This window comes from Papilio xuthus, unplaced genomic scaffold (assembly GCF_000836235.2).
Source record: "Papilio xuthus unplaced genomic scaffold, Pxut_1.1 DF827570.1, whole genome shotgun sequence".
NCBI classification, from domain to species: domain Eukaryota; kingdom Metazoa; phylum Arthropoda; class Insecta; order Lepidoptera; family Papilionidae; genus Papilio; species Papilio xuthus.
In genome coordinates, this window is record NW_013531079.1 from 3162024 (window position 1) to 3234112 (window position 72089).

The 72089-nt window shown below is 34.3% G+C and overlaps 1 protein-coding gene and 1 long non-coding RNA gene across 2 annotated transcripts; both read left to right on the forward strand.

Moving 5' to 3' along the window:
* The first annotated feature begins 11393 nt into the window (after window positions 1-11393).
* On the forward strand, window positions 11394-27445 carry LOC106118562 (Down syndrome cell adhesion molecule-like protein Dscam2). Its single transcript, XM_013313226.1, has 33 exons — window positions 11394-11474; window positions 12221-12266; window positions 12917-12993; window positions 13440-13534; window positions 14768-14859; window positions 15177-15331; window positions 15711-15801; window positions 15942-16184; window positions 16611-16779; window positions 17305-17440; window positions 17516-17635; window positions 17908-18084; window positions 18648-18792; window positions 19043-19191; window positions 19483-19648; window positions 19985-20124; window positions 20413-20565; window positions 20804-20894; window positions 21035-21117; window positions 21441-21569; window positions 21958-22110; window positions 22280-22409; window positions 22653-22831; window positions 23147-23326; window positions 23537-23728; window positions 23875-24072; window positions 24300-24460; window positions 24722-24899; window positions 25198-25315; window positions 25437-25585; window positions 26006-26131; window positions 26389-26469; window positions 27304-27445. Exons 6-33 carry the CDS (start codon window positions 15193-15195, stop codon window positions 27330-27332), a joined length of 4005 nt encoding a protein of 1334 aa, XP_013168680.1. The 5' UTR covers window positions 11394-11474; window positions 12221-12266; window positions 12917-12993; window positions 13440-13534; window positions 14768-14859; window positions 15177-15192; the 3' UTR covers window positions 27333-27445.
* A 4240-nt stretch (window positions 27446-31685) lies between these two features.
* On the forward strand, window positions 31686-32918 carry LOC106118605 (uncharacterized). The gene is made up of 3 exons (XR_001227923.1): window positions 31686-31779; window positions 32267-32409; window positions 32679-32918. It is a non-coding gene; the product is annotated as an uncharacterized LOC106118605 (long non-coding RNA).
* Window positions 32919-72089: the final 39171 nt, after the last annotated feature.

Here is a 72089-nt window from a genome sequence, read left to right on the forward strand (position 1 = left end):
CTTTTATGTGTGATACCGCGTAACTCTGCGTCTGGTGCTCCGATTTTAAATTTTTTTTTGATCGATAGGTTTTGCTTGCCAGGTGGGTGCCACTGACTAGGAGTTTGGTAGATTTTTTAGTTTCAGTTGAAAATGTGTTACGAAAATTTAGGACTCTTTTTGTATATAACATAATCGATTACATAATATTTTGAGGCCTCATTATAATATTATTCAACAAAACTAAACATTATTTTCTAATGGGCTATAACAAACGCCCGTGGATGTTACTAATGTGCGAGAGGGTAGCCGTTAGTTGCAAATGTTACTTGTCCCAAATTATATTAAGCTAAACGATACTATAGTCCATTACAATAAATATTAATACATATTTATTAAATATGTAGCCATGAAATTAAAAAATAAACAGTTTATAAAATATAAAAAAAAAATTCTTCTCCATATTGTGATTGTCTTCTAGGCGTATTAGTTTTTTTTTATCAATTTTATGTTTATTAGGAAATATCATATAAAAATTCTTAACTGTTACCATTGATAAATATATCGTATTATATCATCATCAGCTCACTATACGTCCCCACCGAAGGGCTCGGAGCCTACCCTAAGTTAAGGGTGATTAGGCCATAGTCAACCACGCTGGCCAAGTGCGGGTTGGTTGACTTCACACATATCTTTCAATTTCTTCTCAGATATGTGCAGGTGGCATCACGATGTTTTCCTTCGTATTATATGTAAAACAATAAAAGGAATATATAACTAGAAATAAGTACATCATTGGCAATACTTCAATTGAGAATCGATGATCGTGCCAAAAAAATGCTATGTCGAATCGTTACTTTATGCAAATTTGTAAATAGTATTTTTTTACTTCTTATTGCTTTGCCTTGTATGAAAACGTCTCATATTCGCTTTATGCCCGTTATTAAAGCGTTTATAATATCGTATCAAATAAAAACGCTGTTATCGCACAGCTACGTTTCTACGCCATAACACCGTAGGTACGTAGTGACGACGTAGCACCGTGCCTACACCGCGTAGGTGGTACAATGGAGTGGAGAGTACAGTAGAGTTTTGTACAAACGCGTACATTCGCGTTGTATGAACACTGCTTACTTTATTTGCGAAGCTCGGATGCAATCATTCAACTTCTACTCGATAGTTTTTTGTTTGCTACTGACGAAATGTATTTTATTTTAACGCTACGTATAGACAGATGTTTTTTTCTATTTGTGAAAAAATTCAATGATATCGATTATACTTTTCGATAAATGTTTTCTAAATGTTTTTTTTTAATTCTTTATTAATAGAAATTGTCTTATTGAGCCGGATCTGCATCTTTTATTATAACTTACTAGCTTTCTTACTTGATTCCGTACGTGCGGAAATACAAAACTTAGTAGCCTATGTATTCTGCCAGGCTCTTTTCTACATCTATGCAAAATTTAAGCGAAATCTATGCAGCCATTCTAGATCACTCCTAACAAACATCTATCCATCTATATATTCGCATTTACAACAGTAGTATAAAACTTAGAACAAGCTTTATTTAGCTGTAACGTTATGTTTTTAAACAAAATTATTTGTCCAACTTTTTCTAGGAACACAATGAAAAACTTTCCTCGTCAGTGCAAACGTTGGATTGACATTTGTTAAACTTATGCAAGCCAGGATTAAATCATTGGAGTTGTATTCAATAGTTTATTGGAGGAAAACTTTTAACGAAACGTTAAAACTCAGTGAACGGTCGCAGGATATTTTGATTCAATGTTAGATCCTTTAACTTTTAAAATAAACTTTAGATTTATTTATCAAATAAATTTTAACCAAATGTTTGTGATTTCTGACTAGTACTGTAGAGTTAACAAATTTTATTTTCAATTGACAGTAGATTAAACCTTTTCTAAATATAAATATTTATCCGTTGTGTTATACTGTATGTAACCTTGGAGTACAACATTTAATTATAGCTATAGCTAGTAGCATCGACAAAATATGTCAAAAAGTATAGAAAAAATACATGACATGAACGTGAACGTGTATGTTCGATGAACAATATCGCTTATCAATTGTTACTTTGTCCAAAGGAGCTTGACATCTAAAATGATTTTGACGAGTGAGTATTCAATTCATATTGATTTTTTGTTTATAATCTTATATATGAAATTCTCGTGTCACAATTTTCGTTCCCATACTCCTCCGAAACGACTTGACAGATTCTCATGAAATTTTGTGAGCATATTGAGTAGGTCAGAGAATCGGCCAACATCTAATTAATCCCGCGCGGACGGAGTCGCGGGCGACAGCTGGTATATATGTATATAATATATTCTTTTATCCTAAAGTCATTAATTATTTATATCTTTGGCGGAAAATTAAAAAAATGTACAATTTTTTTCATATGTTTTTTGAAGTAAAACTTAAATCGTATAACGGAACGAATGAAGCATGACTCGACTGTTACAAAATGTAGAAAACGTTATGAGACTGCGTAATGAGGAATACATTAAGGCTATTAGCGATATTGTTGCCTTTTATTACACAACCGGAAGTTATCTTTATTTACTTATGTTATTTACGACTATTCAAGGCAAAGACGGACTATTTGATGAATCTCACGGTTACAAATCACTATGACAATATTTTATTACGTTTAATAAAACCAACGATAAATATTTTAAATCATGTTCAAAGTTACTAAGGATAAAGGAATCTTACTAACATTATGAATGCGAATGTTTTGATGTTTGTTTGAATGTATCTCAGAACGGCTGCATGGATCTCGCTGAAATTTGGCATAGATGTAGAACATAGTTTGAAAGAACACAAAGGTTACTTATAATTTTTAATTCCGCGCGGAAGGAGTCGCGGGCAACGACTATATTCTATTAGATGCAGAATTTTTGAAATCGAAACTGTAATTTTAATATCAAAATAATCTTTAAAATTTTGAAGTATATTTTTTTTACTCCAACTTGTGAGCTATTGTTTATTAAGGTATAAATTGTGTCTCGTTACCGAAAATTTTAATTACGAAACGCGGTTTGTGGAAATGAAACATTAATTATGCAGCCACGTCTGTTTTGGACAATACGCGTTAATGCAGCCGTTCCAATTAAAATGGTCGAATATCTATTGTGCTTGAGATGTATGTGGCTATGCCATTATACCATTATGAAGTTGACATTGTTTTTTTGTCTCTGAGTGTACGCGAAACAAAGGCATGTAATGCTATTCATAGAGTTTTAAGGTTTTTTAATTGAATGAAAATTTTTCTTTTCATGACCACTATTAATATTATCTATATATAAATAAAATTGGAGTGTCTAATATATAAAAAAAAAACATATTTCGTATACATGATGTTTTTGCGTTGCTGATAACGCAAATCCAAATTTTAACATTTCTGTATTTGTCCGTAAAGACATGTTTGTTCCGTGTATTCTCCGTAACAGTAAGACCGTTTTTGACATGATTTTGACGGGAACGTAGCTTATACAATTGTAATATTATAAGCTACTTTTATACTTAGGCGCTGATGAAGTCGCGAGCGACCGCTAGTTAAGGAATATAATTGTGCGTATTTAATTTACTCTTTGTATGACTGTTCAGTTATTGAATATGAATATAAGAGTAGTTTGTCATTAATATTACAATGAAATGCGTCTGAAATAGATTTAGAAAAATTGTAAAATACACTTTTCGTTAAATAAAAATAAAACAAGCAGACTGACTGTACTCATATGTGGACGAATATGAATCATATGTAACCTTATTCGTCAAATTCGATTAGTCCACAACTAAACACATTGAGTTGGGTAAAAAGATGCAACAATTTGGCAAAATAACAATACCTCTTGTAATTAAAATATTAATAGCAAAATGTCTCTGGCATCCGATCGACGTCAAATGACAAGCCAATATGTGTTACTGAAATTCAATTATCGGAAACTAATTATACCTTATGTGAGTGCCCTGTTCGCTGTATACAAAAGGAGGTGCACAAAACAAGTGACGAGCGGTTTTATATATTTTGTATATGAAATTGTCGCTTTCGATGTATTATTTTGATTTTTATTTTTAACGTTTTAATACCACCTCCTTGTTTAATTATTAATTCTTGTTCCATTGTTTAATTTAGTTTTATTTATAATAAACGAGACAGTAGCTATCGCCCGCTACTCCGTCCGCACGGAATTAAAAAAAACTCATTTTGTAGCCTATGTGTTCTTTTAGGCTACATTCTGCATCTATGCCTAATTTTAATGAGATGTTTGCAACCGTTCTGGAGATACCTTCAAACAAACATCCATCCATTCATTCATCTAAACATTCGCATTTATAATATTAATAAGATAGTAAGATTTTAAGACGATGTCATTTTGGAAGCAATTACTCATAGAAATGAACGTTGACACGGGTATCCTTTTGAAATGTCACAACTATTTAATACAACATTAAATAGCTTTTAAAGTGTAACTTACCGTTGGTTTCTGAGGCTAAGATATCTGTATAAAACTTGTTATTATTTTTGACAGAACCCTGAAAGCAAAGCATATTGTTTTAAACAGGGTTTTGCTTTCAGTAAACCATGGGTTTTTGATAAATTCATCCATAAACAGTCGACTTATTAAAAGTTTCAACACTTAAATTTTTAAGGTTCCCCGGATCTCGTATAGGATCACGTTGTTGTCCGTCCGTCTGTCCACCATTTTTCTGCAAAACGCATAAAGATATCATGGTGGAATTTATTTTTAAACCTATAAGTTGTTGATTTTGTTTATTTCGCTAACGATACTAGCATCAGTTGTTTTAAAACAATAAAAAAATATTCAGGGCCGATTTATTTCTAAAAGAAATAAAGAATTTAGACACGACTTTACCTGATTCATGTTTCAATACTGATAATTTTCAACGTTGACTTTTCATTTTCCACGATATTCGAAAAGTAAATAACAAATATTTTCACGCCGACTCACATTGACAGCGTTGGCACAATAAATTGCAATTTACGGCATCGCTTAATGAGGCCTCATTCAGACGACGTGGTTGCAAAAATTTTTACACTGAAAAATTTTCTACTTTATCCAACCATTCGGTGACAACTTGTATTCAGTGGTTTCCCAACGGTGCGTTCGAACTGATTTATAAAGTGCTGTGAACGTACGTGAGATATGTTTGTAGTGAAAAAAAACACGCATCTGATATTACGAAAGGCTACATTAGCATTTTTTTAATCGTAATTATTTGATTCATAGATTCCATTAAAAAATAAATAGCAATGTATTTTACAGATTTATTCTTTATTCATTGCCAGTATTTGATTTTATTTTTGTTTTTATTTGATGTGTTCTTCTTTACCTAACAACTTTATATGTTTAGTTCATTCAACTATGACTTTCAGGTATAAATAAAATATGTTCCAATGATAATATTATACAAATTTTTATATGCTTAAATTATCACAAATCTAAAAATAAAAACGTCGATAGCTCGTAGTTAAACACGTGAGGTTCGAATCCCGCCACATAACAATGGATGTTTCGATTTACATATGTAAATTTATCAATGTTCTTAAGATGAAGGAAAATATCCCGATATCTTCGAAGAAATTAAAAAGATATGTGTGAAGTGGCCAGCGTGGTTGACTATGGACTTGTCATCTCTAACTTAGGGTAGGTTAGGTGAATGATTAACTTGTCTACAGAGTCTCATAAAATAAGTGCTGACTCTACCATATAAATAGTAATTCAATTTCCTACGACTATATTGAAACGTAGTCATTGTTCGTTATGTCGGTCATTTGGCGGACGAATTTGGATAAATTCGAAGTTTACAGCGACATCAATTTCATTTGATCACTTGGCACGTTTGGTCGCGAACGTAGATCGCAACTGTTACAGCCCCCTCACGTAATGCAAGCCGGGAAATGGGAAGTAATATAACGTACTTATTTACTTTTAAAATTGTAATATATTTTGGTACATAAATATTTTTTCCAATGTAGAGAACAGTGCCAATGTTTATTAAATTGTTACTAAGTTTAGTTACTATTACAAACTATAAATAACTGTATAGTAGCCATAAAGTTTACAATAGTAATTCATAGTAACTGTTATAAAAAATGACCGAGCAGCACTATAATACTCTGGAAATCAAAACTTAAAACATCTCTCTGTTCTATAATCGGTCAGTAGTTAGAAAAACAAGCTTTAGATCCAAATTGCTTTTCTATCGTATCTTTCTTGGAAGCAATTAATATTTTCCTGTCTATCAAAGAAGATAATCTCCTCGGAAAATTAATTTTGTTGTCAATATCAGTGTCTTGAAGGTTAATCAATAAGTAATCAAAATAGGGACAAATTGAAAACCGTCCTGGATTTACTTTAGAATTAAGAGAAAAATTAAATTATTAAACAATCACATACGTTAATCATTGAGAAAGGCCTTTATGTCGAGTTTTTGTACGATCAGTTTTGTAGTTTTTTTTTTTGTATTCGGAAGAAACAAATATTGAAATCCCTTTCTATTATTACTAGAAATACAGTTAGCAATTATAATAAATAATATAAACAAATTTAGTAAATTTAACAAATGTTAGTAACTTTAATAAAATTAGGTAACTTTCGCGAATTTTAGTAACTTTTATAAAATCGCCAATGAAGCGGTACTAGTTGCTAGTGAAATAATTAAGAAAACAAAGGGGAATCATAAAATGAATATATAATAGTTCGAAATGAAGTTTGATATAATATTGAAAGTAGGTCGGTTATTATTATTGTTCAAACTTTATACTTGAAAGGTAACGGGTAGAATACGAGGGCGTTTTAATTATCACACAGCGGAAAAACTGGGCCATCTAAAGTTTTACTTCTCTCTGTGGTTTACTTGAGAAGTATTAAGCACTGCTGCATGAACCAAGTTGCAACTTAGACGAACTAAAGTTTGTGAGGTTTTATTGTTTCATATACTATCAATATTATCCGCTCCAGTTGATAAAACATAGCCCTTGAACTTTAAGAAAACTATTGGATACAAACAAAGTCTGTTTTTCATTTCTTTTGTTTCTTTTTAGTTTCTCACTTATGTATACTTTATATTGGAATTAGTGTGTGTTTCAATACTGAAATGTTTGTCTTAAAAACCGTTTGTTTAAGCTTCAATTATAACAAATTCATAGTTTCTGTGCATCCCTTCCATCGTCGATTAATGGTAGGCAACGTAACTTTGCATTGAAGATGTCTATCAGCAGCATTGAGGAGCATTCGCTTCACTATTTCGGCGAATTCACGTGGCCACTTGCTCGTTTACCAACTTCTTATATAAAAAGATCTGGGGACCGTCCCGCATTAAACCTATGTTTGCTATATGCAACAGAGGCTACCTTTTATAGCTAGATTATGTCTAATACATAGAAGTACTATTCATGGAAAAATAAAAATGTGCAGTAATTCATAGTTCATTGAACTCATTATTCATCTACGCTTAGTAATCAAAGCAAATAATATTTTTTTTAATAAATCTGGTTTCATATAAATAGGTTCATTGCATATTAAATTTAAAAAATCCGAGTGAGAAATAAATGTTCCTAACACATAAAGTAAATGAGAACGCATCATTAGCTAATGGCTAACTAACCATAGCCTTTCAAAGGCATTCATCTCTTTTATACAGCCTTGCATTCAACCTTTCTCTATTCAGTTCTCATATGGCAACATAATTTTTATTTCGTTGATTTATATCTCTTAAAAACACTATTCAACTACTAAATTTTATTTACTGATTAATTTAATTAAGGTATTTTGATGTTTGGAAAATTTTACTTTTAATTCTAATTTTAATTTGTTAATTCTATGGCCATGTATATCCGTAACACCAGAGGAACCGCAGATGATTTGCCAGCTTCATCATCATCATCATCATCAACCTGCCCTTATCCCTATCGAGGGTCGGCACAGTATGTACTACTCCTCCATACATCTCTATCAACCGTCATATCCGAGTCTACCCCCTTCTCACGCATATCCTCTTTCACACAGTCATTCCATACTTTTTTGGTCTTCCCCTACCCTTGTAGCCATCCACATTCAATCTCATTACTTTTTTGCTTATATCATCATCATCATCCCTCCTCATAACATATCCAAACCACGCTAAACTTTTACTCCTCAATTTCTCGATCACTGGGGCTACTTTCAAACTTCCTCTAATATACACATTTTTAATGGCTTGGCTTTTCGAATTTTTCTTCCTTGTATTTTTTAAATTCATCAAAGAACCTTACACCTTTAATAGCAATTATGCTATTAAATTTATGTGCAGTGCTAAAAAAGTTACGAGTGAAATTCGAATCCGTTTTTCACTAATCAATAATTTTATTACATACGTCCACTGTATATGTTTTATGCAGATGTCATATAACCTATGACACTACGGGGAAGAAGACGAATCGAATGATAACTTACATGTCAAAATCGGTTCAGTAGTTTAGGCTATAGACTGTCACACATAACCTCGTAACCACGTACATAAAAACAAAGATACGCGCGAAAAATATTTCCCTCTCATCAGACGGGTTATAAAAGGAAAGAGAGGTAACATTATACTACAAGTATTTTAGCAGTGGGAAGTCACGATTAAATTCAAAGTAATAACATCAATTTTAATGCTTTCAAAGTTACGTATACATAGATAAACTTTATATTGACGTGGAAGTTTAAATTTTACAATTCCATTCGACGTGAACCCCCTAAAATGTGGAGTGACATTTAACCTCGGGTCGCATCATCCGAATAGCGAGGCGTATGTTTTAATGGCCCTCACACGGCGGCAATCAAAGTTTATATCGCGAACATCAAATTAAATTTAAACACCGGTGTAAAATTTAGAAACGTGTGTCCTTTGATTCGTTTTATATTGAATTTTTGAAAATTATAAGAGTAAAACTCGACTAACTAGGTACTGGTCTACCAAAATTACTCGACCGATGAGTCAAACTCTACATTGAATACTCTACTAGTTGACCAACATTCCAACACCCTAATCTTTCAACATAACTTTGGAACCATCTAAGGTCTATTCACATGAAGTTGAATTGTCGACACCATTTATCCATTCGGTTAGCACAAAGAGCGACTCCATGGCAACTGTTTGATTGCTCTATCATCTTAAAAATCGCACCAACTTTTCTCACGAGGACCTTGAGTCCTAAGTAGGACCTTCGAGCGCGCCCTGCGTGATACTCGCGATGCCACCATACAATATTACTTTAGACGATTAACATTGCTTTGTGTACTAAGAACGGTAAAAACTATGAAGTTGCTTAGTTTAGTATTTGTTGTGGTACAATATTTTTCAAAATAATATAATAATCAAAGAACTTGAAATATAATCCCGAAGTATAGTATATGGGTTTTCAAAGAGAATGTAAGAGGTTATAACATATATTAAAATACTTTAATGTTAGTACTGTGAAGTTTGTGTGTCTATGCATAGACTTCATTAAAGTGCCCTATCCACTTGTAACTATCGAGTATAAGTACACTGATTGTATAGAACTAGGGGAACTTTTTACCCTGTGGCTATGTCTGGCAAAGGGGTCTGTTGTTGACATTTCCTTTCTGTCAGTTGTCAGTTTGTCAAGGCTTTGTAGCCTTTTAGTGTTAACAATGTATTATTTTAACAATATTTTTCTTGATCTTAATCATGTTTGAAGTCTGTGTGGTCTACCCTTTGTTCAGAATGTTCAATAAATAATTCGTATATTATTTTTTTTAATAGAAATAAAGAGGTTAACATTGGATTTTTTTTACTTGTTTCAGTTGTCGCTGTAAATATTGTGATATCACAATATAATCGCACTTATTTAGAACGGCATGAAATCAACAAAAGGTAAAGTATTATGGTTCAATCTTACTTATATTATAAATGCAAATGTTTGCATGGACGGATGTTTGTTTGAAGGTATCTCCAGAACGGTTCAACAGATGTCACTGAAATTTGGCAGGGATATAGAACGTAGTCTGAAAAAACAAATAGGCCATTAATTAAGTTTTTTTTAAAATGCGAATGATTAGATGTATGGATGGATCACGATGAAATTTAGCGTACATATAGAACATAGTCTGGAGGAATACATAGGCTACTAATTATGTTTTTTAATTACGCGTGGAAGGTGTCTCGGCCGACAGCGAGTATTAATATAAAGGTTCTATAACTCTGTCAAGTTTTATATGTCTTATTTATTACGTTAACACTTCATCATTATTTTCATTACTGCAATTGTAAAACTACTGAAACAGACAGTCTATAGAAGCAATAAAACGAGGTAGAATGGAAACAAATGGCAAAGCGACGGACATTAAAAGAAAGCGACTTGGTAACGATGGAAAGTTAAATAAAAAGACGCTTATCAGCTGTTTTGAGGATGGCCCTCCTTTTATTGCCTTTAAAATTTTATGATTGCGAATCTTGGTAATTAAGCTTGGGGCACAACGAGATATAATATTTATTTGGCATTAAATACGTAATTTTTATTTCTATCTATAATTAACTACGCATATTATTAAGAAATACAACATTTACTTGTCATTGTTACGTTTACTACAGTTTTAGTTTTTTTTTGGATTTAGCTTAAATTTTTGTTGTAGAATCAAGATAAAAATCAATGATTTGTGGGTACTGTGACATAAGGAGTAATATTTTATTTCCGTAATTTAAATAGGGATATTTACAATTAGTACAATAAATAAATTATGTTAATAATTTCATAAAGTAAATTAATCATATAATTATTAATGAATTACTTGATATTAATCATTATTATTTATGACGTCTAATTAATTCATATTCTCTCATTGTGTGTTCACCTTTATACTTTTACAACCAAGAGCAAAGCGGTGCTACTCGACGCTTTCAAGAGAAAAAAGGCTTAGAAAACTTAATATATTTTTTCTTAAATTTTTTTTAATTTATTTTTTATAAAATTAATTAAAAGTTTATCATAGGAATTACATCTTTATTATAATACATTAACTAACTGTCGCCTGCGACTATGTGCCTATGTGTTCTTTCAGACTATGTTCTGCATCTATGCCAAGTTTCAGCGAGATCCATTAAGCCGTTTCGTTTGAAATTTATTCGAATTTTTCTTACCTTTTAAACCTTGCGTAGACCTCCAAGAAGATTTCAAGGCCAAGATATGATAAATCCGTTCAGCAGTTCTCCAGTTTTAGTGAGACTAACGAACAGCGTGATTTTTTTATATGTAGATATTTTATACCGTAGTTAGTTGTTATTACCAAGAAAATAAAAATTAGGTGCATACTTTTGGTAAATTGTTCCATCTTTATGAGCTCCAAGGGATGATATGACTTTTTTTTCCAGGATTAATAAAAAGAAAGAAGAAGAAAGAAGAAAATCTTTAATCGATATCAAAAGCATTGATTCGATATCAATAAGTAATAAATTAATTAATAGTAAGTACAATTATTCTTTTTTTAAACAATAAGGGCTTACTACCAACGATATATCTCTGTTTTTTTCCAAGAGAAGGAAAGAGATGACAATAGTTTTCCGTATAAGTGTTAATGCAATGAAAACCCATGTTTAGTTTTAGTTACTTTTTTAACTTAGCGTTATGGAGCGGAATAAGCAAAGTACAATTTTTTAATTCATAACACTGCAACTTCTCAAACTTTCACAACGAATGCCAAGACCTTTTGTAAATGAAAATAAAAAATATATATAAGTATTCATTGTACTTGAAACTTTGTACCTAATTCCCCTTTATGTCTATAGAGGTAAAGTTCAAATTGGCCCGTATTATTAACTCCGATATAGATTACGGGTCGGGAACAAGTTCGGACCGCGGAGTTCGGAAAGTTTTGAGTGCATTGCCGAGTTAGTCTACCGTTCGGTTCTCTTTAACTAAACCGGCTGGAAATTGTTCAATACAGCCGTTTTAAATTATTTTTTTTTAAAAGTTTAACAAAACGTTTTGTTCCGTATTAAATTAGCATCAGCTGTTTTAAGATTGAACGTTAATTTTATAAAATTAATTTCGTTTGACTGAAAAATTTGTATAGTTTTTGTTTAAATCAATTTAATTAATTACAATTACTTTGGTTTATAAACTTTTGGTTTTAACAAGATCGTCTGTAGTAATATAGATACATATTATAAATTAAATTGTATTTTGTTTTAATAAAATCGTATTTTTCAGGTTTTCATATTGAACATGAAACGACACGGAGTTCAAGAAAAGAAAGGTAAAGAAAGGTTTTTTGTATTCAAATGTATAACAAACTAGCTGTCGCCCGCGACTCCTTTTGCATGGAATTAAAAAAAATATTAGTAGACTATGTGTTCATCCAGACTATGTTCTACATTTATGGGAAATTTCAGACTGATCCATGGAGCCTTTCTGGAGATACCTTCACACAAACATCCATCAATCTAAACAATCGCATTTATAATATTAGTAAGATGTGTTAAATGAATTACTCTATTTTCATTTAATATACGTTCTGATATTGGGTTTGCCTGTACAAACATCCTTGAACGATGTTCAAAGTAAAGATATTAAACTTAGGCTCTGTTCAAACAATATAGACCATCAGCAATCTAATTATTCCCCATCTCGCGAGTAAACACCGCGGGCGTAGTTTAACAACGGTTAACTATGCATAAATTAAACTCGGATTAATGATATTACCGCGAAACAAGGCGCGGTCATGACGCCGCATAATGACGGCCCGATCTGTATTTACGACCTTACGTGTTCTATAGGACTTTATAACACATTATGAGTATATAGTCCCATGTACATATATACCCTTTTTCGACAAATTTATTGCCGTCTCTTAATTCTTTATAACTTTTTTATTGTTCATTTATTCTCGCATTGTATGTTTCGCAGGTCAGTTACGCATAGAAAATCGAAGTCACAACGAAGTGTTGACAAATATGATTTTAATATAAATATAAGTGAAAATGGTAAGTAGATAAATTGATTAAAATGAGACATATCTATGTATGTACTCTTTAGAATTGTCTTTTAAAGAATTCAAAAAGCTGTACGTAACGTTTTGGGACACCCTGTATATATATTTATATATATAATTCTTCTGAGAGTGTGTATGTCACTGAACTTCTCTCAAACGACTGGACCGATTTTGATGAAATTTTTTGTGTGTGTTCAAGGGGATCTGGGAATGGTTTAGATTCACAATTTTGTCCGCTGGACAATGTTTTTTTAATTAATTTTTAATTTATTAGTAGTTGTTGATTTTATAATGTTTTACATTGGATCCGACAGACGGCGCTAACATCGCAGTGTCAAATTTTAAATAATATTCGAATTAAAGATGTGTAGACAGGACAACGTCTGTCGGGTCCGCTAGTATATATATAAAATAATTAATAAGTATCATTTGTTTCAGATGAAAAACATTTAAGGTACAGACGTGAATTAGGATCTTCAAATATAATCATCACGCATCATTTCACAGAGAAAATAGTCACATCAGGCGAAGATGTAAGTTTATACAATGTTAATAAACTACTAATATTCATTTGACCAAACTGACCTCGTCGTTAGTTCCTCTACGTAACCACCGAGAGAACTACTCTGGATTAGAGAGGACTAATCCTTAGTGTAAAACATCGTGATGCAACCTGCACATATATGGAATTTTCAAAAATATGTGTAAAGTCAACCCTTACTGAGCTAGCGTTGACTATGTCCTAGTCACTTCTATCTTAGGATAGGGTCTGAATCCTTCAGTGGGGACGTGTCGATAACTGATGATAATGATGGGTCTATATTCAAACATGCTGATACAGTAAGGGTTGTCTTCACACTAATAATTTCTATGCTTTTTCAACGTAGGAACTTTGGTTACTATTACACGATTGTAATAAGGACTTTAACAAGACTGGACTCACCATAAATTGTGCTTAAATGTATTCGTTATACATAATCATTGTGGCCCCAACTTTCGAGAAAAGGACAATATGCTTAATGTACTGCGAAAATTTATTACCGCAAATAACAATAAATAATGCCCATGTTTAGGCAAACAACTGCTGGATAAAGTTGTTGGAAATTATCTCTTTAATGTACGTTTTTGTCATCTCCATAAATAAGCGAAATTGTTATAATTATGTGGATATATTTTCTGTTTGTACTTAAAGCTTGTCTTAATTCGCAAATTCTTTTTTTATATCATAAGGTGGCAAACGAGCGAGCGGCCACCTGAAATCGCTGAAATAGCGAAGTGACCGTTGCCCATAGACATACGCAATTGCATATGCGTTGCCTACCTATAATCGAAGGAGGCGAGGATGCACAGAAAGACAATATTTTCCCTTCCCATGCATCCTCTCATCCGTAAAGTTCACTTCCACTTCTCATACTTTCCTTATAAGAAAAAGGGTGGGAAGGGAAAGAGGACTAAATTAGGCCTCCGGGACGCACACTCATCAGACGAAACTTTCACCGGACGAGCCGGGTCAATTTGTGCGGAGATGTAAAAGCGGGCTCTACCACTGTTAACTTAACTAAAATGAATATATTATTCTTTGCTCTTATGTAAATCTCCGTTTCTTTGTACCTCCTTTAGTAGCCTTAATAACTTGACCAATTTAACGAGTAAAGTGTCATTAGTTGAATGCAGACGATTCCATTATCAAACGGTATCACGAACGATAAAAACAATATAGTCCTTAAGTTATGTCGTATAAAATTGTTATGTCTCTGTAATTGCAGATAAGTCTCGAATGTACTGCAACAGCTGAAAGACCGCCGCGATTTATCTGGGAGAGAGATGGTGTTGTCATATCATCTAATACTGATTCCAGGTAATTTTGTAAAACAAGTGAAAGTGCAAAAAAGAGATTCTCATTTGTCCATGAACGTTAATACAATTTTGCACATGTTAGTCGGTTAAAAGTACTTATACTATGTCTTCTATAAATACTATGTCTTCGTTTTATATTTCGCGTTATTCATTTTTCTTTGCTACCACAATTTGTCTTCTCATTAATTCTTTAACAGTCTATTCATCAATAAAATAATGTTTTACCCTCGTCCAAATTTTTCAAAATCGAAAATGTGTGTAGTAATTTTGAAATAACTAACTAAATTAGATCTTCAAGTTGAGTAATCTTAATTCCAGATATATCCTCGGTCAAATGATGTCATCTTCGGGCGTCGGTGTCATCTCCCACTTTAATATATCGCGGGCTCGTGTTGAGGATGGCGGGCTGTTCTCCTGCGTGGCGTACGAAGGGGACTCTAGTACCAGACATGTGGCTAGAGTTGATGTTTTTGGTAAAACTTTGCTTACAGTTATGTACAATATTTCCTATAGATATTGACGAAAGATGAGTCCCAGAAATTTAGATGATGGATTTTGTGATTCAGATCTCCAGAAAGACTAGCTAAAATTTGCCATAGATGTATAACGTGGTCTGAAAGAACACGTAGGCTACTATTTTTTTTTAATTCTACAAATACGGAGCCGCAGGCTAAAGGTAGTTTGTTTTTTATTGAAGTAGAAATTGTAACGAAAGAAACGACCAAAAAAATTGTTGTTTTCGCACAATAACTAGAGTTGGTAGAGTGGAAAAACAGTTTTTCACAGGAAGGACTTAGGTCGGGTCAAATAAAGCCTCTTATGTGGACGCAGAATAACATTTTGTTTTTATAGGTCCGCCATATATTAGAACGTTGCCGCCCATCAAAGTGCAAAGTGGGCAGCCGCTCAAATTACGCTGCCCTTACTACGGCTATCCCATAAGGTAAACGAGCTTTTTTGTTTTCTCAGCTCATATAGAAGACAAAGGAATGTCTTAGAGATTTAACATATTTGCAAATAATCCGGAAAAAGATTGAAATTAACCAGAAATGAAACATTTAAAGTTACTTTTGTTAATTTCAGTAAACTGGAATGGGAACATAAAGGAAAGAAAATTGTCAATTCAATGTTACCACAACATTCAAGATATCGACGGTCTTCAGTTGTTACCAAAGGCCGAAAGAACGCGAAGAAGAAAAGAAAAAAACGACAGCTCTTCGAACCAGTAGAGGATGGTGTTTTAAGCATACCACGTGTGACTAAAGAACAGAATGGAGATATCTACACGTGCATTGTGTACAGTCCATCAGGGGAAATGGCTAGAAGGTAATGTTATAGGACAATGAAATTATTTATTTTAATTTAAATAAACGTTAACTTACTAAATACAAGCCTAGAAGAATCTTAACGTGAATACTAACTCAATAATTAAAAAGAACAAGCAGAAAATTTAAAAAATAATCTATCGAACATTTACTAAATCAAAAGATAAACTTTCCTAATTTCCAACAATATCCCAAAAATTTTACTTATTCAATTGTAACGAAATGTAATAAATGTTACTGAACATCATCATCATCATCTCCCTTATCACACTAACTTGGGGTTAAGAGCCCAAGGTTTTGTAAATCTAAATGAAGTGACAGTACTCATCATACCTTCGGTACTGAATCGCACCATCATTCAGTTAAAAAACAAAGTAACGAAATTGTAACAATTTTGAAAAGGAACCCCGTGTTTATATAATTTCAGATCTTTCGAAGTGCAAGTGGTGGAAGCACCAGCGTTAGATGAGCTACGCGTTGGTACAGGACTGAAGGAAGGTCAGATTGTGCAAATAACCTGCAATATTATCAGTGGAGATCCACCAATATTCTTCTCATGGTTAAAAGACGGGATGAAGATTCCAGCGAGTTTGAAAGTAATTGTTTAAAAATAATTTATGATGTAGGTAGATTAATAATTTATAGAGAATTTTGATTTTATCTTATGGCAATGATGATGAAAGATTTTCTTGTTGAAGCTTTTTGTTTTGTGGTTTTATCATTGAATTTGATTATTTTTAGTATGCCAAATAATTTATTTTAATGTAATGTGTATTTTAGAAATATCAATCGATTTTTTAACAGTGGTAGAGCCCGCTTTAACATCTTCGCACGAATTGTCCCGGCTCGCCCGGTGAAATACCACGACCACACAGAAGACAGGCGTCAAGTGAAAGCCATTCCGCGTTTTGTCTGATGAGTGTGCGTCCCGGAGGCCTCATTTAGTCCTCTTTTCCTTCCCACCCTTTTTCTTATAAGAAAAGGATGGGAAGTGGAAGTGGACTTTCCGGACGAGAGGATGCATGGAAAGGGAAAATATTTTCTTTCTGTGCATCGCTCGTTTGCCACTTTATGATATAAAAAAATCGATGAAATTGATTTTAATTAAGCCTTCATTTCAGATTAATGAACGAAGTTCAGAATTATTTAGTGTTCTGATCATAAAAAGAGTTTCGCTGGAGCATTGTGGGAAATATACTTGTATTGCGACTAATCATGTTGGGAAAGTCAATCAAACAGCTGATCTCTACATAAATGGTAAGTAATGCAAAGTAATACGTAAAAACTATTTTATGAATTAAAAGTGAGTTTTTAATTATTTTTTTTTTAAAGTTGCACCAAAATGGGTGGAAGAACCAACAAATACTTCACTATTGTTGGGTCAACGAGGTGTTATATATTGTAATGCGAATGGATATCCAACACCACAAATACATTGGATGAAAAGAGACGGTAAATATTCTGAAATCATTGATGAGTTGGCGATTATAGTTGAAATTTATTACAAAGGATTTTCAATTTAATAGTTTCATTTTAATATTCATCTTTCAACTACTGAATTTTAGATTTTAAGTTCAAATTAAATAACACTGTAATCTGCAACCCAAATTGCAAAAATAAAACCTCATTTTCCTGAAACACTTCCAGAATTGAGTTTACTTACAATATAATCCTAATCAACATTTGTGATATCGACATATTAAACAGTATTATGTCAATTACAGCAACTCTGGGTATATGGAGACCAGTACTAGACCTAGCTGGTGGTGGTGTCATCAGTTACCCTAATGGCACACTCATTATAGAAGTGGTATCACTCTCCGACGAGGGAGTGTACGCTTGCAACGTGGAGAATGGTGTTGGAGATGCATTGAACAAGAATTTATGGATTAGTGTTAATAGTAAGTACCTTGAAGAATCTAAGTGTTTCTTAGGGTTCATACGAATCCATTCATATACAATGCTTTTTTTATATATATCATAAGGTGGCAAACGAGCGAGCGGCCACCTGAAATCGCTGAAATAGCGCAGTGACCGTTGCCCATAGACTTACGCAATTGCGTAAGCGTTGCCTACCTTTAATCGTCGGAGCATCCTCTGCACAGAAAGAAAAATTCCCTTCCAATGCATCCTCTCATCCGGAAAGTCTACTTCCACTTCCCATCCCTTCCTTATAAGAAAAAGGGTGGGAAGGGAAAGAGGACTAAATAAGGCCTCCGGGACGCACACTCATCAGACGAAACGCGGAATTGCTTCCACTTGATGCCTGTCATCTGTGTGGTCGTGGTATTTCACCGGACGAGCCGGGCCGATTCGTGCGAAGATGTTAAAGCGGGCTCTACCACTGTTAAAAAGCTAAATAAACTTCTGTATATTTGAAAGCCAACTTAATTTTTCAGTTTATTTACTTACAGCTATAATGTAAACCATTGATAATAATGAATAAACATAAAGTTTTTTCTAGAGCCGGTGCATTTTGAATCTGTGGGTACGAATCTGACAACTAAGTTAGGGTTGCCAGTAGCGTTGCCATGTCGACCGCTCGGTGACAGCCCTATTAGAGTCAAATGGGCTGTAAATGGTAAAGGTGTGGATTTTACAACATCGAGGTAAGCTTTGATATGCTAAAATTATTTCGATGAAATTAAATGCTTATACAATGCCATCTATTCATTCTTAACTTAAATTGCCAAATTCGTGCCTACTAAACGTACTTAAAAGAGAAGTTCTACTCCAGTTCCAGCAACTGATAATAGATGGCGCTTTTTTAACTAAAAATTTATTACTTTCAGAAATTATAATTTCGCGTTTAGTTTCTATAGCAATCGATAGAGATTATTTTGAGCTTTTAACTTTCAGAATAACTGTTGCTGAAAGTGTAAATACTAATGGCATTAAAAGCACTATAAATATAAACTACGTGGAGAGTAGAGACGGCGGCACTTATGAATGTAGAGCTAGCAACCCCTATGGAGTGGCGACTTATTTAATTCATTTGGATATTTTAGGTAATTTTACATTACAATATTATTAAGTATCATCTTCTTTTGGATGCTGCATGTTTAATTTAAAAGATGCACATAATTTTAATTTTGTATATTAAGCAATGAGGATAGACAGAGAAAGCTACAGATTATAATTGGATTTTTATCCAACTTTATGTCGTGACCTCTTATATACCTCTCACACTCTCACCCTCTCTTTCTCTGTCTTTTTCTCTTTCTATACCTCTTTTTAAGGTTTACTTCAAATTTTACAATTAAATATTTATCTAAAACTTTTGATTGTGGATATTCCAGAGCCCCCAACACCACCGTTAGACTTGCAAGTGGACTCTGTATCCAGTAACTCGGTGAAGTTGTCGTGGAGGGACGCGTTGAGTACGCATGTGCAGTACTACACGCTACAGTACGCCACAAATGACTACATGCTGTGGGACTCTGGGAAGAGTATTAATATCACCAGGTATAGTGCAAACTCTACAATTATAGTATTATCTGTGGTATGGCATATTGATTACCATTTGTGACTATCCATAGTAGTATTTACGACGAATTATGAATAATGTATTTCAAAACTAAGCACGTTCATTATTACTTTATTATAATTACTATTTGTACTTATTTCATTATTAAAAAAAATTGAAACAAAGAGGTTGTTGAAGTAGAACCATTCAAACTATACATCAGCGCCATCTCTTAACACCTTGTTGTTTCTACCTTGGAATCATAATGTTTTTAATTTTTATATCAAGCTCACTCAAAACACTTTATTTGAAAAGTAAAATTTTCAATTTTCCAGGCAAGAGAATGATATAAGGCAAAACATTGAGCTCAGAGACTTACAGCCCGCAGTTGACTACAGAGTTAGAGTCGCATCTGGCAACCAAGTTGATCTCAGCCAGTTCACGCAGGCAGTGCATTTCACTACAATGCAAGAAGGTTGGTTACTTATCATTTTAGTATTATAATATTTCAAACTCGTATTCAGTCAACTGTCAAAAGCCTCACCAGATATTATGTGATTACCATTGTTTATAACGAGCGTAAGAGTTAAACGAATAACTCCTCCTAGTTGGTTTCAGAAACTATACTAACTATGAATATACAGGACCTTTTGATGTAATTTAAAAAAATGTATCTCAGGTTGTAAGTTAAGGTACTTTAACAACTTCCGAACAGTATGACTTCTTGTTTTCTATGCGCAATGTATTATGAATATTCTTCCAGCACCATCGTCCAGTCCATTAAGCGTTCAAGTCCAGTCAACCGAGAACCCGGGCGAGCTAATAGTGTGGTGGCTAGCGCCGCCACGAGAGACGCATCGCGGCCCTCTGCAAGGATACCACGTTAAGGCTGTCCCGAGGATCAGCGGTGAATCAGGTATTATTGTTATACGAAAGAGGGCGCTAATCAATTGATATTATAAAAGTGTTAGTGACACGAAAGATGGCGCTGTTCTATATATATTTAGACTGTGATCATAATTACAAATTCATTAATAACTATGTGGTTGTCGAAATATGCTATGAATAAATATATTAAAAGGCATAAAGTTAAACTATAGACTGATTTAAAATGTTACTGCTGTTCTATATTTTATAATTTCTCGTCTTTCAAGGTCCAAATGATACACACACAAAAATGGTAAAAGTAACTCCGAGGAATGGGAAACAAGAGACCGTTTTAAGTGGTCTGTTGAAAAATACGAGGTATTATTAATACTTAATATGTATTTCTTATTCTATATTAATTATTTGTGATATTTCTTTTGTTTATTTTTTAAGATCGAAAAAGCCTGAGATATGGAGTTATCTTCTATTGTTGAACATTTATTTTTTATTTATTTCAGGTACGCTGTATCTGTGAGTGCATTTAATTCTGCAGGCACTGGTCCTTATTCACTGCCTGTCTATCAAACGACCAGAGAAGGAGGTAGGGGTCATGAATGTTTTAAGCATATGTGTGTTACAACATTTCTTTGAGTTTATTTATCATAATTTACATCAGTGGATACTAACTGTTATATATTCTATTTGTCACACCCGCTTTTTTCTCTAATTCGGCTCCAGAATAGCTTCAAAAGACCTATAATTGTATCAACAGTATTAAGCCTATCATCTTCATCTTGCTATACCATTATCCATTCAATTTGGCCTATCTCTACTGATTCCATTTCTTTTCATTTCTTGGGGAATCAAGAGTATTTAGGCTTTAAAGACCATAAACAATTACACTTTTTATTATGATAATTTCAGCGCCAGAACACTCGCCCGCAGCGGTGGAGTGCCGCGGCGTGTCCTCGTCGTCGCTGCGTGTCGCCTGGCAGCCGATCTCGTCACAAGGCACTTCTCTGCTCGGATATACCGTGCACTACAGCACTGAAGGTAAACGTCTCGTAATATTGGCAGTTTGTGCATTATAGTGGAAAACGCTTGTGAATAATTGAACTATCATCATCATCAGCTCACTATATGCCCCCACTGAGGGGCTCGGAGCCTACCCTATGCTATGGGTAACTAGGCCATAGTCAACCATGCTGAGACAGTGTGGGTTAACTTCACACATATCTTCGAATATCTTAACACATATGTATAGCATCACGATGTTTTCCTCCACCGTGATAACCGTTAGATTCGAACCCCGGACCTGCAGTTTACAAATCAAGCGCTTAACCCCTGAGCCACCAACGATAATTACAGGAATAACATGATAAAATTAAAGCAATAAAATAGATGGAAAAAATGTGTAAAACTTTTTCTCACATATTTCCAGATGGTCCATGGTCAAATCTGACATCACCACATACAGAGCTTTACCTTCAAGGACTAATGAAGTACACTAACTATACGATCAAAGTGGCAGGATTCTCTAGTTATGGAGTTGGACCATTCTCGTATCCTGTTATCTGTACAACCTTACAAGATGGTAAGCATTGATAACTTTTGAAGAGATGTCAAGAAAGATGAAGGAAAATTCCTCAATAGTGTTCCTGAACCAAATTTAGTAATGACAGCTTTCCTGACATCGAATAAGCAAGAATTTAATTGTTTTTGTTTACAATATAATAATTCCATACTTTATAATTACATTTCAGTGCCCGGTCCGCCATCAGCAATAAAGCTGCTAGTATCATCACCAACTTCGCTCCTCGTTAGTTGGAAGAAACCTGATCAACCTAATGGTGAAATTACGCACTACACTGTCTACGTGAAGCCTGTTTCAAGGTAATGCTAGATTACATGCTAGACCATTAAATTAAACAGTTAAGAATTTGATGAGAATAAATTAAATGTCGATTAAATTAAGAGCACAATTTTCTCTTCATAGAAATTGTCGATCTCAGACAGATTTGTGAAATGGCCCTTGGCAAAAAGTTTATTATGTAACCGTCTTCGTCTTATCTGAACGCTCTTTTATTGTATAATCATAGTGACTGGATTGTTATTAATAATTACAATATGTACCAGCACGGGTGCTCCGCAGCACCACCGTATAGAAGCGAGCCAGGAGTCCAACTTGTCGCGTCAGTTCACGTTCCCTCTTGCCGCGCTGCCTGCTGCTCGCTACGAGGTGTTCGTGCGCGCTCACACGCCGGCCGGCGAGGGCGCGCCCAGCAACAGAGTGCACGCAGAACTCACTTCTAAAGGTTACTACAATTACCATCATTTAAATGTCTCTATTCAATACTTGAAAATCTACTTTCTCTGTCTCTCTCTTTTTGCTTCCTATATTTTCCTTCTAAAAATAAGATGGATATGGGTAGAATTGGTTTTCGACACATATACTCTTCGGATGTAAATCGGAATTAGTTCCACTTGACACGCACCTTTAGCAACGATCGAGCAGCCATGCTTATAGTAGTTGATGCTGCTACAGACTTTGCCACTGTTTGTTCTTTGCAGAGATCGTCGAGTCATTTGTTTCTGGAAATTTTATAATTTTTGCTATAATTGTATTCCAGTGGTGGCTGGTGTGTCGTCTCTGGGTGGTGCGGTGTGGGCAGGCGTGGGACGGTCGCTGTTGTTGGCCTGCGCCTGCGTGGGGTCTCCGCCGCCGCGCACTGTGTGGTATCACAACCACAACATCATCACACATCACCCGCGCTTCACACGGAACCATGATGACAGTCTGCTTATCAACAGTGAGTACAGTTTAATTTAGTGAATGTTGTAAAATTATAGTGCAAGTAAATGAGTTGTCATTTGATAAACAACGATTGCACCCAAATTGTTATTTTTAAATTACACAAAAAGGGACTCAAGTTAAGTTCGTTGCTAGTACATGGCAATTTTATTGTAACCAAGGTATCGCGAACGAAGGCCACGTCTTTCAAACATTTTTTTGATTTCAGATATTGATCAATCTCTAAGCGGTAACTATACATGCTTAGCAAAGAATCTGTATGGATCCGACTCGGTTTCATATGAAGTATCAGTCCTGCCCACTCCAGAACCGCCAAGTTTGAGAGTAACGTCGCACAAGAACGCCTTGCACGTCCAATGGGATCCACCAAGGAAGTTAAATGGAAAGACACAGAAAATTGGTAAGTTACACCTCATCTTTCATTAAAGCAAGGCATCTGCTAACTAGGTTGCAGAAGTATATGGGTTAATTGCTATTTTAGAGAAATTGGACCCCAAATATTATTGGACCGTGCATAATCATTAAATGGAACTTAATATTTCGCAGGATACAATTTAACATGGAAAGAAGCAAACGTGTCATGGCAGGATTCGTGGTCTAACAAGGGCACTTCAATAAGAGATATATACGAGTTCACAATACAAGGCCTGAAATGTGGCACAAAATATTCTCTGCGTATGACGGCGGCTAACAGTGTTGGGTCTTCGCAGCCATCTTACCTTGATGCTACCACTTTAGGAGGAGGTAATTGTTATTCTAATTTTTATGATGAAGGTGTCAATCCTTAAAACTATCCACGTGATGTTAGGTTACCACTGCAACATATTTCTGGCACAATCACAACACTTGCGTCTTCTCACAGTCAATTAGAAGACCCAAGAGTTAATATGGAAGAAATCCAATAGATTAATGTGTCAAGTAAATTTGACACGAAAAAAATATGTTTCTTATATTTGATAATGTTTCCACAGTGCCAATAGCACCGACCACAACCGAATGGTTCTGGAGCAACGCAAGCCACATCTACATCCAGCTGAGCGGCTGGGACGACAACGGATGCGAGATCACTAAGTGGGACGTCGATTATAAAGAATACGGAAGTAAAATGTGGAGGAAAGCAGAGAATAGACTGGTGAGGGAAAATTTTAAGTATACAGCTAGATAAATTAAAAAGATTAATTTATTTCATGACTCCTCCAATATTCAATTCCTATGATGTTTGAATAGAAAAGACGCGAGAAAGATTTGAGCCGTTCCAAAAATAATTTACATAGGAAATGGAATACTCTGAGGGATATGAAGCTTCATATTATAAGTTAGAATTTGACAAGCAGATTCAGATATGATTTTTCTATAGTGATCTGAAGATTAATATTCTGGTCTTATATTTCAGCCACAATTGGACCAAACTTGGAATCACTACATGGCAGCGTCAATACTGAATCAACCGAATACATTTGTGATCGCCGACTTGTTACCTGCCCAGTGGTATCAGATTAAGATCGTGGCGGAGAATTCTGCAGGATTATCCACTTCATTATATAGTTATGCTACGACAAATGCTTTAGGAGGTACTATTGAACGAACTTTGTTTTTTAAAGTGTACAGTTAACCATTTCCATGTCCTCAACGTACTCAAAGTTGGGGTGTACAATGTTTGTATCTTCCAGATTGATCTTTTGTCGTCGTTCAGTATATGTAGCAAAATACAAATATTGACTTTTGCAAGGATAGCCCATTATAAAACCATTGTCTTCTAATATAATGAGCTAGTCTAGCCTTTAATGTATCTCCGCAGACCTTCGTTTGAGAAGATGGTAAAGTTCTATCTGTCAGTTCTAATTTTGCTTTAACCGTCTTTGTTTTCAGAGTCAATCGGTCCTCCCACAGACTTCATGGATTTGAATATGTTGGTGATCATCTGCAGTTCTATTCTGCTAATGCTTTGCTCTTTGGCCTGCGTCTATATTTTAGTTAAAAGGCATAAGTAAGTTATTTTATAAATACTTTTTGTATTCCTAATACGAGTTCTTATATATTAGATTTTTATTGAGATGTTCTATAACAGCAAATTCCTGGTTCCTTTCATAAGTTTGGTATATTCTCAGCCATCACAGACTGACGGAGTACAGGAACTCGCTGACGGCGGAGTGCAAGTCTGAGCGCAGCAACGTGACAGCAAACACGCCGCAGAGCGCGCCCGGAGACAACCGCGTCTACAGCACGCCCGTACATCTCACTGCTGATACTAAACACGGTGGGAATAACTGAAAAAAAAAATTAACAAAGTTTGGTCCCACAAGGATCTTATGGCAGTCAAAAAATATTTGAACTATGTCATCTCGACAGTGTTATATTTTGACCAATGAGGGAGCAGCAGCTCAGTTTAATTTTGTCATTTTCAAAAATCAAAATTCCATTAAAATATCCCTCATGATACTAGTGTTTTTGGCTGTATCAATTTAAAGAGAAGGTTATTACTATGAGAACTGAATTCATAAGTTGCAAATAAATTGTTTGGGAATTGCAACAAGGACGACTTTCAGAAGAAGTTAGGAAATTTTAGCTCTCTGGTGACCCTTAAAACTTGTGGGCGCCCTGTCAATGTTAAAACAGGCTTAAGATCCTTGAGGGACACATTGTTGCACGTGTATTACAATTTTTTTTTATTTTACAGAGCTATACGAAATAAGTCCATACGCACAATTCGCGATTGGCTTCCGTACATTCGGGCATGTTGACAACCAAGAGATCCCAAGCAGAATACACACACCCGGGAACAGCAAGTCTAGATATGATAGTGGTAAAAATATTATAATTGCTTTAAATACTTGCGCTATTTCATACAATGCTAGATATCATTGAGACGGTAAGACTAATAGATGAAATGCTAAGTGGAACTTTAGAATATGATAAAATCAAACTTAGGTCTTCTACAAGATAATAGGGAAAGGAAAAAATCTGTGCTGATATTTTTTCACTTATACGTACCAAGTATTTCCCACTGGTCTGATGGAATTCATACAATTAACCGTACGATTTTGTTTTTGTTTCTTACAGAAACAAGCTTCCAAATGAGATCAGAGTCAGAAGAAAGTGATTGTGTATCTCGGACGACGACATTGAAGAGTAATCAAAGAAGTACGTCTTATTTATGTTTTTATTATTTTTTTTTTTTTTAGATAATTGCTATAAAATAATAAGCTATTTCATTTAACATGACCCTGATCGTCCAAAATCTCTAAAACATATTGTGATCTCTGTTTTCTCAAAGATAATGACAGGGATGACGATATGTTTCATACGGAGATTTTGGTCTCGGAATCCCGGGGTATGTTCCACAGAATATAATGTTGCTTATGTTTTCTTAATCTTTCTGCAGACAAGATCTTTTAGTATATTCTTTAGAAATAAATAAGATCAACTCCTTTTATATTTTTAACAAATGGTATATAAACACGGCTAAACACTCACGTTTATTCGTCCGGTGGCGGCACCGACTAGTTTAGTTAGCACAGTGAGCTGAGGGCCGCGTCCGCGAAATAATACCAGTACCACTCATCCTGATGAAGGGCCCCCGATGGGCTCGAAACTAGTCGGTGCCGCCACCGGACGAATATACCTCAGTGTTTAGCCGTGTTTATATATCAGTTTAGTATAATGTCTCACGAAAGTTTGAATAATTTAAACGAATTGGTTTTGGTTCGTTAAATAAAATAGCACTGTGGTATTTTATAAAGTTTACTCATAGCACATAATAAATAATTAGCACATCAGTTACATCCATTAACATCAAAATATCTTCGAAACAAGTGATCACACGATCGGCGTTTTAACGGTCACTCCTCGAAACGAACCAACTTCCTCTCCCCCTCGCGCCCGATGACCCCCTCGCAGCTCATCGTCGTCAAGCGCGAGTCGGTCGCAACTAGTGCCAACGTAACCGCCATAAATTTATTCGATTTTTTTTTACAGAAACATGCAGAGTTCCACATCACAGGTAGCTGTAAGATGAATTTCCATTTAGATAAAATTATTTCAACTAATATTTCTACAAGGATAATGTAAATTATTATCTTATAGTATACAATTATTGCTCACGTTTTTTGCTTTTGTAATTTTTTTGAACGTATTTTTTTATTTAAAATCTATGAGTTTTTGAGATTTTGCACTTTTGTGTAATTTTACAATTTAGTGAAATTTACTATATCGTTTAGGAAATGTTATTTGTAATTTATTTATTTTTTATATTTTCACTTGTATTTTTTTATATTCTATACTTAAGCTTAAGTTATTCTAGTTGAAGCAATAAAACATTTTTAAGAATTTATATTGTAAATTTTCTTTACATTTACAATTAATAAAATTGGAGTATATGTATGTAATATTGAAAAAAAAATATTTTACAAAAATAGTATATTTGCGTTGTAACGAAATATCATTTTTTTTAATTTTTGTATGTATGTCCGCAAGTCCGCGTTTGTTCAGTGTAATCAGAAAAGGCTGGACTGACTTTGATGGGACTTTGTTGTGAAGGTAACTGATTCACGTGGGTATGTTACGGCATACTTTTTTTTAATGCAGATGTCGCAACCGACTTCTTGTTTACAATAAATATAGTTAGATTCATCATATCATTCTTAAATGTAATAGGAAATAAATATACTCTTTACTGCCAAATATTAATTAAGTTTCATGTCATGTGTTCAATTCAAAACTGTTTTTAATATTTTTTAAAATAATTATCTGGATATTTGTAATTAAATATTATTTTCTTAAATATTGTAAATGCTATTTTTGAAACAATTGTAATTATTGCTTCTGCAATTTGAGTGGTGAAATTTTATTGTAATTTTTATCTTCAAAAAGACTGATTATTTTTAAACATTTATTTCATATCATTCAATTGTGTAAATCCACGATTTACTAGATGTAAAATTCTTATGTAAAATATAAATGTTAGATTACTGTTATGTTGTTTTATTTATGAAAAAAACATCAATACATTAATCACGTTTACATTTGAAAAGAATGAGTTACTTACTCCGCTGGCGCATCGACCCAAAGTGGGTCTTGGCCTCCGACACAAGAGATCGCCAAAGTCGCCTGTCTTGCGCCTTCTCCTGCCAGTCCATCGTCGTGGCTGGGCCACCTCATGAGCCAAAGCAGCATACCTCGGGACCCCGATTGGCCGCCGGCCCATCGGTCGGCCCAGGTACCGCTGGCGAGACGCCGTAGAGATGGATCTGCGGGAGCTACAAGAATGAGTTTACAATTAATATTATAAATGCGAATGTTTAAATGCATAGATGGACGTTTGTTTGAACATATCTCCAGAACGGCTGAATGGATTTCGATGAAATTTGGCATACGTATAGAACATAGTCTAGGAGAACACATAGGTTACTAATTTAGTTTTTAGACCCGCGCGGACGCAGTCGCGGGCCACAGCTAGTTGAGATACGAATGAGCCATGAAAGTTATAATTCATTGTTAGATTGATTTGTGGCCACGACTTTTATATTGAATACATTTCTTTGGTAATTCTTTACTGCATTAACAAAATTCCTTAGGCTAACTATCGAATGTGTTGCAAAAACTTAGGACCTAGATAAAGTACATTCGTTCTGAAACGATTCTATCATGATTTTCAAAAATCTAATGATGCGAGTCAATCACGTCACTCATTGAAAGTTTTTGTTAGTTCTAGTTTCTCTTCTAGTCTGAAGTTCGTTATCGAATCGCTTCGAAGTACTTTGTCTAGCGCCTCTTGATTGACAACTCTACCGTACCACCAAACTAAGAACTAACATTAAAAAATACAAATTAAAACAAATGATATTACATAATGTCTTTGGTTATTTTTTTGAAAAATGATAAAAAAAATATGTGTAAAGACTCTACAAAGCAAAAGCACTGAAGTGAAAAATTGGATCCTGCCCATCTCTTTAAATCGATGACCCAATTTAGGTAAAATATATCTCGGTCGTTTTTGTATCAAGAAATTGCACGGAACGTGATCTGTGGACTTATATGAAAGGTTTTTCAGTTAAGGTAAATCATCTTCTTGAGGTGCCTTTCTGACTAACGAAGGTTGGCGATCAGTTCTCCATATTTTCTTTTGTCTCTTGTGAGGCCACATACTTGGGCGACACTCGCAACCCCTGTCCACTCTCGGATGTTACACAACCAGGGTTTCTAGATAAATCATACTATTATATTTGTTAGAAGGTATCTACAGAAAGGCTGAACAGATCATAATGAAATTTGGCATACATTTGATCACATGCTTTTTATTTTAATTCCGCGCAGACGGAGTCGCGGACGACAGCTTATTTTAATAAAATATTTATTCAACTAGGAAAGAAGATTAATAAAAGGACAAAGAAAAGATTACAATGATATGAAACGAAGTAATACAAATCATATAATTATAGGGCATTGGCTGCAAGCCTAATTAATTAAGTTAATCAGGTTAGGGCAATACCAGTAAGAGCTATAAATTAGGTTAGTTAAGACTCAGTAGAAGGTAAAGTTGACGTGGTTGACCAAGGCCTATTCCCCCTTAATTTTGGGTAGCCCCTTAGTGGGGGCATATAGGGTGCTGATAATGATTAAACTTATTTTATTAAGAAACAATGATGACATCTATTAGAAAGTAATCAGTTTGAATGTGGCTACAAAGGTAGAGGGCCGAAGATAGTATGGGTTGTGTGAAAGAAGATATGCTTTAGAAGAGCGTGTGTTCAGCTATGACGATGATATTGATATGTGGAATAATATAGAGGTGTCCCATAAGTCGAGGTCCTTGCAGTTACCAGAAAAATGATAAAAAAAAACTTAATATTTTTATGGTAGCAATTATGGTTTGCTCTATCACCCGACTTATGGGACACCCTAAATATATTGTGCTGAACCTCCGTAGGTAAAAGAATGGGATGATGATTATATAAAACATTTTATTACAAACGCGGTGAATGAAAGTTCCGCTGTAAATATGACTGGTTATAAATATGTTGGTATTGAACAATTGTTAGAAAGAAGTTGGACGTATGCACCAAAGAGCCAACCGATTGTTCGATACCAAGAGGAACTCGGAGTTGTAACCGCGACGAGTTCCAAACTCCAATAATATAAAGTTGAATCCTGGAATTGTGTACGTTGACTGGAGTTACTACTTTGGAACTGATTCGAATATGAACTGGATTGTTCGTTAGTAAATTCGAAAATAAAAGAATAAATAGTATCCTATATCCGTTTCCTGGCTCTAAGCTACGTCCTCAACAATTTTCAGCCAAATCGGTAAAGCCGTTCTTGAGTTACATATAGATTAGTAAGTATAACTCTATTCAACTATGTCGTGATGGGTGAACTTTTACTCATAGACATATAACTACAGGATTTCGATTTGCATTTGGCCAGTATTTTTTAATGCAAACATTTTAATTAACTTTGGTTCTGTTTTTCAACACACTGTGCAAAACAGGAATAAACTTTTCATTGTTTCATTTTAAGTAAATTATCGAGTTCCACTCGAGTATCATATTCGTGGTAGGGGTAAAATAATTCCGCAGAGTTTGTTGGACAAACAAATAATTAATCTGCCGAGGGTATAGTTTAATTGCTTGTTTTGAGTTTGTCTTGCAATTCCGACTGTGTTTCGCGGGAATTCGACTCCAACAGACGATAGAAGCCAAGTGTATTGAGTTTTAATAATAAATTACGAAATCTGTGTTGGAGTTTAAGCATTTTAATTGGTACAAATATAGCTTTAAAATTAAATGTAAACCTAATATTGCATGAAAGACATTCATTTATACGAGTATAAATATTACAAAGATGTGGGTAGTTTTATATTACTTTGGATGAAATAAATTCAGTTCACTAATAGTGTTGACACAAATACGACACGTAAACAATGGCCCGTGACTTCGTGCGCGTAATTAATAAAAAAAAACTATTAAATATAGTCTCTGTCACGGAGGAAAGAGTAGCTTCCGTACAGTGAAAGAATATTCCAAATCGGTCAAGTAGTTTCGGAGCCTATTCAATGTAAACAAATCTTTCCTCTGCATAATATTAGTTTAGCTAATAAGTTCAATATAAAAGAGTCTCACCAAGTGTGCGCAGTCACCAGCCAGATACCGAATTAAGGAGCTCTCACAGCGAAGGTATGTACGTAATATGTTCACTTTATAAGTACCTGTGATGATGTGCGAATGACTCGATTCATATTACACTCATACGTGTAAGTACCGACGAATTGTCATTTTGCTTCGTTATGTTAATGAATGTTGCCATTAAATATTTTATTTGTTGTCTATGACTAAATCAAGTTGGCTATGCTAATTGTTTGGTTGAATATTGTTTGTGTTTTTCAGGAATATAAAAACATTTTAAGATTAATTAATAATTTATGGATTTCTGTAATAACGAACTCTTTTAAAATGGGTGAGAAGACACAAATAATTTCATTAATTAATAATTGTGTTTAGTTGTTTATTATTATAATTAATATTGAAAGTAATTTAGTTAAGAGAAAATCTTTACGGTAGCCATAATTTACTGTATGTCATAATTTAATGTATATTGTCCATAGAGATATTTTTATATTTCCGATTAAGTAAATCTATACATATATATATAAAAGAAAGTCGTGTTAGTGTAACACTATTTATAACTCAAGAACGGCTTTACCGATGTGGCTGAAAATTGGTAAGGAGGTAGCTTAGAGCCAGGAGACGGACATAGGATATTTTTTTTCGTTTTTTTTATTTACCTTACTAATATTATAAATGCGAATGTTTGTGGATGGATGTGATCTGCATGGATGGATGGGTGGGCTACACTAATTATTTTTTATATATCCATGCCGACGGAGTCGCGGGCGACAGCTAGTTTTGAATAAATCAGATTATAAAATATCAGTACATTTTAGGTCAGGGTTGTTCGTGTAATGAAACTTGGTGTAGTTTGATGTCAAAATTACAATCATCCGCCGAAGAGAGGAAAAATAATAGACGAGTTTGTAACAGTCACAGACCGAGATGTTTAAGATTTAGACGTCGTCTTCATAAAGGAGTAAATTTCAAATATCTATTTATATTTTTCTCTGATGATACTTTGTAGAGAATATCCTCCGATGATTGAAGGTAGGCAACTCATCTGTCATCAACATCTGGCTACTCACATGTCCGCAGTGGTCGCTTTGGTAAAATATTTAGGCGGTTTGGAACATTGTACATGTGGTGACAGGGACGGGACTAGCAGTGACCTTGAGCCACCAATATATTTGAAAAGACTTATAGTATAGACGCCTACTACGATTATAAATGTTGTAAATTTTACAGAAATGCAATTGTAAATCAAAATGCGACCAAGAGACATCGACCAATGTTCGCTCGGATTGTGATCAATCTTTGAAAGAATCACGTAAAAAGCCTTGCCAAGTCCATTTCTGTAAGGCCTCCGGAGAACCGCCTAATAAATGTTGCTCGCAGAAAAGTCCACAAAATTTGAGATCGAAAAATATCTGTCGGTTCACTGTCGATGCTTATTTTAATTAAAATATATTATTTACGGTTTCTTTATATCAAACTAATTAACTTTAGATGTAACTAATTAAACTTAGATTTTGATATAGTTTAGTCTTTCCCAAAGTAAGCGATAACGCGAACTTGTGGGCGCTGCAGGTTTCAAGTTGCGGGTTATAGTAAAAGTTTCGTTTAGAATTCTCCGTTAATATACAGATATAGGTCATAATAATTAATTAATTTAATTTGAATTTATAGTGGTTTTTAAATATGTGAAAATATGGGGAAGCTAAAAAATATTTATTCCCAAAGTGGGCAGTAGACAAAATAAGTTTGGGAACCACTGGTTTAGATGGATGGATGTTTGTTAAAAGGTATCTCCGGAACGGCTCATCGGATCTTGATGAAATTAATCACATATATAGAACACAGTCTTGCAGACTACTTATTAAGTTTTTTTTTAAATTCCGCACCGACAGAGTGGCGTAACAGATTAGTATATTAATAAAATAAATTTAAACACCAGTTTAGATGGCATCAGAATAAGACAATCGTTAACTATAGTTCGTTAGTTGACAAATTTCAAACTAAATACTTACCAATATTAACATTGAATTGTTTGAAAAGGATTATTTACTTTATGTTAAATGTAGTTATTATTATATTTATACTTAGATATCTACGCTGAAATGTAGATTGTTTTACCTCGCTAACATTTCCACAATGATTGCAATCGAATATTTCTTTATAACGCTTTCTCGTCTAAACAAATCAACTGTTTACAATTTTCTAAGCATTTTCTAGAGAAAAAACGAAAAACCGAAGCTGCAGCGGTATAGTATCTGATAGAAGGTTTTCAGTACCGAAACACTAATAGAAAAATACTAGCTGTCGCCCGCGACTCTGTCCGCGCGGGATTAAAAATAGATGTTGGTCGATTCTCAGACCTACTCAATATGCTCAAAAAATTTCATGAGAATCGGTCAAGCCGTTTCGGTGGAGTATGGGAACGAAAATTGTGACACGAGAATTTTATACATAAGATGTTGTTTTCTTTATTTTTACAAGAGAGATGACGATAATGTTTTAGTGTCAAAAGTAGCTTATTATACGTCCCCAGCGAGGGGCTCAGATACTACACTAAGTTAAGCGTGACTAGGCCATAGTCAACCACACTGGCACATTGGGAGTTGACTTGACACATATCTTTGCATTTCTTCTCAGATATGTGCAGCATCACGTTTTCATTCACCGTAAGAACGTCGTGTAAATGTACATCTGTAAATGGAAAATCACATTGGTGCATAGTGGGATTCGAACCCAAGATTTGCAGATTACAAGTCAAGTGCCTTAACCCCTGAGCCACCGACCAGTGTTAGTTATCAACAATGGACTTACAGTACACTTAAAGGTATACGATGTTATGTAGGGACAATGTGAAGGTTGAAACAAAACGCTATCATTGTAAGCACCTCGTTACAGCGACGGGCGCAGACTTTGTTACACGTTAATTAAGTTTTATTGTACATTAACCGCCTGTTATGGCACAACTCTTGATACTTGTTTAGATATAATGTTACCACTCTAGCTGTTTGCTGGTTAAAGTATCTAGCTTTAATGTAGGCTATGATGGGTTATGTACAAAATGCATTGTCAGTGGTAAATATTTATTGCGAGAGTAATCTGAAGTAGTGAGAGTAAGACGAATTTTTAATTCGAATCTTTTTAAACTTTATTTCTCTTTAAACATTCCTGACACTGACAGTTGTCAAAAAATAATAAAATAAATAGTGACTGGGATTAAAATAGATGTTGGCCGATTCTCAGACCTACTCAATATGCTCCCAAAATTTCATGAGAATCGGTCAAGTCTTTTTGGAGGAGTATTGGAACGAATTGTGACACGAGAATTTTATATATAAGATTCTGTTAAATCACCAAATTGAATAGCAAAATAAAGAAATAAATAATACTTGATCTTTTCCTATATTTCATAGAATTGATGTGGAATTTAATTTTATCAAATTATATCAATAAAAGTCGTAGGAAAGAATATGTAAAATTTTGTTGAATAAATAAAAAATGGCTAAATGAAAATTTGCTATTAACAATATGATCGACTTTCATAATATTTTAAAATCATCATTAGTAAATTAAGAATACATTTTTCTTCTAAGCTAATCATATTTACATTTACAATTTTCTACGAGAAAATGTCTATATCATCATCATCAACCTGGCGTTATCGAGGGTCGGCACAGTATGTGCTACTCCTCCATACATCTCTATCAGCTGTCATATCCGAGTCTACCCCCTTCTTACGCATATCCTCTTTCACACAGTCATTCCATAATTTTTCGTCTTCCTCTACATTTGTAGCCATCCACATTTAATCTCATTACTTTTTTGCTTATATCATCATCATCCCTCCGCATAACATGTCCAAACCAAGCTAAAAATATCTGTACTAAGGGTTTATTTAAGTAACAATTTTACAACTATAAGTATCAATAAAATAACTAAAGTCTTAAAACGATTACAATCTTTAAACTGTTCTGCATTGCAACGCTTAATTATAATTTCTGTTTGATTTTTTTTTTGGAAATTATAATACATTTGATAATAAAAGCGTACAATACAAAGTAAAATCGAATATGACAACATGTTGGCGCGAAGCCAAACCGCTGCGCGCAATATTTAGTACAAAACGAATAATTGTTTCACTTCCCTTTACATACAAATTATGAGTTTTTAATTACATTTTCCTTTTTTTATATCATAAGGTGAGAACGAGAGAGCGGCCACCTGAAATCGCTGAAATAGCGAAGTGACCGTTGCCTATAGACATACGCAATTGCACATGCGTTGCCTATCTTTAATCGACGGAGGAGAGGATGCACAGAAAGAAAATATTTTCCCTTCCCATGCATCCTCTCAACCGGAAAGTCCACTTCCACTTCCCATCCTTTCCTTATAAGAAAAAGGTGGGAAGGGACAGAGGATTTAATAAGGCCTCCGGGACGCACGCTCATCAGACTGCACACGGAATTGCTTCTACTTCACGCCTGTCTTCTGTGTGGTCGTGGTATTTCACCAGGCGAGCCGGGCCAATTCCTGCGAAGATGTTAAAGCGGGCTCTACCACTGCTCGTGACATTCATTTACTTTTTTGTTGATTCCACGATTTGTTTTTTTAAATATTACTTTGGCATTTTAATGTCAACAATTCTTAGCGCGAAATTCGACTAGTTACACTATTTATAACTGAAGAACGGCTTTACCGATATGGCTGAAAATTGGTGAGGAGGTAGCTTAGGCCCAGGATACGGACATGTGATACTATTTATTCATTTTTTTTTTCGAATTTATGTCTTGAAGAGTTGCTTTTTATACAACTTACTAATATTATAAATGCGAATTTAGATGTATGTGATGTGGATGGATGGGTTACACTTATTAAGTTTTTTATATATCCACGCGGACAAAACTATGATCACTCTCTCTGTTTCGCACAGATTACAGTGGAACAACAGCCTGGAAGAACACATAAGCTACTAATATTTTCTTTAATTCCGCGCGGACGGAGACGCGGGCGACAGCTAGTACATAATATAAGCAGTCAAACGTATTGCTTAGTTTTATGTCAATACTAGTTTCAGTTTTAAGTCATAGAACATACCATGTTCCATGTGTCATAATCAAATTATCATGATAAACACGTTCAGATAGACATCGAGATGGCAATTAACATCACATCAAATACGCAACGTCTCAAATTGTATGAGTTTGCATCAATCAAATATGTCACATAATTAAACGTTAACAAGAAGACGTATATGTATACTAGCTGTCGCCCAAGACTCCGTCAGCGCGGAATTAAAAAAAAACTGAATGTGTTCTTCCAGACTATGTTCTACATCTCTGGCAAATTTCAGCAAAATCCGTGCCGCCTATATGGAGATCTTCTAACAAACATCCATTTATTTAAACATTCGCATTTATAAGATTTTGTTATTCTGTGTAGTTCTTTACCTATTTAAAATTGATTTCGAGTTAAAAAAAAACTATCTTTTGGAAATTTTTATATAACAGTAGGGGGCAAACGAGCAGCGGGATCATGTTCAACGATGCCCATGGACATCAGCAATACCGGAGCAAACGGAGATGCGTTGCCTTTGAGATGGTGATACGCTCGCTTCTTGAAGGACCCTAAGTCGTAGCGGTTTGGAAATACCGCCGAGGACTATTATTAAAATATTATTTAAAAATGGGTGATATGTATACCGTTGCATTGGAAACTACGGTAGATTACAATCGTATTAGGTGTTTTATAAACTATCAGAATGTTCTTTACGTTAAATTCCATATATTATAAGTGTGCTCTTATTCATTTACACTAGCCAAATACATGTTTAAATTGTAGACATAAAAAAACTAAGAATTTTTAAACACGCTGTGTATTACTATTTCGTAACAAATTTCAGCGTATATCTTTTAACGTTTCCCAACTAAGCAGTTTAATTTGGAAGCGTTATGCAGATACGTTGGTTGGGAATTCGTCGCTCGCCGGCCCACTCAGATAACGACCAGTTAGGTTGTTATGGTTCGTTCAAACGTTGTTACATTTAAAGTGAGTTTCTGAGAACAAGATTTCTGTATAAAACATATCTTTTACAAAATAGTGATAATTGTTTCAAACGGGGATTTTGGTCTCCGAAAGCCATGATTAAACTCGAGGATTAGTTTGTTTAGGTTAAAAAATTATAATTGTCTATGGCTCGGCCCTTTTTTAATTTAATAGAAACTTATATACATAGTTAATAATCAATATTATTACAGGTTTACATATGATGTAATTCGTTATTACGAATTAGCTGTAGCCTGCGACTCCGTCCGCGCGGCATTAAAGAAAATACTAGTAGTTTATGTGTTCTTCTAGACCAGTGGTTCCCAAACTTATTTTGCCTACTGCCCACTTTGAGAATAAATATTTTTAGCGCCCCCATACATTTACATATTTAAAAACTACTATAACTTCAAATTAAATAATTTATTATTGGTATATATGTATATTAACGGAGAATTCTAAACGAAACTTTTACTATAACCCGCAACTTGAAACCTGCAGCGCCCACAAAGGGGCGTTATCGCCCACTTTGGGAAAGCCTGTTTTAGACTACCGCTCTACTGTAATCTGTGCGAAACAGAATCCATGAAGTTGTTTTGGAGATACCTTCCAACTACAATACATCTAAATATTCGCATTTATAATATTAGTAATAAATATCAGGCAAACGTACTCGTCTGACTAAACAAACATGTCGGTATGTTACTATCGTTTCCAATATCGGCTCGCGTCCGATACCGCATGGCTCGCCAGCTGCAAGCCTGTCTAATGCCAAAATACTGAAATAAATTTTAAAATAAAGGTATCATTGCAACTACAAATTAAACATTCTTTGTTAACTGACAGAGACTCTCCTCTGGGTGAAGAAAATAGTTTTTATTTCGTTGTTAAGTTTCGTTATTATGCGAAAAATAAATGTATTCCGATTCTGATCTGTTTTACTCTAGTTTTTTGGAGTAATAGACATTCAGTTAATTATATTTAATCCTTTGTGTAATGTAGTTAAAATTCCTAAAAAAACAAAAGAACATCTAAAAAAATGTTATAAAAAGGAAAGATTTATTATATATTTTTGTATGTAACGAATAAACTCAAAAATTTGTGGACCAATTTCGAAAATTCTTTTGCCTTTAGGAAGCTACAGTTTCACTGAGTAACATAGGATATCTTTATTACTCACTTATCTCTTTATCACTCTAGTGACAAAAAAAGAACAAGACTCTAGTTCTTTTTTAAAATTTCGCGAGGACGTAATTGTAGGCAAAATGTAGAACGTTGTTTCGACGTAACGTGGATAAATAAAAATAATCTTCACGTTCAAACGTTTAGCTTTATTTTCTTGGTAATGAGTTTCTAAAGTAATTTGGCTTAAACCTTCTTTCAGTTTAATAATTACTCAGAAGCAATTTAAGACGTAGATTATTCAAACCTTCGTAAACATTATTTTTGTACAACATGAACACGGTGAAGCATAAAAGCCATATAATCTTGTTTATAATTAAAACATATTTCGAATATTTAGCAAGCACACTCTTCAAATTTGTGGATGCTTTATATTCAAACTAGCGATAACCCGCGCCTCTGTCCGCGCGTAATTAAAGAAAAACTTAATTAGTAGTCTATGTGTTCTTCCAGGCTATGTTCTACATCTATACCAAATTAGAGCGAGATCTATGAAGTCGTTCTAGAGATGTCTTCAAACAAACATCCATCTATGCAAATATTCGCATTTATAATATTAGTAAGATTAAAAAGAAATAAATTAAAAAGGTTGTAAATAATTTTATTATCTAGTTACATATAAATTTATTGCAATTTAATATTTCTGTAGTATGTTTTATTTTCTTAAACATAACAAATAAAAGGTATAAAAATATAACAGAGCTAAGAAACATGACCTGTACGCCACAGACGAGCATTGTGATAGGACAATGGTAGTCGTATGCACTCCTTGCAATATGAACATACCTTTATAAATAATAAACCTGCCCCTATTCGCATTTCTAAAACCTCTGTTCCACTAAGCGACTAGTCGCATGACTCCGGACACTACTATGTACAGTCAGCTTCATAAATATTATACATTGGTTAAGCTTCAATACGCACTCGATATTTATGCAGCTGACTGTACACGAAGTCGACCAATGAGATTTATGGATGAATGTTTGTATCTCCAGATCGGCTCAAGAGATCCCTCTGTAATTTGGCATAGAAGTAGAACATAGTCTGGAAGAAAACATAGGTTAATTATTAAGTTTTAAGATGTAGTCGCCGGCGACAGCTTTTGTAAATAAAGATTAAAAATATTCTTTACGATTTTTTTTAATGTACAAGTTAAGTGATTAAGTACTCAGTAAATGTCAGTTCCATTTGCGGAATTTTATTATCATTTCGTATTCGCATTAGTTCAGCAAACGTCCCAAAGCGTATAACGTAGCCCGCAGTTAAGTACAATAAAATTTAAATAACCTATTACAGTTAAGTAACTATTGGAGGATGAATAAATGAAAGCTTTTTATGGAAATAAGTTACGTAGCAAAAGCTCTGGTTAAGTTATCTGTATTTACTTTTAAATAATTTATTAAAGAACTCTAATAGTATACTTTATAAGCTTGTTGGGAAAATTAAATCTATTAAAGTTGTTATTTACATAAAAATGAGAAGTTGAAATTATGAAAAAACTAGAGGTCGCCCCCCCTCCCCTTCCCCCATCCCCTCATCCCCCCAACCCCTCATCCGGAAAGCCCACTTTCACTTCCCATCCTTTCCTTATAAGAAAAAGGTTGGAAAGGGAAAGAGGACTAATTTTGGCCTCCGGGATGAGTGTGCCATCAGACGAAACGCGGAATTTCTTCCACTTAACGCGTGTCTTCTGTGTGGTCGTGGTATATCACCGGGCGAGCCGGGCCGATTCGTGCGAAAATGTTAAAGCGGGCTCTACCACTGTTAAATGTAATAGTATCCTTAACTTATAGAAATTCTTTAACCAAACTATTCTGATTAAATTATAATACTGATCTGATAAAACTTCAATATTCATTGTTTATTTAAAAAAAAACGTACATTGGAAAAAAGCCAAACATTCCACTTACAAAAGTCCATGCATGCTAAAAGCTGTTTTGGCAGCGCTTTACTGTAATTAAATATCAATTTGGACAAATTTCATTCAATGTAACTTAGCGATGAATTTTGTAAGAACCAAACTTTTTCTTTACTTTTATATTGCTTAACGTAACTACAATATTTACATTGCCAAATAACTTGATATAAAAAAAATTCGTCATCAGGTCATTATACGTCGCCACTCAGGGGCTCGGAGCTATCCTAAGTTAGGAAAGACTCTGTCATAGTCAACGGGCCCAGTGCGGGTTGACTTCACACAAATCTGTGAATTTCTTCGCAGATATGTTCCAGTTGCATTACGATGTTGTCCTTCACCCTAATGTCGGATAAATGTTCATATGTCAATCGATATAAAACCTTTACGTTATATGTTTAATCGAATTGTACAAAGGATTTCAAATACTAAAATGTGTACAGAATGCATTCAGCTACTAAATCTGACCCATTTGTATGCAGCACAGCTGGTCTCAGACATGCGACAGATATTACTTTGTCCACACTAAATGTATGTCGATTTCTGCATACAATGCTTTTGTAACGTAGTCGAATGACGGCATATTTTAGCCGTTTAAAAGTGGATTGTGGATACAGTTAAAGCATTTAATTTGCATCCCACTAATGTACTAAATAGGAAGCGACTAGGGAAGAGTGGTGGCATCTTGTGAACATAGGTCTCAAGGTCACCTGAGGGCCACTGTGAGGTATCAGTGGCCCTCAGGTGAAGATCACGACCAGTCTGAAAAGACTACTACAGCGAAGAACCAATATTGTACACATAATGTATTTAGGTTACTTAAATATAAAGAAAATTATTTTTAATTATTTTTTGTCTGTCTGTATGCAAGGCCGGGTCGTATCCGGAAATTTTAACCTCAAACATTTGGACCGAAACTGACATAACTTTAACGGGTAAGTAGCTGATGTACGTAGGCATTGTAGTATGTTATATTGTATTGCATATTTATTTAAATTCTGTGCCGACGAAGTCGAGGGCAACAGCTAGTTGTTAAATATATATAAGTATACGAGTATCGTCGTAGTCTACCAATTAACTCCTTAATTTAAGATCGTTAGTAACGCAACGTTGTGTTCAAAGGATTTCTGAATTCTCAATTAAGGAAAACATCAATTAAGTAAGATTACAAATCTAAGTAATTATAAGTTAAGAAATTGTTAACTTAATGAAGAATGTTAATACTATGAGAGGGATTAGATAACATAGTAAGAAAAATAGTAGTTATCAGATCAAAGTTGGTAGCGATAACCACAAACGTTTGATACTTGTAGTACGAGAAATTTTTCTGACTCTCTCTGCAAGATCCGTATCCGACTTTAGCTATTTTGTCATTTTCTATGCTTTGGTTTCACATATTTTCTAATAGCTCTAACTATTACACCTGGACCTGTAGCCAAAATAATAAAAATGTGGCAATTTGTACAGAAATAATCAGTGAGTAACAAGTTTGTCATATCAAAAGTTATAGTCAGTTTTATACTTTTTTAACGCATCTGTTTTCGCTATGAATGGAGGGGGATGTCTATAGATAGCGGTCGTTTCATTATTGCGACTAATTTAAGAGACTTCTTCCACGTTTGTAAGCTCATGATAAAATAATATACTACTTGTCTATGGGGGCAGCGCCTCTTTCACCTGACCTGATAAGTATGTTAGACTAGAGAAATAAAAAAAAAGGAATTAGTATTTGTGAACGAATCAAGACCATAATTCAAGAGTCGAAAGATCGGTTATATTTTATTAAGCTTGGTTTAGTTAATTAGCATTTCTAATTCGGGACATAATTCATCTGTTACTTGTCGCCATATTGCGACCTAATTTACATATCTTCACAAGTTTTGTCGCGACTCATCCATAATTCACATAAAGAGCACGCCTTTAAGGTTGTTATAAAGCTTTATTTGACATTTTCAAAGTTATTTTGTACTTGGTATTGCCTACGACTAGTCTGCACGGATTTAACTCCTTCCTGTCCTTAGTCATTTTGTAAATTACCTATAACGGTCAACTTAATCTATACCACAAGAAACATATAAACTATACTAGCTGTCGCCCACGACTCCATCTACGCGGACTTAAAAACCTAATAAGTACCCTATGTGTTCTTCCAAATGTCCATCCATCCAATCATATATTCATCTATTTAAAATCTAGGCGTTTATAACATTAGATTTTGGTACAGTAAAAATAGTAGCGGATTGGAAAAATATGTTATGATTGTAAATAAGAACATCTTTTGGTATTTAGATATAAGTAGGTTCCTATGGCTTTGCTTCTTTAACCCATTTATTTTACGTATTCTAAAGCACAAATATTTAGTATGTCGTATAATCCAAATCAAAACTCAAATTTAGTCGAGGTCGTCGCCAGAATAAATTAATGCCGAAACACCGTGAAAACATGTCGTAACGAGGAACATTCATCTATAAATTTTATGGATGCGGTATTAAATTATTCAAACTTTCGTGAGACATTATATTAAACTGATATATAAACACGGCTAAACTCTCACGTATATTCGTCCGGCGGCGGCACCGACTAGTTTCGAGCCCATCGGGGGCCCTTCAGGATGAGTGGTACTGGTATTATGTCGCGGACGCGGCCCGTCGTTCACTAAAGCGATCAAGGATGCGGTATGTTAAAATCATCTCTCTGTCTTGTCCCACTCGTAGGGTATTCGCAACATTTTCTGATCTTTAATCACACCTTCCTTAATAATGTCAACTTTCTTAATTAGAGTTCTTGTTTTCGGAATTATTTAATAGGTAATATAAATACACATTTGAATTTTTATTTGATCCTCCTATAGTGTCAACATGTCAAAATATTTTTTATATCAAAAAGTTCATTTGTCACAGAAGAAAGTACGTATAGAAATAAGTTTTAGTATGTTTAGTTATAAGGTGTACAGTCAACTCCATAAATATGTGTACATTTACAAACCTTTGAAACTTATATAGGCCTTCTGTTAAAAAAAAAGTATGCACGTATTCGTCAATAACATGTATTCAAGGTCGGAATCAAACAGAGAGATAAATGCTTATACAAGTTTTTTAGCTCTGCAAATGTTTATACAGCTGACTGTAAATCCGGGTTTCTTTAAAAAAGTCGTTAAGACGGGAAAAAACTGTTCAGTTACCCGTCGAAGACAAAGTGGGTCGTTACCATAGAGTAATAAATTATGACATCCAGACATTTCCCTACTGCTTGTCCGTGCCACTATTGAATGAACGAAGCCTTAATCTACATGTCATTACGAGTCGCGCCGTGGCTCATCCATAATTCACGTAATAAGCACGAATTTCGTCAGCTCCCTAAAATTTCTCTTCCAATATATTGTTTCTGTTTTGATGGACATTTTTGTTAATTTAATTAGCAATGTTAATACATTTTATTGTTCGTATTTTTCTTGGAAATTGTAACTGTATGGAAGTTCCTTTTTATAATTCCTTGTAACATTAATTATTTAAATATGTGTTAGAGTACTTTGTACATAGAGTGCAATTACTTTTATTGTACATTTTGCGCACTAAATATTTATATTGTAGAGACAACTAATATCTATTAAAATTAATAACTTAATAATGTTAAAACTAATTAAAATAAAACTTCAAAAATAAAATGGAACGAATTTATTTTTTCTTACTATATATTTAAAATTAAATTTATTTACTTCTTCGAATTTAAAATTTAACAAAAAGTTTTTATCCCTATGTTAAATAATTTAATTTTTAATATCGTAATCAATAAATCTTATCTTACTTACTAATATTATAAATGCGAATGTTTAGATGGATGGATTGATGGATGTTTGCTGGAAGGTATGTCCAGAACGGCTGAACGGATCTCGATGAAATTTGGCATACATATAGAACATAGTCTGGAAGAACACATAGGCCACTTATTAGTTTTTTTTTAATCCGCGCGAACAGAGTCTCGGATGGGAGCTATTATTTAATAATTTTAATTTTAACTGTGGTATGTTCCTAATAATAGATAGGTAATTTATAGAAAAACAAAAGGAATCGTAGTGAAAAGCGATAAATTATACCCAACTGTCTGTTTGCCAGAAGAAGTAATGTAACTACATTTTCATTGTACAAGAATCTGTGATAATCAAGTATTAAAAGCACTTTAGTATTCAGCAGAAGACAAAGCAATCTGTACGGACTGAGAGAATTTGTTATGATATACCAGGGTACTAACCACTGCGGCTGTTTGGGCTGAGTTAATTGTTATTTCGAGACAAAAAGTTTTATATTTAAGAGTAGAAAGATAACAATGCTCTACATATTTTTAGGGTTCCTTACCTCGAAAAGAAAAGAAACGGAATCACTTTGCTGTATATCCGTCTGTTTGTCAAGATCCTTTTTTTTTAAGGAAAGGTGAACAGAGATATTCCACCAATGGCATACCATTGAATAGAAAGAAACATCGAGTAACTTAAAACTCTTTTCAAATATTTCATAATCTGTTATGAAGGAAATATGAGATGGTGGCAAAGCATCAAGGAAGCAGTCAATAGGTGTCGTGAAAGTAACGGCTGACAACCAGTTGAAAGGTTGCAGGTCCGTTGCTAATCTTTGATTAACTTAACAGTGGTAGAGCCCGCTTTAACATCTTCGCACGAATTAGCCCGGCTCGCCCGGTGAAATCCCACGACCACACAGAAGACAGGCGTGAAGCGAAAGCAATTCTGCGTTTCATCTGATGAGTGTGTGCGTCCCGGATGCCTAATTTAGTCCTCTTTCCCTTCCCACCCTTTTTCTTATAAGAAAAGGATGGAAAGTGAAAGTGGACTTTCCGGATGAGAGGATGCATGGAAAGGGATTTTTTTCTTTCTGTGCATCCTCGAATCCTTCGATTGAAGGTAGGCAACGCATAAGCAATTGTGTATGTCTATGGGCAACGGTCACTTCGCTATTTCAGCAATTTCAGGTGGCCGCTCGGTCGTTTGCCACCTTATGATATAAAAAAAAAATCTGATTTAGCGTGGGATTTCACTTCTGTGTTTTCTTAATAAAATTAGAGGTCAAAGTAACTCAAGGAAGAAATTTATTACAACGTAACGATATTTCAATAGAAGTTTCGTTTCTATTCTATTTGTATTTGAAATCAATTTAGAGATAGCCTCAGCTGCATTCGCGTATCTAGTCTGGTAATTTAATCGCTTGGAAATGTCTGTGGGATTCCCTGATACACATCTGTTCTATAAATGCTTAGGATTATCATACGAGAAGTTTCTAAAACATTTTTAGTCAGTTACTATTGTCTAGTTGATAGTCTTGTCAAATTATCATCAACAATATCAAGTAATTATAACGGTTTCAGTTTAATAATGAGTAACAAATATTAATTGTAAATAATTTTGGTTTCGCTTTTCAAAATGGGACGAAACTCACTCTTATTGGTTTAATCATAAAGTCGTAATTTCATTAATAAATAAGTCGATCGTTATACAGCTTGATGCAAGAGATTTCTTTTACAGTAATGCCATGGTGCTCGCATGCGATTGTGTTCATTAGACGTTAGTACGCGACTATATTGGACAATTTACTTTTATTTACCATGCATTATAAATCTCCCATTGTGTTCCCGCAAGACGCTTGATTTGTTTTGTTGTTAGTTTATTTAATTTTAGACATTATAAGTTAGAATCCTTTGGCACGAATGGCGCGCTTTCATTACCAAGTGTCAGAATGATTAGTGAGGGGACATAAACGTCGACATTTTAGTAAGGCCAGTGTTGCGCCAGTACACCGGCACATTGTCGGATTTTCTTGCTAACTGTATCGAGTTATCAACTAATTAAACTTTTTTTTATAACGAAAAGAGCGATAGGAACACCAATATGATCAATTACACCCATGAACATCTGCAACACCAGAGGAACTGCGCTTTAAGATTAGGTAAAATGTACACTTACTAGCAGTGAAAGCGGTAGTATTTTCTGTCAAGATTTCTATGGTTTTTATATATTTAATAACGAACACGTTCTTCTATTATGTCATAAATGTACGTGCCTTATACAAAATCTTGAGTAGCACTTTCCTTAATCTGAGCATAGTCGCCATCAATGAAGGATTTACTCGACTAAAGATGTAACGTTTTTTATGACGACCAATTTTAAATGTTATTAAACATTATAACAGTCAGCTCCCACTGTCTAAATCGTCATCAGCTCATTATATCCCCACTGAATGACTAGCTGTCGCCCGCGACTCCGTCCGCGCGGAATTAAAAAAAACACGTAATTAGTAACCAATGTGTTCTTTCAGGCATGTCCTTGTCCGTGTCAATTTTCAGCAAGATCCATGCAACTGTTGCATGGAGATAACTTCAAACAAACATCTGTCCATCCATCCAAACATTCGCATATACAATATTAGTAAGATTTCCTTCTAGATAGAGAGTTGTCATTTAGAAAAAAGTTATTTTTTTTATCCAATATCTTTTCATAACAAATATCATATCGGTTAGACAGTAGTTCTAAAAACACACAGGGTTTAGATGTACTTACTGGTCGCTAATTAATTTATAAGATCAGCAGATTAACAAATACAGACGTCTAATATCTAGGTAGAATTCTCTAGAATAAAAATGCTAAAGCTCTGTCCAGTGTAAACTGAAACTAGAATAAAATTCAGCATATCAAACGCTTAAAGTCAAGCACTAACAAAGTTAGCAAAAACCACCGTTGCAACGTGCATAGAATATGCCTTGTTGCAAAAAAGTGCCTTTTGTGCATTCAAATCTAGGTCATGTTGTATCTCTTTTACACTTGTGGACAAAAATAATATACTGTCTTATTAAGGTGACATATTTTGATGTCTTTATCTTATATCTTTAAATGAGCAATTCTTGTATATATATATAATTGGAATCTCGGAATCGGCTCCAACGATTTTCATAAAATTTAGTATATAGGGGGTTTCGGGGGTGATAAATCGATCTAGCTAGGAATTATTTTTAGAAAATGTCATTTTATTCGTGTTTCATCGATAAACAACTTAAACATAAACTTAACTTTTCTATCGGTAAGATCGAAAAATAAATATTATTCATATTTCATCATTTTATTAGTAATTCGTACTTAAATATAATTTCCAAAAAACACAATTAAAAAAATACCGAGCAAAGCTCGTTCATGCAGGTACTTAATTTATTACAATGAAGAGTATATTCGTAGTATTAATATTGATGACGCTTTGTTTTGTTGCGCGGTAAAGTTACGAGTTTGGTTTTACGTCTAATTTTTATTATAGAAAATTTTTGATAATTTGATTTAAACTGCTTTCATGTAATCTGAAGGTCCTCGGATTGAATCCTGACAACTACCAATGTATTATATTTTTTTAGATTTAAGATTAACATAAGTACATTTATCCGACGTACTTACGGTGAAGGAAAACATCGTGATGCAACCTGCATATATCTGAGAAGAAATTCAAAGATATGTGTGAAGTTAAGCCGCACTAGGTCAGCGTGGTTGACTATGGCCTTGTCATCCCTAACTTAGTGTAGGCTTCGAGGACCTCAATGGGGACGTATAGCTGATGATAATAGAATGTATATTTTTTTTATATTATTGACCAAGGACATTTTTTTGCAATTAAGTGTACGGGGTACAGATGACCATATGTTTTTCGTTGTCCGCGCTGTTTCCAATTAGTACGCCGGCTTTGTATCCTGACGTTACGTCAACCTGCTATAAAATTTATGCAACATGCATATTTCTAATTTTGTTATGCAATTAATAACATATTTATTTATGGACAGGTTGAATGTGATCCGATTATAAAATAATCGGACAAAATAATACATCATTTGTCATTGATTTATCATTTTATGATCCTTACCATAGAAAACTTAGTGTTTTAAATACATTTTTAGCTTAAGCATCATCATCATCAGCTCACTACACGTCCCCACCGAGGGGCTCGGAGCCTACCCTAAGTTACGGGTGACTGACCATAGTCAACCACACTGGCCAAGTGCGGGTTGGTTGACTTCATTCATATCTTTGAATTTCTTCTCAGATATGTGCAGGTTGCATCACGATGTTTTCCTTCACCTTAAGAATGTCGGATAAATGTACATATGTAAATCAGAAATCGAAAAACACATTGGTACATGGCGGGATTCGAACCCAGGACCTGCAGATTGCAAGTCAAATCCTTGACCCCTGAGCCACCGACTCCTAGCTTAAGCATACAACCTTTTTATGTCGTGACTAACGTCTGATGCGGATTTTGAAAAAAGTCATGGTTATTGGATTACTCGTAGGCTTCCTGAATATCTTGATTAAATATAATAACATACTTATACTGAAAGCATTTTTTCATAGTGAATTACTAGCACAAATTAAGTACCGTGTCGAATCAGCGTCGGTCAAAGTTATAAAACACTATTAACTTTATTATTTGCGGTCATACAGCAATTTAACAGTGGTAGACCCCGCTTTAAGATCTTCGCACGAATTGGCAGGCAGGCGTGAAGTGGAAGCAATTCCGCGTTTCGTCTGATGAGTGTGCGTCCCGGAGGCCTAATTTAGTCCTCTTTCCCTTCCCACCCTTTTCTTATGAGGAAGGGTTGGGAAGTGGAAGTGGACTTTCCGGATGAGAGGATGCATGGAAAGAGAAAATATTTTCTCTCTGTGCATCCTCTCCTCCGTCGATTAAAGGTAGGCAACGCATATGCAATTGCGTATGTCTATGGGCAACGGTCACTTCGATATTTCAGCGATTTTTGGTGGCCGCTCGCTCGTTTGCCACCTTATGATATAAAAAAAAATACAGCAATTTTGAAAACTGGCCGAATACAAGATTTATTCTACTAATATTTCTTTATATCAGTTGCCATATAAAACGAAAAAAAAATAGTTATTGTGTACTTTCATTTTGTTCTTAATGATTTTCTTTATAAAGAAATAATGGAATAAACAGTATTATAAATCGAATCCACAAATAAATTTGTTTCACATCGGAAATATTTGCAAACGGAAATACGACGTCTAAAATAACATTCGTTTCTCGAAAACTTATTCGATTTGCGTTACACTTAAGAGTTCTCGGAATCGGTTCGATTCTGATAGGCGATTAATTTCAAATGGGGTATCAATAGTGCTCGAACATCGCCGCTGGGAAGTTGTACGGCTGAACACTTCGGGAATTTCATTCCCTTGAAATAAGAATTAATTTAAGCTATTCGGAATTCTGGCATTAATTTTACTTTCATTAAGGTCAACAGTAGTAGAGTCTACGGATGCATATCGCTGCTAGAAGACCTATCTTTTTCTAATAAGAAATGGAAGAGAAGCTAATATAGTCCTCTTTTCCGACCTAGGATGGGAAATGGATATATCTGTATTATAACGCAACGCATCTGCTATTGTGTATGACTATGGGAAGCGGAGGCTGCTTGGTCGTTTACCACTTTATGATATTAAAAAAGCGAAAATTTCTGCAGTGAAAACCCAATTGTGTAGCAACACTAAGATATTTGTTATCAAAGTTTGTTCAAACATCCAACCATGACTTTGCCGGTGAACAATTTGAGCAAATGTTTGGCGAATCCTCGCCGCAGTATTTGCCCGCTAGATAGCTATCATGTCTTGAATTATCCGGTCTATTCCGGTTACGACTTCCCCAGTTTGCTGCAGTTGGGAATTCCAAATAAGTTCTACATGAAATTTTCTAATAGATGTTGAGATTTCCTTGGATAATAGCTGTAGCCCGCGATTACGTCGGTGCGGAAATAAAAAAAAAAACTTAATAAGTAGCTTATGTGTTCTTACAGACTATGTTCTACTAATGTGTCAAATTTCACCAAGAATTGTTCGGCCGTTCTAGAGGATACCTTCAAAAAACATCCATCCATTCATTTAGTGGCGAAATTCCTACAAAGATTTATTGTTACATGTTGATAGGTCATTGCTCAAAAAGACTTTGCTTCTTAAACGCGCCTTGAAGTTCCTGATAGTTAAATGTATTAACTATCAGGAACTTTAATATTAGTTCGATTCCTTACCACAGCTATCAGCCGCAACCGTCCACGCCTAAATTTTGAAAATCAAATAGGCACAAAATACCAAGGCATATAACGTGTCCATGTAGACGACAGTGTTTCGGATTCATTCATACTGTTAGGAAGAGAATCCGACACTGCCGGTGTAATGGCGTAACTCTAGCCTTACCAAAATGTCGACGTTTATGTCCCCTCACTAATCATTCTGACACTTGACTTGGTAAAGCGCACCATTCGCGTCAAAGGATTCTAGTTAATAATGTCTAAAAATACGTACAAGGAACACACATTTCTATAATCAACTTACGCATTAAAAAGGCGTAGGCGGAGATAACAAATAAACAAAGTATAACGTTTAATAATATACTATTCCAAGAAAAGTAAAAGCCAGAGACAGATTATATAGTATCCGTCAGTTGTAACGCAAAATGTCAGACCGATCTTAAAATAATTTTGTTTCGAAAACGTTGTTATTTCCTAAGTGCTTTTCCTTTTTTGTCCGTCGATACAAAGCGAAAAGCGACCCACAATTCCCAAAGGTGTAAAAACATATTCTTTTATTATATGTTTTAGAACATAAAAAATTATGTTTTTTTTGAAAAATATAAAATAATTGTTTGTAGGGATCGTTTAGTTTAGTTCAAAATATACATGCATATTGAAGGTTATTTTTTAAAACTACATCTTAGTCATTAAGCAAGGATTTTCATATAACTCGAAATACTGTTCTTACTTTTTACATATTTTATTTAATTTTATTATTTAAGCATTCCATTTTTTTGCACAATAAATAAATTTTGAGTTTGGCGCCTACAAAAAAAAATCCGCAACTTTATCACATTGATTTTTATTTTCAGGAAACTCAAATGCAAATAATTAATTTTATCGAATAAAATCTCACACAAACTTAACAAAATAAATCCGCACACGCCACACGGTCATTAGGAGTCGGAAAAAAACATCAATCTGCTCCATTACGAGAACAGATCGTGGGTCCCATAGGAAGCGAACACTAAAATAATTTTAAACATCACATCACATAGAAAGCGAAGCAATAGATATTCGATAGCTTCCTGCTGCGATTTTTACTATATTAAAAAATAAATTCGATTTATTTGGGCTACTTAGATAAAATATAAAAACTGCCACTTGTCAAATTTTAAAAATTGTAAAACTTTTTTAGATTTGATTAATTAAGCTGTGAAACCACAAACCGACACGAAAATACTTAATTTATATCACCGAAAATATTTAATTTATTTAACGCCTTTTGATTTTTTTATCCAATATTGTTGTAAATGATTATTGCTATTATTTTTCACTATTGGATTTTTTATAATTAAACTATATGTGGGTACTAAATCTAAAGAAATAGTATCGCTTACACTGGATGAAATTATAAAAGCCTTTTCTATACTCGCCACGCACACAAATTAGCACATACATATGAGATAGAACTCCCCTTGCCAAATGTAGACCACTACAATGTTGCACGAATTCTAACATTATGCTAGTCTTTAACATAAGGGCATAAAGTTTAAAATATTTTGGCAAGTAAATTTCAAATGCAAAAGGGTTTTTGTTGACGTTATCTCAGGGGTGTTCCCATTCAGTACGAATCGAGATTTCGTCGGGAGCGGTCGTGTTTTATTTTGTGAAAACAGAAGTTTTCGAACGCGATCTAAATTTCGATGTTTAATAAAACTCGGTAACTTTTTAGTGGATTAGTGATAGTTTAAAATAAGAACAGTTTAGTTTTTTGTTAATATAGCGTTTTTATTTTTTCTGAAAGTTAGTGCTTTCATGTTAAATACTATTTGCAGGATTTAAAGTTACGGTAAGTAATTAATTTAGTGTTTGACATAGTTAATGCATTTATTCGTGATATTTAAATAATGAAAATATCAGTGAAAATTCTTTGTATACATTCATTATAAATATGTTCCGTCAAAATTAGTATTTACTATACAATTTAATTTAGGTGCCATATCAATGACATAAAATACCATGATAATATTTCTAAAGGACGCGTTTAAGCACACTTTTTTTTAATTTAGCACAAAAAAGTGGTTATGAAGTTAAATGTATATTTAAAAATGAAAATGTAGACTTTGTGTAATTCTAGACATAATATTTTTAAAAGCCATAAAAATATAAAAAGCTTTTGCAAGAGCTTTACAATGGCTAACCTCCTTAGTGTCTTGCAACTTGACTAATCCTGCATCAAGACAGTGTTAAATGTGACTCCAACTTAAACGGAGTCGACGCGAGTTAACTGAAGATTAACTTTCTTGACACATACGTTAATAACGTGAAAAAACCTTACAAAAAAATAATTTTAGTGTTTTACGTATGTAATATTTTTGTATTTTTTTACAGTATTTACGTGATTTAAATATTATTTGTTTGAAATAATTCGTTCGAATTTTATAAATAATAAAGAAATTATTCTGATGAATTATTTTATTTCCATATGTTACATTTTATATATTATATAAGCGGCGACGGCAAGCCCGGACCAGAATTCGCCGAAATGGCGAAGTGAACAAATTTAAAAATGCTTTGCCTATCTGTAACGAACAAAGGACGCACAGGTCGACACAGCGTGGGCAGGCCCTCCGCAAGATGGAGCGATGACCTGGTCAAGATTGCGGGAGCGTCCTGGATGCAGGTAGCACAGGACCGGTCATCGTGGTGATCTTTGGGGGAGGCCTATGCCCAGCAGTGGGCGACTCATGGTTGAACAAGATGCGTTTCGCTTCCCCATTCACATCCTTTACCTGAACGAAAAGGGTGGAATGGGTAAAAGGACATAAATTACGCCTTTGGTTCGCAAATTGATATCATGTTTGATTTTCGCATCCCAATTTAAATGTTATGTCTTATCACACATACTTTAAGATATTAATTAATAACAATCCTTTGGCGCAAATGACGTGCTTTCGTTATAAAATCTACAGAATGAATAGCGAGGGGACACAAACGTCGAAATTTAGTAACGCAAGTCTTGTGCCAGTACACAGGCACTGTGTCGGATTTTCCTCCTAACACTTTCTAAACTTTACCGTAAAATATATAAATGTATACCTTAACTACTTAATACTTTATCATGGTGACAAGATTAAACATTCATGTAAACTTAACCTAGTTACACATGTGTTATGTATTTTTAAAGCCTATTGACACCAAAGTAATTAATAACAAAAGTGTAATGAAAAAACTATGCTGATATTCGCTCGAACCGTTGGCCTACATTGCACAAAATCTATTAAAATTCTTAATTAATAAAGGCATTCATTATTGCTGAGAAAGAAAATTACGTTGCATTTTGTAACGATATTAATTTGAAAGTTTTATTAAAAATGTATGATAGTTATTTGTTTAAAATTGAAAGGTCATCTTACTAAAATTATAAATGCGAATGTTTAGATAGATGTATGTATGGTTATAAGTTATAAGAAACGAAACAATGGATCTTGAAATTCGGCACAAATGTAGAATATAGTCTGGAAGAACACATAGACTATGGTTTCTTGTTTCTGCGCGGACAGCTAGTTTTATTATAGTTACCACTAACAGGGTATGAATTTATGGAGATATCTTCCTATAGCACAATTTTAGCACAACTTACTTAACATGCATCTATGCCTACAATTCTGTAGATTACATCTTACTGCTTGTTTCCACTAAGCCGCTAGCCGCGCGACTCTGTACGTGCGCGGCTGTCATTTTGATTTTGATAATGCAATCACGGCTCCGCCACGCCAGTGGAATTAGGATATATATAACCGGCTAAGTGGAAATGGGGTCCAATACCCGTCTTTCTTCAGTTTCTTATTTGTAAATGAAATTGGCTTTATTAAGTTACGAAATATTAGGAAAGTTTACAAATAATTTTGTTTCATAAATATAAAATATGACGTAAGTTATTAATTAATTAAGTTATAAAAGATTTTCGTTTACAAGAATTTACATCGAAACTATTCTGAATAATATTTGAATTTTATTATAATGAACGTTTATTCACATTTCGTATTATTTATTTTTAGCAACACTTTTATTTTGTTAGAGTTTTTAATATTTTAATTATAATTCTTTGTCCAGTTCTACGTTAACGTTTCCACTGGTGAAACACGAAATAAAACATATATTTGTCTGCGTTTTTTCATAATAATATGATAGGTCAATTATTACGTCGGTGGCTCAGTGGATAAGCACTTGACTTGCAATCTGCAGGTCCTGTGTTCAAATCCCGCCATGTACTAATATGTTTTTCGATTTCCGATTTACATATGTACATTTATCCGACGTTCTTACGGTGAAGGAAAACATCGTGATGCAACCTGCACATATCTGAGAAGAAATTCAAAGATATGCGTGAAGTCAACCAACCCGCACTTGGCCAGCGTGGTTTGACTATGGCCTAATCATCATTAACTTAGGGTAGGCTCCGAGCCCCTCGGTGGGGACGTATAGTGAGCTGATGATGATGAATTATTACGATTATTTATATTTCTTTCACCAGTGAAAATTTCATTAAAACCAGTAATTCTCAATAAAATATATCCATTGGATAACGTATAAAGGACATACGTTATTTTATTTGCGTAGATTAATTGTTCCAAGTAAATATGAGCAAAAAAATACCATACGCAAATAAATAACTGTATTTGTCAGTCACAGAACTGTAGTCAAATATTGACTTCACGGCAAACAAAACTGAATTGCCGGAAATAAATGGTTTTTCAAATATAAAATTGTAGTGATTTATAGAACATTTTATAGTCATTTTAAAAATAGGACGAAGCGTAGGTTGCTCAGGGGTCAAGAACTTGACTTGCAAACTGCAGGTCCTGGGTTCGAAACCCGACATGTACCAATGTTTTTTCCATTTCCGATTTACATAAGTACATTTATACAACGTTCTTACGGTGATGGAAAACATAGTGATGCATCACATATCTGTGAAAAAATTCAAAAATATGTGTGAAGTCAACCCGCACTGGGCCAGCGTTGTTGACTATGGCTTAATCACCCCTAACTTAGTGTAGGACCCTCGGTGGGGAAGTATATTGAGCTGATGATGACAGTCATTTTAAAGCGATACAGTTAAGACTAATTTAAGTTAATAATTATTCTAATATTTACTGAATTACTCCAAAAGATACAGTTTGGTTAAGCAGGTGTTTTAACCCTTTGAACGCCGATCAAAACTGCGTCCAGTACTTTGTTACTTGTCAAGGTTGCAATTCGGAAGACTACGCATAATCATACTTTGATAATCATGTTTAATCTTAGACTTCTGCGTGCGGCAATAGGTTAACATATGTTTAACCTAAATTGTCATTGAAATACTGTCAAATTTTTAATTATAGGTCTTGAACATTTTTATCAATATTTAAATAATTGCGAAAAATCTTCTTTTAATTTTCAAGTTCTCTCTATTTATAAAATGCACTGATTCATCTTACTACTAAAATAGTTATTAATATAGTATGTAAATCGTTAAAACAGTAGTTTTAAGTACCCAGTATTTGATTTGGCACGTGAGTGACAAGAAGATTCTACTGCTGGACGTGCCAACACAAACGCCTATACATCAACGTTTATTTTGTAATTGGCAGTATAAATGAACATTGAAAGTCAAATCTTAACAAAAAGGGTTAACGAATAATCATGAAAATATTATAGAATTAATCCTAACGAAGCAGCTAATCTAATGAAATCCAAACCCAATTACAACTAAATCGCAAATGAGAACAAAGAATCATCAAATAACACGGACATCTGGATTCATCGGGCCCTTAATTAGTAGGATAACGGCACACGCTCTGCCATCATCCGACGTCGGTTTTAGATTAAAGGCTGTAAAATCTCCAATTCAAATAGCACGACGGAATTCAAATGAACCGTCACCCCTACTAATGTTTCCGATCACGTATTTTATTCGTTTCTAAATAGAGCAATATATTTTAAAGTATGTTACTAACAAAAAGGGATCGTATAAATTTGTTAAAATTTAACCAAAAGTTGACAATTACTTGCGGTGCGGATTTCAATAGCACAGAAAAAAAAACTATAATATGCCGGCGTGTATCAGCTACTTTACTGTCTAAACCCAGTCAAAAACGTTCCAGCCGTTGCGGTGATTACACGGAACAAATGCAATCTTGCGAAGACAGGCAGACAGAAAAAAATCGTTTTTCGTTATCAGCGACGAACACACATCATTTGTACGAAATACACATTTTTTGATATAACATACAGACACTACAATTTATTAATATGCATAGATAAGTTGTTTTTCCCGTTGTCAATTTGTGTCTCAAAATATTAATACATAGAAACAAGTGAAAGTAAACAAAAATAATTATTGCCACAAGGTTAAGATTTTTCGATTTTTCATTTAAAGAATTACATAATTTCGAAATAAACTCACAAGTTTATCACTGACCTGTTAAACTAACATTACAATGGTAGGGGACATACGCCACATCGTCCAGAATAACGTTCAGCAGTTGAATTTAAAACGAAAACTTCTCTGAGATCGCTCCGAAGCGTCTTGGTGCGAGATTTATTTCGGTTTTTGCATTTCCCGCTCCACGTTGAGTCGTGGTATTTGGTAGACAATCTGTGGTGTTGATTGGCTGGATAAAATCAAGAACGTATTTGAATTACAAAGGAATTTTAAGAATACTTTTATGTGGGATATATTAGCATTTATATTGTTGAATATTTAAAAGGGAGTTTTGTTCCGAGTTTTTACTGTTTTTATGCATTATTCTTGAATTGCAAATGTTGTTAATACGTATTGAATGACTTGAAACATTCGAATAGTTGAATATCGACTATTGTATTGTGTTTTGTTTTTATCTAAAGGTTTAATTACGTGTTTCTTTGGCTTATTAACACATTCCTATGAAGGTACGCGCTTGTCGGCGCTCAGTAGCTGGGTACATGAAAGGAATTGGGCTGACATGGCCCGAGACCAAACGCAGAGCCCAAGATAAAGCGAACTGGCGGCGCACTGTGGACGCCCTCTGCCCCACTACGGGGACATAGGACTTTAAGTAGTAGTAGTAGTATGGAGGTACGCGTCCATTGGCCCGCACAGACGGCCCGCAATGGATTGCTTGTGGTGCTGTCTTTGGATGCGGACGATGCGGACGTAAAATCATACAAAGCAAAATAAAATCCGTTGCGTGCAGTACGTGCGCTGCGACCAGCGTAGGCTAGTGGACGCGTGCTTTTATTTTGTGTTAGCAATTTGTAAATTATAAATCAAAAGCTGATTGAAGTATTTTTGTTAAAATTCTGGTAAATGGAAATCGAAATAAAGTTGTTAATAATTAAAGTTGATAAATATTGGACATGTCTGTTCGCTGAAACCGAATTTTATTTTTCACAGTATCGAATGAGAATTCAGTTCGCAAAACTGAAAATTTAAATCCTTGCGTAACATTTCTCGTCGCTCGTCATTTTCGGATTAAACTACGTTAATTACCAAACTTTGTAGATGCGTTCACATTGCCGTGCGTGTAAGGTAAGGGTTTGTGAAATTTCAAACAAACTTTTCGGGATAAAAATACGAAATACGCTTTTTAATATTGAGCTTCTGATAAATCCTTAAGGTATTTTGAAATTTCAATCATTTATAAATCGAAAATTTTCTACTATACGTAAAAAATTATGCATAATTTATAGTATTTTAACATTTTAATTCAATTTCTAATGCAGTGTAGCTAAAAGTACCAAAATGTCCTTGGCGCACTGGTATGCTTAAGGTAATAAACGAGTATTCGACCACCTGAATTAGCCGAAATAGCAAAGCGACCGTTACCCGTTGACAAATGCAATTGCAGATGCGTTACCTAAATTTGACTGAGGTAAGAGGACACAGGAAGAAAATATTTCTTATTACCCTTCGTCCCCTCCCCCGTCAAATCCACTTCATAATCCCATTCTTAGATTCCCATTCTTTTTAGAAAGGGGTGGGAAGGGAAAGAGGACTAAATTAGACCTCTGTATGTCATGGTTTGGCTCTTGTGGCACTTGCTATGTCTCGGTATTTTCTATGTTATGACCGATCTTATGTATTTCATATTATTTTAGTTATATATTTATTGGACACGCAACGCTAACATAGCGTTAATCGCCTACGCTCGAATGACATCCCGTTATTGATGACATGTCAATTAATCTTGCTCAGATGTCCACGGAGTAAGGATTTGACGGACTATAACTAGACGTACCTAACAGTACTTAAGAATCAGATGGAGTGCGAAAAACTTTAATATTTGTAAGTTTAAACGTGTCTTGTTAGATTTTTAATTTGACATTTTACTACTGTGTTAAGGAATATGGAATTCGTAATACTGAACTTCATCATCATCAGCTTACAATACGTCCACACCGAGGGGCTCGGCGCCTACCTTTAGTTAAGGGTGATAGTCAACCACGCTGGCCAAGTGCAGGTTGGTTGATTTCACTATCTTTGAATTGCTTCTCATATATGTGCAGTTTGCATCACGATGTTTTCCTTCACCGTAAGAACGTCGGATAAATGTACATATGCAAATCGAAAATCGAAAAACACATTGGTACATCGAACCCAGGTCCTGCAGACTGAAAGTCAAGGGCTTGACTCCGGAGCCACCGACGCTCGACTCAGCCACCGACACTACGAACTTGTAATAATGTCTCTTATCCTACATATGTCTAGTATAATATAATATTAAAAAAAATTATGCAGTCTACAAGTTCGGTTGGAATTCTTTAATTTTTGTTAATATTAATTAAATTAATTGAGGATATAAAACTAATTTAACTATATTTATTTTAGATTCAAAGACTTACTAAGTTCGTTATACTTTTTAATACTTATTCAGAAAGAACTTGTAATAAGTTGGTATTAAAAGAAATAAGTTTTTTTCTTTCTCGAGATTCGGTATCCTTAACACCTGTGACCTAAGATAATGAAATATTCTAAAGATTTGATAATACTTTTACTTAAATAAGTAAAAACTTAAGTAAGTTATCAAAATAACTGTATGACGCTTTTTACTATCATGAGCAGTATAATAAAAATAATCTTAAATTAATTTAATATTACCGTGCGACCGCAGCGATTTGGGGTCGATTTTTTATATTATTTAGTTTTATTTTTAGTTTGGTTTAGTTTTAGTATATAGTTTATTTAATATAGTATTAATTAATTAAATTTGTTTTGTAGTGGTTAGTTATTTAGTAAGATTATATTTTAATTTATAATTAGGTTAATGATATTATTTAATAAAACAATCGGTTATTGTAAGATGTAAGATAGGATAAATTGTTAATTTAAATATTTCTGTCTTATGTACTATATTTATGTACTTTATTAATAATGATTTATGATAATTCCAGTAAAAGTCGTATAAATTACATAGGATTTGTGAGTAAGGAAAATTCAACAGAGCATTTATTCGAGTTTCATACCAAGATTTGCATATCTTACTCGCTTATTCTTGGAACATTGGAAAGACAAACCTGCGCTTATTGACTTATCAAAGCAAGAAGATAAGTTAAATTATAAAAATAATTCTATAGTTTAGTCAGATATTTATTTTATATTGTAAATGCAAATGTTAAGATGGATGGATGGATGTTTGTTTGAAGGTTTCTCCAGAACGGCTGAACAGATCTCGATGAAATTTGGCTTACATATAGAACATAGACTGCAAAAACACATAGGCTACTAATTATGTTTTTTTTATTCTGCGCGGACGGAGTTGCGGGCGACTACTAGTTTTTAAAAACAAATGTTAAGTAATATAAATAAAATCTATTATTTTTTTTATTTTAAACGGAAAGGTAATAGTTGAACTTTTAATTACATTTAAACCCACAAGACATCGTAATTCAGGTGACGAAAATTCATATGAAAATTTAATCGTAGGTGTTGCTACGTTCCGCTACAGTGTAGCCATGCGCAGCTACGGTGTAGCTACGCACGTCATTTTCGACGTAAACTCCGTTAATTACAAAAGTTTGTTGCATACATCAACTCGTGTGCCTTGTTATCCCTTATAAAGCAAAGGACAATACCAAGAGAACTAAACAATTTTACAAAGAGTAAGAGGTTCTATTTTAAAAATATTTTCGGATACGAAATTAGTCATTTGCATTTAAATAGTTTTGCTTTAAATTCCAGCGCATTGCTTTTAAGGCTAAATTAAATATTCACATTTATAAAGACTGCCACAAAATACTTATGTAGTTTTACATTGATTGTTTTCTGTTTAAATAAAACATTGCTTCACATACAAAGCACGCAACGTACGCTTGTAATTGTTAACGCTCGAATGACGCATGTTTATTGACGTATCCATTAATCTTGTTCCGCTGTCCACACACCGAACGATTCCCCGCTTTTATTGAAGCCGACACGTTACAGAATACGATTACAGGAAATGATGGCTTTCAGTTATAACGTAATGACTTTCTTTTAACCAGTAATCTATTTGTTGAATAAATGTTTTCCATGTGTGTACCACTAGATGGCGTGGTCTTAATTTGTATTTTATTAGTTACTACCTGTCGCCCTCGACGTCGTCCTCGCGGAGTTAAGAAAAACATAATTAGTAGCCTATATGTTCTTCCAGATTATGAGCTGGAGATACCTTAAAACAAACATCCATACATCTAAACATTCGCATTTATAATATAATATTTATTTTAATGATTTACAATACGTCATTAAGTAGGTGATAGTTTTTGTCGAATAAAGACAATTACTATTAAAAGTATATTTGGAATAAATATGTTTCACTAGCTGTGACCCTCGACTCCTTCCCCACGAAATAAAAAAAACCTAATATGTTCTTACGTGTTCTACCAGGTTATGTGTACATCTATACCGACTTTCAGCGAGTTTTTAGAGATATAGAGAAACAAACATCCATCCAAATAATAGGATTTATAATTTATAAAAACATATATATGTTTACATGTAAGGCTTTGATTGATGAAAGATCAGATAATTACTTTCAACATTAAAGTTTCTTAATTTTTGGCTAGTACTCAGAAACCTTGCTTTTATCTTTAAAAACTTTGTCAATCAACAAAATGTCGACTATCAAGAGATAAATCTTGTGTTTTCTTTGAAGTAAACAGTCGAATCTCTTGAGTGCCTCCTTATTTCTTATTCCTAAAAAGTTTGCGACCATAAATAAGAAACTTGTAAGAGTTTGCTTGAATAAAATAAATGTTAAGACTTCTTGTTTTCGAATAAACGTACCTCAGAAACGACGTTTATCATGATTGTTAGTAAACGAGAAAGTGGTCGATGTTCTTAAAAACTTTATACATTATTGGAGAAACACGTCTTAAAGTTAACGCATAACCTCAGCCATGTTATAGTTGAGAATTTAGGAACTAGAGTATGTTCTTTTTTCGTAAATTCAGGCATATATGTTTGGTAAATCTGAATTTATTACCTAGTCTAAGAAGACTTAGTGGTTTCAAATGTTTTAGGAATGGACTTCTAATAAGACCAGCGATTTGATATTATGTCGTTATAATAATTATGCTTAAAACAACTTCTTTATAATATTCTAAATGGACATTTTTAGATAGATGGATTTAGCAGAACGACTAAACTAATCTTGATGTAATTTGGCATGCATATAGAACATGGCCTGGAAGACAACATAGGCTACTAATTATGATTGTTTTTAAATCCGCGCGAACGGAGTCGCGGCCAAAAGCTAGTAAATAATAAAAATGTATTGTTCCATCTACACCTGGCCTAAAATTATCTATAGGTTAAGTTATTTTAATTTATATTTTGCACCTTGGGTGTTGTAACCTTAAGTTAACTTATTTTTTAAAATAATTACTAGTAACTAACAATTAATTTGTTATACAACTCGATTAATTTGTGCAATAAATTTATCGCTTAATTTGTCGACTCATCGCAGTCGGCGCGCCGCTAATCGCAGCTCGAATAGCGACGGGTTATTGATGATATGTCGATTAATCTTACTCCTCTCCCCTGCCCACAAGTGTGGAGTTTTAGACCTACATTTTTTGGATCCATGCCAGAATAAGTCCAAGGTATTTTGACTTTAAATATGTCTCTATTAGAACGTTTGCAGACTCTTCGCTAAATTATGTTGTTCAGTTTGAATTTAAGCAAGACAAATATTATTCAACTAATATTATAAATGTGTTTTTAAATGAACACATGTTTGTTAGAAGATATCTCCCGAACGTCTCAACGGATCTCGCTGTTTGTTTAAATTTAAAAGACAGCCTGGAAGAACATATCATCATCAGCTCACTTCACGTCCCCACCGAGGGGCTCGGAGCCTACCCTAAGTTAAGGGTAATTAGGCCATAGTCAACCACGCTGGCCAAGTGCGGGTTGGTTGACTTCACACATATCTTTGAATTTCTTCTCAGATATGTGCAGATTGCGATCACGATGTTTTCCTTCACCGTAAGAACGTCGGATAAATGTACATATGTTAATCGGAAATCGAAAAACACATTGGTACATGGCGGGATTCGAACCCAGGACCTGCAGATTGCAAGTCAAGTGCTTGACCCCTGAGCCACCGACGCTCTTGGAAGAACATCTAGGCTGCAATTTTTTTTGAATGCGAACTAAGTCGCGTGCAACAGCTAGTTATTTTCATAATGTTTTAAGTTATTATATTATATAATAATTAACTTCTTACTAATATGTAATTTTAATACGCTGGAAATAAGGTTCAAACGAAATAAAGTATCTTATACTCGTTCTAAGAATGACTTTATTGTATAATAACTTGGCTGTTTTTTTTTTATTTTATATTTTTTTCAAATTTTAATGATCATAAATTTTACGTAACGCGTAACTTTAAAGGTTGAAGATGCAAACAAAAAACTGAAAAAGACGTCTTCAAAAAGTTGAAGAGCAGATCTCACGGCTTAAGCTGCACTTACACCGCCAGAGGGCGCTTTGAGACAAGATGAGACTAACGCCAACTTCATACACGTGAAACTTGACAGAAAATTCAATATTTTATATTAAAAATTGATATTTATATGTATAGTAGAATTCTAGGGGAAAGAGAAATTATATTACAAGCTGTCACCCACGACTCCGTCCTTGCTGAATTAAAAATAATCTTATAGCCTATGTGTTCTTCCAGACTATGTTCTGTATGTGTGCTAAATTTCATCAAGATCCGTTCAGCCGTTCTGGAGATACCTTCAAACATCCAACCATCTAAACATTCGCATTTATAATATTAGTTAGAAGTAAGATTGATTTATTTTGGAATGTGTTAATGATTAAATTAATCATTTAAAAACATCTGTCGTGTGTTACAAGCCTTATAAAGATATTGTTCCAAAACAGCTGCATGGACATCTATGATATACATAGGCTACTATTTAAGTTTTATTTTATTTTCGCGAATAGAGTCGCGGGCGACAGCTAGTTAACTTATAAAAGGCCACGAAAATAACAAAATGTGACTCGAGAAACCTGGGTGAATTTTTTCCAACAAACCTTGTTGCGCGATGTAATATTTTTGCGGGTTTCCTTCTGAGAAGAGACTTCAAAAGCCTTTGACGTCAAATATTTACGGAGTAAATTAAAATTTTTTCTGACAAATTTTAATGCTTTGTGGAATAATTATTTTTAGATTACCCGCGTAATTAACGTGTTGAAAATAATATTATTTTTAAATAAACTTCTGTTTGTGCAGAATAAACGAAATATATTTAAATGGATATTCTATACAATAGCAAATGTAGATTTAACGCGACAAATCTACACTACGGCCTCATTTGATTTTTAAGAAACAGCTACCTGAATTCGCAATTGCAGATGCGTTGTTTACCTTTAATCTACACAGAAGATGCACAGTAAGATAACATATCCCCTTCCTATATGTCCTGCGTCGAATCCCCTCCGCGTTCCCGTAAAAGAAAAGTTTGGGAATGGAAATTGGACTAAAATTAGGCCTCCAACACCTATCTTTATTCAGTGGGTCGTTATTTTTCAATTTGAATAGAATTCTGTTTACTCTATCGATTTTATGTTGACCTACCTACATTGATTACTGACGTTCGATATGTCGACATCTCTTAATGACTCTTGTATCAAAGTTTACGGTTACGTAACTGAACCCGACACTTCCTTTGCGTTAACTCTCGAGTTTATTTCATAGATCTGTTGATGACCTAAATCAACTTTACTACGAATGTACTTTGACTATTATTGTTTGATATCAATATTGTTATTATGTAAAGCGCTCCGAACATAATTACAACTACATAACTCACGACCGTAACCCAGAGGGGTAGACAGAGACCGAGGACCCCCATTTCTCACGGTCCTGACAAACCTCTTCCGCTTTTTCTACATTCATATTATAATCAATGATTCTCGATATCATATACTTACTTACTTACTCCGCTGGCGCATCGACCATAAGTGGGTCTTGGCCTCCGACACAAGAGATCGCCAAAGTCGCCTGTCTTGCGCCTTCTCCTGCCAGTCCATCGCTTGCCGCTCCCGCAGATCCAGCTCTACGGCGTCTCGCCAGCGGTACCTGGGCCGACCGATGGGTCGGCGGCCAATCGGGGTCCCGAGGTATGCTGCTTTGGCCTTTCGATCTTCCCCCATCCTCATGAGGATATATTGATTTCGATATGTCCATAGTGAAAAGTATAAAATTATTTTATAAATTTTATATAATACTTTCATTTCCAGTTTTCTTTTATTATAAACTAACTAGCTGCCGCCCGCGATTACGTCCGAAAGGTATTAAAAAAATGTAATTGCCTTTGTAGTCTTCCAGATTATGTTCTACATCCATGCAATTTCAGCGAGATCTATGCAGTTGTTCTAGAAATATCTTCAAACAAGCAGCCATCGATCCAAACATTTACATTTATAATTATAACAGAAGTCGGATAAGAAAAGGACATCAAACAAATTATGAAATACAAAAAATACAACTCTAAAAACGTCCAAGACGTATTAAATGGCAATACGCGAAAGCTTTTTAATTAATGAGACAGGAAACGTCCCTAGTGTCAAGAGTACTCTAACAAATTAAACATACATATGCTGTCACGCGTTCATCCACGCGTGACGAACATCTGACTTGATGTTAGCGAATATCTACTTTATTGAAAAATGGAAAATGTATTATAACATGTTGCTACGATTAAAAAACATTTGCACAATTTGTAGATAGAGACATAGAGACAAGATTCAAATTAAAACACTTTACCACTTATTTTTATAACGTCAGTATTTTCTCAAATATATTCTATAGTCTACATTGAAACAGGAATCTCTGTGTAAAATTTCAAATCTAAGCACCAATATTATTGATTTATTTAAACTAACTAAAGCCTACGACTCCGTCCACGCGGTAAAAAATATTATTAGTTACCTACGTGTTCTTCCAAACTATGCTCTACATCTATGCCAAATTTTAGTGAGATCCATACGGACGATCTAGATTTACCTTCTAACAAACGTCGAATCCATCCTTCTATCCATCCATTAAAACAATGGCATTTATAATATTAGTAAGATATGTGTAGTGCAAATCTTAATAATATTATAAATGCGAATTCTTAGATCGATGGATGGATGGATGGATAATTGTTTGAATCTCGATGAAAATTTGCATACATATACATAGCCTGGAAGAACATATAAGCTACTTAATTTATTTTTAATTCTCCGCTAAAGGAGTCGCGGCCGACTATCAATTCATCTTATGTAAAAATAAGATGAAAGTACTTAGTATGGTTTAAGAGCATTCGTCATTCCGTGGAACCAACAGTGTACTAATCGCCTCACTTCTACTGACGCCGATGTCCGGTTATTGATAGCCTGTCAATTTATCTTACTGAGCTGTCGACTGGAAGCCAGTCGCTTTTTAATCTGACCGTACGAAAATATTCCGAAATCCGTTTTCAAGTACTGACAGAAAAATATATATATATTTGTGTAATTTTTAGACGAAAATAATGTTTATATCTTACTAATATTATAGATGCGAATGTTTAGATGGATAAATGTCTGTTAGAAGTCATAAGAAGAAAATCCGACTGTGTGCCGGTGTACTGGCGCAACACTAGCCTTACTAAAATGTCGACGTTTATGTCCTCTCACTAATCATTCTGACACTTGACTTGGTAACGAAATCGCGCCATTCGCGCCAAAGGACTCTAACTAATAATGTCCAAAAGAAAATATCTCCAGAAAATCAGAATGAACATCGCTGAAATTGGTATAGATATAGAACATAGTCTATAGAAGATATAGACTACTAATTATTATAAGTCTTTTTAATCCCGCGCGGACGGAGATGCAGGCGAAAGCTAGTTATTAATGGCATTAGAAAGTAGGAAAGTAAAAGTTGCAATATAATTTGAAAACCCTAAACATTTTCTTAAGGAAGAAAAGAATAGAAGTAAAACACTATAACAATTGGGTAGAGTTTTAAACGTATGCAATATATCCAGGGTTCATTCAGTAGTAATAAAACCCTATGACCCCTTTCATTTAAATGCGTTAAAACTTCCATGAACTCTCCTCGCACGCAAGGGACGCTCCGAGTTCAAACAAAACTTTCTACTCTGGGGAACATACTGTATACAACTCCAACACGATAGTGCAATATTACCGTACTTAAGTTATGTATTATAAAGAAACTTTTTACAAACATTCATAACAGACTAGTTGAACGTAGCACTCAATGCCTTCATCGTCATCATCATAATCAGCCTAAATTCATCTACTTCTGGACGTAGGCCTCCCCCATCGATTGCCACAATGTCAGATTCGGTGCCGCCTGCATCTAGTGCATTCCCGCAACCTTGACGAGGTCATCGCCAATGCCTTACTAAATTCAAATAATTTATATCTGAAGTGAATTAAATGATAAGATTTTAAATAATCACGACTTGGGAAATGTATTTGTAATTCCATAAAGTTTAGACACCAGAGAGTTAGGCTCTTCGTCGAATAGGATTTAAGTTGCTAAGCGTAATATTATAAATCTTTTCATTTATCGCAATTTAACTATCTACCATCTTACTTATTTTACTATGTTACTAAGATTATAAATTCGATTTTTGGATATGTGAATGGATGGATATTTGTCTCAAGGTATCTCCACAACGGCTGAATGGGTCTTGATGAAATTTGGCACAGATGTAGGTTATAGTCTGGAAGAACACATAGGCTACTTATTTTTTTTAATTCAAAGATAATAAGACAAAAATTTCACTAACTTTTGTACTCTTTCATAGTTACATTTTCAATTGAATACAGTTGTAAATTGGTTCAATCTCCAATGAAATTTTACGGTGTTGAATACTAACATTTTTAATACCTTAATATCAATTTTAATCAATCAAATCGTTGAGATACATTTTTACTTTCTCTATGCGAAGTCATTAAAATATTACATCATCATCAGCTCTTTGCAACAGCATACGTTCCCACTGAGGAGCTCGGAGCCTACCCTAAGTTAATGGTGACTGGGCCATAGTCAATCACGCTGGCCAAGTGCGGGTTAGTTGACTTCACACATATCATAACATAGTACTTGATATATTACGATGTTATCCTCCACCGTTAGAACGTCTGATAAATGTACATATGTAAATCGAAAAACATATGGCGGGATTCGAACCCAGGACCTGTAGATTACAAGTCAATTGCTGAAACCCCTGAGCCACCGACGCTCTCCTATTAAAATAATATTCGAATTGATATTCAGAATCGATTATTGAGTACAGCCGTAAACCGTCTATTATTAGGTATTTTATATTGTCTTGATAAAACCGTTATTTATATATCTTAAGTTAACATGTTGTTAAATAAATTTAATATCACAATATAATATGATCGTAAATCGTCGAATAAAAAGACCTTATTTTACGGTCTCTGTAGTTTTATGTCCTATTATTGTTGCTGGATACAACGTATGGTATATAGCTATCTCTTTCAATCTCTTTGAAGTAACAGAGACGACACAATGTTTTTATGAAATTCTTTATAAAATTAAAATTGCAATTATGTAGATTTGTTAAACTAAATCTATGTTTAAAGTCCTTTAGGGATTGCTTAAAGACTATGAGTATGGCAGTCGTGCATACGTATTAAGAAAGTAATTTAGGTCAGAATTCCTAACTCTTGATAACATTTTATTAATTCAAGCTAACTACGACTAATCTACATAGAGTGTGATGAGCTTAGAATATTGATGTCATCACACGACAGTAAGTACTAACTATGGTAATAATTTGAAGTATTATTACAAAACAAAATAAACATTTAATGTTTAAAAAGGTGAAAGTTGAAGACAATGAGTGGGAAAGACTGGCCTATATCTTAGTATCTTCATCATCATCAGCTCACTATACGTCCCCACCGAGGGGCTCGAAGCCTACCCTAAGTTAAGGGTGATTAGGTCAACCACGCTGGCCAAGTGCGGGTTGGTTGACTTCACACATATCTTTGAATTTCTTCTCAGATATTTGCAGGTTGCATCACGATGTTTACCTTCACCGTAAGAACGTCGGATAAATGTACATATGTAAATCGGAGATAGAAAAACACATTGGTACATGGCGGGATTCGAACCCAGGACCTGCAGATTGCAAGTCAAGTGACCCCTGAGCCACCGACGCTCTCATCTACTAATATTATAAATGCGAAAGTTTAGATGGATGGTTGGGTGGATATTTGTTAGAAGGTATCTTCAGAATGGCTACATAGATCTCGCTATTTGGCATAGATGTAGGACATAGCCTGTAAGGTCATATACGCTACTAATTAAGTTTTTTTTATTTCCGCGCGAATTAAGTTGAAGGCGAAGTGTCGTGAAAAATAAAAAGATTATTGTAAATATATCAAAGTGTCATTTTATGTACTATTCCAAACATTTTTTGTAAAAAAATATTTCGTTACAAACGTTATTCTAACTAACAAATGTATGCACATTTTTTTATGTGCATGAGAATTGTCTCAAAATCTTGCGACATTGATATATTTAATAGAATCTTGTTTATTTTTTATTCCGTAAAATAAATGTGACTGTTTGCAGACATTTTATAAATGAGAAAAGAACATTTTGAAACAAACTCGAGAGCGTGTTCTTACCCTCAAGATGGCACTTGTATGAGAAGTGTCCGCGTTGGAATGCGATAGTTTACATCCTTATTGCACTTAGGGCGATGCTGTTGAATCATTTTATTATTTAATTCTTAAATACAAAATAAAAATAAAACTAACCGTACACTATTTTCATGTTACTTTTAAGTTGCATTTGGTACTTAGCAATGTTACTTGAATAGCTTAAAAAATCTTGTACATAAAATTCTCGTGTCACAATGTTAGTTACCATACTCCTCCTAAACGGCTTGACAGATTTTTATTAAATTTTATGAGGATATTCAGTACGTCTGAGAATCAGCTGCTATCTATTGTCAGGAAGAAAATCCGACACTTCGCCGGTGTACTGGCGCAATACTAGCCTTACTAAAATGTTGACGTTTATGTCCTCAGCAATAATTCTGACATTTGACTTTGTAACGAAAGCGCGCCATTTGCGCCAAAGGATTCCAACTAATAATGTCAAAACCTATGTTTTAATCCCTCGTGGAAGGAGTCGCGTGCTACAGTAATAGTGTATTTTTTACCCTGGCTTTACATTGCCGAAAGTCTTAATAGGAGTCCATATACGCTGTTTAAGAGACCCCTAAATTTAAAGTTTGGTGAAAATAGCTACGAAACTTATAAAATGTAAACTGGAATAAATACTGAACCATTTGATTTAAATAAATTCATCTTAACAGTATTCGTATTAAATTAATTTAAAAAATGTAACCGGTCATATTAAATTCTCTTCTACGTAACGTATGGGTTAAACTCCGTTAATTACAAAAGTTTACGGGACAACCGCATCTGTGTGTACACCGCAGTTTGGGTAACAAACTAAATGAATCCATTTAGTAACATCTGTTCCGATAGAACTAATCTCAATTATATTATTGATAATTTTGGATATACAAATTACGAAACATATCTAAAGATTGCTTCACTTCTATTATAACTTTTTTCTTAATATCATAAGGTGGCAAATGAATTAGTGGCCACCTGCATTTGCCATAATAGTGAAGTGACCGCTACCCGTAGACATCCGCAAACGCAGATGCGTTGCCTTGGAATCGATGTTGGAGGAAACGTACACAAAGAGAATGTTTTCCCTTTCTATGTGTTACCGTAGCATTCGTTGCGTTATATTTGGCTCGTTCACGTACCGACAAGTGTTGCCGGTCCAAAGGTCTGACATCGACTGACGCCCCCTCTCTCCGGCATGTAATTATGGCGTGTACTCTCGAGACAATCACTACATTTATGCATACACTACAGTTACCTTCCCTGTTTAATCCTCTTCCCATTTTTTCCTTATACCAAAAGGGTGGGAAGGGGAAGAGGACTAAAATATGGCTTGCTACACAAAGAAGAGAAGACACAATACTTAAGAAGGGCAGCATTAAAAGCAACCGAAACCAACCTGCATGTATGCGAAGATGTAGGAATGAGAGAGAGGTATTTTAGTACTGTGTCAAATGGAGGATTGTGGTCTCTACCTACCCCTGTTTGTGACGTGAGTTATGTTGTTATAATGAAAATATTAATTAAATTATTAGTTGAGAACAAAAAAAAAACAATACGAATTTGCAATATCTAGTAACATAAAGTCCGCATTAATAACAGATATGCAGTTTTTGCACGAACGAACATTTTATGGGCAAAAACTTTTCATGCAGTTTGATTAATTTTTCTGAGTACCAATATGACAGCACCGATATGATTGCATTCCTATTTGTTTGAAACAAAATGGATTACTTTTTTTAAAACATATTAATACTTTAATCCTTTAAGCAATAAAATCTTAATTTAAGGACAAACTAAGATGTTAAGAATTTTATTAAGCTTTGAATAGTTTGACATTTAGACAAACTCATTTGCTTTGTTTCCTTTTTTTCGTAGGGGAATGCTTTATGCATACTACGCGCTCGGTGGGGACGCGGTAGTTATGTGGGATTCTCCTCCGGATGGGAAGCATACCCACTAAACCCCTCTGTTCCTCCTACGCATAATGGCGAGGCCACGGGCACTCTTGCGCTTTCGTCCGCGATCTATTTGTGTTTCCTAAGAAATTGTTGAGATGTTGTGTTGTAAAAATCAAGAAACTTACTAGTATTATTATAAAAATCCGAATGTTTAGATGGTGGATGTTTCTTTGATGGTATCTTCGGACCGGATCAACAAATCTTGATGAAATTTGGCACACATGTAGAGCAAAATCTGGAAGAATACATAGGCTACTTATGAAGTTCATTGTTACTTCGGCACCGAC

Coding starts and splice junctions, on each gene's coding strand:
- LOC106118562 (XM_013313226.1), top strand. CDS start 15,193: ATGATGTCATCTTCGGGCGTCGGTGTCATCTCCCACTTTAATATATCG. Junction 15,802..15,941: donor TACTACGGCTATCCCATAAG/GTAAACGAGCTT, acceptor TGTTAATTTCAG/TAAACTGGAATGGGAACATA. Junction 19,192..19,482: donor AATTCATTTGGATATTTTAG/GTAATTTTACAT, acceptor TGGATATTCCAG/AGCCCCCAACACCACCGTTA.